The sequence below is a fragment of the Brachycentrus maculatus genome, unplaced genomic scaffold (genome assembly GCF_059751285.1).
Source record: "Brachycentrus maculatus isolate JH-2025_06_01 unplaced genomic scaffold, ASM5975128v1 h1tg000028l, whole genome shotgun sequence".
Classification (NCBI taxonomy): domain Eukaryota; kingdom Metazoa; phylum Arthropoda; class Insecta; order Trichoptera; family Brachycentridae; genus Brachycentrus; species Brachycentrus maculatus.
In genome coordinates, this window is record NW_028280782.1 from 564206 (window position 1) to 636294 (window position 72089).

Sequence of the window (72089 nt, forward strand, 5' to 3'; positions counted from 1 at the left end):
TTACACAAATCTAGTATTATTACTACAATTTATCGTCTTTGTAGACTGTGAGAAGAATATAGAAGTCGGTATTTACAGACTAACTCATACATTTACCCAGACTTTATTCGTTTTCATTTATGATCATGTTCTTCTTCATCCGGGCTCGTCTTAGTAGACTAGTTTGGTGAGCTCTCCTCGTTCTCAGGTAGATCTTAGATAACATCACGTAGACCATGCTTTCGAATCATGTTACCTTTCTGTAGCGCCCAAGAATTTATTGGTTTTCCTCTATATGTCTTTCGAGAAAGATCCATAGAAATCGCTTGGTTTACAGTATGTTCAGGTTTGCTATGTCCTATGTGCTCATATACTAAACACATCTAGTAAATAAAGGAAATTAAATGGATTACAAATCGTCAATAGAAAATAAAATATGATATGGTGATATCTACAGAAAAATACTAAAAGTTTCCCCATGTGTAACCTAGAAAGATGTTGAAAATCAAATTATTGAGCTAATTTTTTTCCATAAAAAAAACAGTATTTTATGTGATTTAAATCGAATAATCAATTTTAAACTGTCCTTAATTTTGATTATTGTTGATTATTGTTAACGTTTTGTTTGTTTGTTTTTTTTTTTTAAATGCTGACGTTCTTTATTATTATTATGTGTGTGCGTGCGTGTGCGCGCATGTGTGTGTGTGTGTGTGTGTGTGTGTGTATATATATATATATATATATATATATATATATATATATATATATATATATATATATATATATATATATATATATATATATATATATATATATATATATATATATATATATATATATATATATATATATATATATATATATATATATATATATATATATATATTTATAAACCTGTATATAAAAATAAAATATTATATTTGTGATCCAAATGTGTTCATACTCATAAATTTTACAGTACTTACTTTTTTCTTATCTCTCGCATCTGTCGAAGTATGTTTATGACCTTAAATAAATTTAATTACATTTTTTATCACTTAATCAACCTCATTTAAAATATTCCAGTATGATGTAAATTAAATTAATTTATTTAAACAAAATATAAAAATTAACCTCAAAACTATTTATATATATATATATATATATATATATATATATATATATATATATATATATATATATATATATATATATATATATATATATATATATATATATATATATATATATATATATATATATATATATATATATATATATATATATATATATATATATATATATATATATATATATATATATATATATATATATATATATATATATTTATAAACCTGTATATAAAAATAAAATATTATATTTGTGATCCAAATGTGTTCATACTCATAAATTTTACAGTACTTACTTTTTTCTTATCTCTCGCATCTGTCGAAGTATGTTTATGACCTTAAATAAATTTAATTACATTTTTTATCACTTAATCAACCTCATTTAAAATATTCCAGTATGATGTAAATTAAATTAATTTATTTAAACAAAATATAAAAATTAACCTCAAAACTATTTCATTATCTTTCTTCATACACATTATTACCAAATACAATATTATGCCCTAACAATGAGGGCACATTTTACAAAACTTATTTATAAAATTCATAAATTTATGAAAGAAATTTTTTTATGACATGTAATCAATTACGAGATGGCTTAAAGATGCGATCTATTTCAGATCTACCCACCTCAATTATCCATTTATAATAACTCTTTCGATAGTTTCTTTTAAGATTGATTTATAGATCTTCAAGTTTTATGTACGTTTCAATAAATCGTGTTTACTGTGATTTAGGTACTTTTCTTATAAATAAATAACTAAATTTACAAAAATACCTTACAAATTTAAAGTATTGGGAATACTTAATCATACCAAGTTTTCATATTATTTTTTGACATCTCATCAAAGATGAAGAAGAATATGGAAGTCTGGGCATTTACGGGGCTGACGACCGTCATAGGCTGGTTTAAGTGATCACTTTACACACGTGTAACATTCACCAATTCTACCCATTATTGACAACCACACTACTCACATTCTTGGAAGTTCTGTATATTAGAACCAATTTAGAAACCTTGTTCTTGAATCACTAGAACTTCACTAGAGACATCTATTGGTGAGATGTAAAGAAGCTTTTTACTAAGCAGAAACTCTTATAATAGTATGAGAGGTCCGAATCCTGGATTATAATCACACACATGAGAAACGCCAGATATAATTTTCATTTTTATTATTTAAGCTTATAATTTGACCAGACAATTTATTTACAACATTTTGAGTGTGTCCAAATACTTGTTCACAAAATCTGGATTATCTCCAATTACAGGAATTATTTTTTGACATCTCATCAAAGATGACGAAGAATATGGATGATTCTTCTTCATCTTTGGTGAGATGTCAAAAAATAATATGAAAAATAACTCCTGTAATTGGAGATAATCCAGATTTTGTGAACAAGCATTTGGACACACTCAAAATGTTGTAAATACCAAGTTTTCCTAGGTCTTTCTTTGTTTCCCTTTCTAACTACAGTCGCCCCATTAATTTGCTTTACCGTCCTTTAATCATTCCTACGTTCCACATACTCGAACCATCTCAGCATACTTTTTTAATTTTATCGAAAATGCTAATCCCAGCCTTACATTATTTCCTTATTTCATCATTGAATTATCTATCATACATCGTTTTACCGCACATTCGTCTGGATGATGGTATTTTTAAACTCTATTCAGTCTACTTTGTATACTTAAAGATTTGGAGTTTAATTTGTAGAACTCCATTTTAACTAAAACGAGTATATTAAATGTTAAAATTATACACTGATTTTTTGAGTCTACTAAATTGTATTTCATCGTTAAAAAAAAACACGTAAATAATTTTTTTGCGACATTTGTTTGAAAATATATATTTACATATATACATTTATTAAAGCCTACTCTATTATTTTTTGCTATCTCATCAAAGACGAAAAAGAATATGGAAGTCTGAGCATTTACGGAGCTGACGACTGTCATAGGCTGATCACTTTACACATGTGTAACATTAACCAATTCTACCCATTATTGACAACCACACTACTCAAATTCTTGGTAATTCTATTTATATGAATTAATTTAGAAACCTTGTTGTTGAATCACTAGAGCATCACTACAGACATCTATTGGTGAGATGAAAAGAAGTTTTTTACTGAGCAGAAACTCTTATATTTTTATGTGAGGTCTGAATCCTGGATTATAATCACATACTTCCCAGACTTCCATATTCTTCTTCACCTTTGATGAGATGTCAAAAAATAATATGAAAAATAACTCCTATAATTGGAGAGAATCCAGATTTGTGAACAAGTATTTGAACTAACCATCACGCCGTTTCTCCGCAGGGGTAGGCAGAGAGAATAGAACGTCACACCACTCGGTCTTTGCAAACATTTTTCGCCTCTTCCACGTTCATGCATCTCCTCATACATACCCGCCGATTATACGACTCCTAACCTGACTACTTTCAAGTATTCAGCATACCTGACCGTGCAATGTTTTTCTCGGTTTTCCTCTGCTCCTTTTCCCAATTACATTCGCCTCATAAATTTGTTTTACCGTTCTTTCATTGTTAGTATTTGGACTCACTCAAAATGTTGTAAAGCCTACTATGTTTACAGATTGATAAATGCCTTCTGTAAAGAATTTCTCGCGCCTGTATGTTGTCTCATCTGACCTGATTCCAACGATACAGTTTGTTTAAAGATCACTTGCCCAGAATCTGATTAACAATTGGATCTCCATGTATGTAGATCAAGGATCCTTAATGCTTAAGGAATTTATATTCGTTGTACCTTGCTATTATGGGATAATATTTATAAATTAATATAATTACTTAATATATTATATGTGTCGGGTTGTGGTCCCGTGGTTAGTGTCGCGGACTCTTAAGTCAGAGTTTCTCGGTTGGAACCCACTCTACCACAATTTGATACCTATTTCTAATAATGAGCCGCTTAGGCTCACAGAAATAGTATGAAATTGAAATATTTGTGTAAATAATAAAAAACAAATATTTCTCTTAAAAAAAGTATTTGGATTTTTTTCTAATTTATAAATAAACTCTTTCATATGAGAGCAGAAATTCCCCGTAAATATTAAGTTAGCCCCGTAAATGCCCAGACTTCCATATTTTTCATCATCTTTGTAGATTTGTCAAAAAATAATATGAAAAATAACTCCTAATTACAGAGAATCCTGATTTGTGACATTGTGATTTACAGATATTTATATATATATATATATATATATATATATATATATATATATATATATATATATATATATATATATATATATATATATATATATATATATATATATATATATATATATATATATATATATATATATATATATATATATATATATATATATATATATATATATATATATATATATATATATATATATATATATATATATATATATATATGAATATATTTATATAAATTTGGTAAGTCGACCAATTCAAGAAGATTCCTGTAAGATCGTAATCTCCCCTGATCCGATTTACAAAAAAAGAGACACATTTTACAACAGGTTAACCATGAATATCACAATTTAAATCTGTACGTTTAAGAAAAACTCGATTTGTGGAGTAATGTTACGCATGTGTTAGCGCGAAACTCGACTGGGACGCGCACACACGCGTACCTAGGGACCTATTCGGAATCATATCCTAAAATCATATGTTGGAGAAATGAGAAGGAATATTCCACTTTTGCCAAACATTGAAACCATGATTTTGATAAAAATATTTAATAAAAATTCTTACACAAATCTAGTATTATTACTACAATTTATCGTCTTTGTAGACTGTGAGAAGAATATAGAAGTCGGTATTTACAGACTAACTCATACATTTACCCAGACTTTATTCGTTTTCATTTATGATCATGTTCTTCTTCATCCGGGCTCGTCTTAGTAGACTAGTTTGGTGAGCTCTCCTCGTTCTCAGGTAGATCTTAGATAACATCACGTAGACCATGCTTTCGAATCATGTTACCTTTCTGTAGCGCCCAAGAATTTATTGGTTTTCCTCTATATGTCTTTCGAGAAAGATCCATAGAAATCGCTTGGTTTACAGTATGTTCAGGTTTGCTATGTCCTATGTGCTCATATACTAAACACATCTAGTAAATAAAGGAAATTAAATGGATTACAAATCGTCAATAGAAAATAAAATATGATATGGTGATATCTACAGAAAAATACTAAAAGTTTCCCCATGTGTAACCTAGAAAGATGTTGAAAATCAAATTATTGAGCTAATTTTTTTCCATAAAAAAAACAGTATTTTATGTGATTTAAATCGAATAATCAATTTTAAACTGTCCTTAATTTTGATTATTGTTGATTATTGTTAACGTTTTGTTTGTTTGTTTTTTTTTTTTAAATGCTGACGTTCTTTATTATTATTATGTGTGTGCGTGCGTGTGCGCGCATGTGTGTGTGTGTGTGTGTGTGTGTGTGTGTGTGTGAGTGTGTGTGTGTGTGTGCGTGTGTGAATGATGCATGTTTAAAAAATACTGTAGAAGACACATTTCTAAAAAAATGTATGGAACTGATTTTTAAAATGTTTTAAAACTATTACATATTTTATGCATAAGTATGTGGATATTGTACATATTGAGTGAATATTTTGTTTATACTCGAAAATGAATATCATTTTATAATCTATGAATAACCCGAAAATGAAGCTGTTTAAAATGAAGTACTCTAAAAAATACATTTCCAAAAACGTATTATAAGATATCGTCCGTGTCTTATTTGGTATACCTCTCTTTTCGGCTCTTACACTTTTGGTTTGAATGTAAAGTTTTGAGAATTGCACCTCTAGAGTAACTAGTTTAATCGGGTGAACTGTATCGCCGGTGGTAGGTAGTTACACTAAGTACCATAAAGGTATCGACTTTACAGAGACAACTGGAGAACATCTCACAGTATAAATACTGGAGCATCCTTAGAAGCATCATCAGTCGAAACAGTTTGAACTGTCCCATCAAACCATCCTGTCTTGTGCTTTGTACCTTAAGGGTGAATTTGTGACTTTATCTTTTCAAAGGAAATAACAAACTCTTATTACCATGAAACTGGTGAGTGCAAATCCTTTTTACCCTTGTAACATTCAATTTAATTTTTTTTTTTAATATTGAAATTTTTTCTTAACTTTTTTTAAGTCAAAAATAAATAGTTCTGACCCCAATTCCCAATTACAATTATGTAAGAATTCTTCTTGTTCAAACCCTCATATGCACACCAATGGTGCATAGGGCACTGCATCATATAAACGCAGCGTTATCTTGATATTTAACACATGAAGGAAAGGTGATCAGCCCTTAGGTTCAGGTACCAGTCCGGGGTAATATTGAGAAAATATCATAGTGAAAAGATCTTTTGTATTTTTTTACCCCCTCCTGAGAATCGAACCCGGGACCTCCCGAGAACGGTAGCCAAGCGTGCTGACCATTTCACTACTATGTATGAATTAGTATAATAAAAAGTAATAATCAACAAAACTGTGAAAAGTATAAAAATCATCTAGTGCACGACTATGATAGTCACTTCCACCTACAACTAAGGGTTGATGGTCCCAACAGTGATTAATACATATGGATGTAGAGCACTTCAATACATTGTTCCAAACATTTTTAATTTGTTGTCGGCGTTGGTAAGAGGGTAAAAAATATGGAGCAAAGGCAAAAAAGAGGAACGGGTTCATATCTTTTTTATGTTTTTAAGTTTTCAATTTTATTTAAAAGAAAACTTTTTTTTGTTTTTTGATAGTATTTTTTGTATTTTATATAAACACTATTATTCTAGTTTTACTTATAATACCAATCGTATTCTTGTCAGTGCCTTTACTATGACCTAAAATATATTGTATATCCACACACAGGTCATGCCTTTGTGGAATCTTTTTTTGTATTAAATTTTTTTTTTTGTATTTGAATTTATGTCATGTTTGTATAATGCAAAAGAATTAAAAAAAAATTGTTAAACAGTTTATTTAAATATTGGTTTAATTATGTTGAAAAAGAAAAATAATGTATGAAAAAAGAACTCCACCGACAAGACACAAACTGTTTTCGCATTTTCCGAAAATGTTTATAATTTCATGTTACGAATTAATAACGCTGCGTATCATTTGTATATGCATATGTACGTAAATGTTTTTTTGATAATTCAAACCCTTATCCGCAATGGTGCATAGGGCACCGCATTATAAAAACACAGTGTTATCTTGATCGTTAACACACGAAGGAAAGGTGATCAGCCCTCCGCTTCAGGTACTAGTCCAGGGTAGTATTGAATACATAGTAGAGTGAAAAAATCACTTTTATTTATTTGATCCCCCCTGGGAATCGAACCCGGGACCTCCAGAACGGTAGCCGAGCGTGCTGACCATTACACTACGGAGGCGGACAAAATATTTTTGATAAATAAGGTGAAATTCTAAAAACTACTAAAAAGTTTTTTTTTCCAATTTTATTTTATTTGACCAGTGACCGGATTTCGTCGTTACCAACATCATCAGTCTAGTAGGAGGCTAGACGAATTTCTATTTTCTACACACACAAGTCAGGGGTTGAAAAAAAATTCCTTTTCCAGTTCGTGTTCGCTTGCTTGGTGGCTTCTTGCGTGGCCGGCCGCCTGGAGAACACCTACCTGCCCCCGTCGGGGGCCGCCCAGTCGGGGGGCTCCGGCCTGAGCGCCCCCGGAGGGGGCCCGGCTGCGCCTCCCGTGGCCATCTTGTCGCAGACCAACGAGAACAACGGAGATGGATCCTACAAATACAGGTAGTGTGTAAATTTATTCAAAAAGCAATTTTTTTTAACCAAGAATTTTCACTCAAATTACATTTTTTTTAAACATAAACAGTTAATCCACTCACGAGTAGGTATTAATAATAAAATAATCATAAAACCCTTATCCGCACTCCGATGGTGCATAGGGCACTGCATCATATAAACGCAGAGTTATCTCGATCGCTTACACACGAAGGAAAGATGATCAGCCTTCCGCTTCAGTCCAGGGTAATAAACATTACAGTGAAAAAAAAAACACTTATATTTATTTGACCCCCCTGGGAATCTAACCCGGGATCTCCAGAACGGTAGCCGAGCTTGCTGACAATTACACTACGAAGGCGGACACTTTTACACCTATAAAATTTATAATATTGTGCCTGATTAGGGTCATGATAAACAGTGTTGTATGGTATTTGCTATTGCAACTGGTCTGGGTGTTTGTGATGTGATTTTCACATTTCCTTATCTAAGAATCCTACCAATTCGACTCTAATTTTTACGCTTCAAGGAGCATTTCGATTATACCTCTTTTTCAATTAGATATACTTATCTCTGTTTTGAATATTGAAAGCATTAACTTTGTGGATCATATTGATATATTATTTCAAGAAATAAAAATACTTTGTGTTTTGATCCACTCACATTTTTAATAACCAACTAGTTTCGGCAACAACCTGTTGCCCTCTCCAGTCATAAATTAAACCCTGAAGAGGGCAACAGGATGCTGCCGAAACTAGTTGGTTGTTAATAAAACTGTTAGTGCATTAAAATACAATGTATCTTTGTGCACTATGTACAATGTAAGTCATACAGACAGTTTATAGTCATAAATTTAACCATGAATAGGGCAATAGGTTGTTGCCGAAACTAGTTGGTTATTAAAAATGTGAGTGGATCAAACCACAAAGTATTTTTATTTCTCGAAATAATACATAAAACTCTACTTGTGAATGGGATGAGACGTCATCACAAGATGCTCCTCATTTAGTGTGGGTATGTCCAATTTTTTAAAAAGAAAGATATAAATCGGAAATAGTATGTCCAAAAAAGGTATTCAATTGACAAAAATTGATGAGGCAATAAGACATTTTGATCTATCGAATTTAGTGGTGTCTTATTTTGAGAATATGATAAGACAAATAAATGAGCTATGTGACAAATCTTGACTGATATAACATATTGAATCCATTGTGTCTATTGTATTGTTGTATTATTTGTACTGTTTTTAGGGATCAATTTTATTAATTTATTATAAACTATACATATTATTTTATGACATCTCATCAAAGATGAAGAAGAATATGGAAGTCTGGGCATTTATTTAAAAAAAAAAACCTTCTTTACATCTAACCAATAGATGTCTCAAGTTAAGTTCTAGTGATTCAAGAACAAGGTTTCTAAATTGGTTCATATATACATATATAGAACTTCCAAGAATTTGAGTAGTGAGGTTGTCAATAATGGGTAGAATTGGTGAATGTTACACATGTGTAAAGTGATCACTCAAACCAGCCGATGACGGTCGTCAGCCCCGTAAATGCCCAGACTTCCATATTCTTCTTCATCTTTGATGAAATGTCATAAAATAATATGAAAATAACTTCTGTAATTGGAGATAATCCAGATTTTGTGAACAAGTATTTGGACACACTTAAAATGTTGTAAATAAACTATACACATCCAATTTCACTTTTTAGACAAAAAAACAAAATATGCAATTAATCCTTGTACATAAAAGGCAAGGATAATTTTCTAGGGCAACTAATAAATATTTTTAAAAAAGTATCCTACCTGCAGACTAGCATTTAATGGCTATGTGGATTTAAAAAAAAAAACAACATTTAACCAATTAGCATTTTTATTTGTATATGTAAATAATTAATCATAGAATTTAATGAACTGACAATAAAAAATTACCTAGTATATGTAAATAAATATAAACATATAAAATTCACATTGTTATTATACATACTTATGAAAACAAATTTTAACTTCTGATTTTGAGTAGTTTTCTCGTGATAACACAACTGATTAACGATATTTAAGTTCAAATATTAAAGGTCGCCCAATTCACAAGTTTAGCGCTTCGAAAGGCACTTATAAAAAACGATACATCCGCTTTGTTTATGTTGTATTTTTATTATCATGTCGTGATTTCTGTAACATGAAGAAAAATACCAATCTAAATTTAATAATGTAGAAACTATATTGTCAGTTTAAAACCAAACCTCTAAAAAAACACACCCTTTACAATCGTTATTCAAAGTATCTTTCATTGTTAGCTTCAGCAAGCTTTACTGATGGTAGTCTGTTTCTTTAGACACGACACGTTTAAAAACACGAAAAAGGTTTTTCACGATTTCCTCATTAAAAACCTTTTGTAATGGATTATATTCATCACTTAATAATAACAATATATTTTAATAAGATCAATTTAATTAAGTTTGTAGTTTTCAAGGAAAATAACACCTGTTTATTTGAAATAAATGCAAGATCCTTCCCGATTATTTAACATTCTGTGAGACGCCTGATAATGACATGATTCTTGTGTCCAAATCCTTGTTCACAAATCCGGGTTTCTCCGCTTATGATTATTTTTTAAATATTTAAAACGTTTTGAAATTCACGTAATAAAAGTTGAAAGGATCATTCTCACACTTTCTCTCTCTCTCTCATCTCTCTCACACACTGTATCCTACCTTAATCCAGTTAAAAATGGAATATGTGCGTGAAATCAATGTTATCGCAGCCTAGCGATATTGAATATCTAACGAAAGAAATAAATCTATATTTTTAGCACTTTTTCTATGCCTTCTATGGTTGGAAAAACGTCAGTTTGACAGTATTTTTTACTTTTATAGGCTCAAAAAAACTTTTTTTATTCCTTTGATTCTTGGTCAATATTTTGTTAGAAAAAGTTGGTTTATAACCGGAAACGTAGAATACACACAAAACCTGTGTACCAATTTAGCATAGACTCATTCAAGCGTTCAATGTTTAGCGTTAGAAAAAGCTTCGTGCAATTGCCGCTAGGTTCTTCTTTGAAAATGTTTATATACATATGTATATAAAACTAAATGTTTTAAATAGATAAATATACATATTTGACACATTTTGAAATACTTATTTATAAAACAAAATAATAGAAACATTTTATAAAATTAAACAACTTTGTTTTAACCACTTTTTAATTATTAGTACACTTTAACCAACCGGTTTCGAAAAAAACCATGTCATAATCAGGGTTTATAAAGTTCAAAAACTTTAATTTTATAAAGTTTATAAAATGTGCCACAAAGTATCTGCGAAAAACATTCAAGAAATGAGAGAAAAATGTTTATAACATGCAATCAAATACGATATGGTCGAATGATATGATCTATTTCTGATCTACCCATCCCATTTTTCAATTAATAATACCTCTTTTATACTAAGTTTCATTTTTAAGACTTTGAAAATAATGATAAGCAGGTTGTATATCTTTACTGCATAATAATTAAACCTCTTTTGACTAAAAGAGGAATGTGTTTTGTGAAAAGGTTTTGTTTGCTGTATTTCTGGGTTTTTGATTTGTAGTTCTATATACGTTACCGTAAAGTGTGTTAATTGTGATTCGTTTGTTTTGATGGAACGTGCATTCTGTTGTGTTATATGATAGTAATTTTAAAATGCACAAATATTGCAGTTTGTTGACTGTCATAAGCTGTAATTCGTTGAATATTTCCTCTATGGGAGTCAGATCGTTAAATATTATTTTAATACAATATGTTGAATTTTATAAAGCATATATTTCTTTTCGTCAATTGTTGTTATATTTATACGTTTTAATATTCTTTGTTTCATAATATACTTATAACAATAACTGAATTTTCAAATGATTTTATTTTTACAGTTACGAAGCTGAGAATGGAATCAAGGTAGAGGAACAAGGAGAACTGAAAAACAAGGGAGATCCTGAAAAGGAAGCGCAGTCTGCTGTTGGTAAGAAAAAATATTTATATTATTAAAATCGTTACGAGATCTAGATAGGTCAGCGTGAAGTCACAAATCTTATATGATTCAAACGCTAAGCAAAATATTACTTTCAAATTCATATTACATAAAAAAAACAATTGATATTGCTAAAAAATTAATAAAGCAATGTCTTCTAACCAATTAAAAATACACTAGTGATATTGGTCAAAACGTTTGATGACTTATATGGCTGTTTGCAATCAGATGATAGATAGTACTTGAACATTAATTTAAAAAAAAACATAAATTACAAATTGATGATAATAAGGAAGGTAAGGCAAAGGGTGAGTTTAGGGAAGGAGGCAGAGGGAAAAACTAAGGGAGGAGGTTTGATGGACAGTTAGGATTCTAATGATAGATAGTAATGTCGCAGACGTTTCTTTAAAGTTATTACAGAATTATTACCATACCACATAGTTGGTGCTTTTAATATACAAAAAATAGTACTAAATCAATCAGATGGTACCCTAGAGATGAATTTAATGATGCATAACTAATTAGCCCTGTCTTCAGAAAACCATAAATAAAGATGCGATGGAGTCATCAGCTATATGCCTATTATTATAAATTCTCTGTACACATTCTCGCACAATTGCTCAACCCGCATACACAAATGTATATAGATACATATGTATCACACATATCGCTCAATCCTTTCAACAACGTCATATATTTAATAAAAGAAAGTTGATTTTTCAGCAGATGGTTTTTAAAATTTAAAAATATAATAAAATGTATTAAAAATAAATATTAAACCACTTACAGAACTTTTTACTGTGCAAGAGATCTTTTTAGGTAAAACCTGAAGGTTTTTTCCATTTGATAAATATTTAGTATATTTTAAAAAATAATTGAACAATATCTTTTCTTCAAAATGCAAAAACAACACTTCCTGCCCTGTAGCGGGTAAATTAAAAATATTATTTCTTGAATGTTTTTCGCAGATATTTTGTGGCACATTTTACAAACTTTATAGAATTCAACAATTTTGTTTTAACTACTTTTTTATTGGTACACTTTATCCAACCAAAAAATATTAATTAAAAAATATGCCGCTTTTGCTGGGATATAGTACATTTCCTGGGCATACCGAAAACACGCACAACAGAAAATTGACGTTTTTTTTTATATATGACGTTGTTGAAAGTAGTGAGCGATACGTATAAACATACGTTATATACGTAAGGCTTATCTGCATCGATGTGGGCAGATAAAGTTTGGCAACATGTCTTGCACGATGACTTTTATTAAACTATCAAATTCGATTCCATATTTACCGAATTTCGCCTGTCGTAAGAGGATTTACAATATTCAACCTGCATTCACTTATTGGAGTTTCATCAATATATTTGTACTATAAAAAATTCAAATTAATGCTGTGAACGGAGTGAATGGTGCACTGTAATCAGTAATTTCAATTTAAAACCCTTAATTATAATTCAAATTATAAGCTAAAATAATCAAATGAAAAGGATATTTTATAGCGTTTCTCATGTCTGTGATTATAATCCAGTATTCGGACCTCACATATATTTCTGCTCATTAAAAAAAACTTCTTTCATCTCACAATAGATGTCTCTTGTGAAATTCTAGTGATTCAAGCACTATGTTTCAAATATCAACAATATATATATAGAAGTTCTAAAAATTTTACTTGTCTGGTTGTCAATCATGAGTAGAATTAGTGAATGTTACACGTAAGTAAAGTGATCACTCAAACCAGCCTATGAGGGTTGTAAGTCCCGTAAATGCCCAGACCTCCATATTCTTCTTCGTCTTTGATGAGATGTCAAAAAATAATATTGAAATATAATTTCAAACCATTAACTTCCATAAAACGTCCCCTCCGATAACGCGGTACTTATCTCAACGTAATAGGGGGGTTTATTGTTTACAACATTTATCATATATCGTTGTTCCGCACATTCTTTTGAGAGAACGCATTTCGACAAAGTGATAGTAAAGTAAACATGAAAAATTAAACTTTATTTGACCAAAATAAATTAAGTAAATTCACATGAATTTAAGCGTTAAAATGTATGGTGTAACAAGTAGTAACTGCCTCGAGTTACGGCTTGTGACCTATCAGTCAGTTGGTACCTTTGTGTAATGTACACAGTTAATGTGAACCCGTTGGAAACAAACCCAAAGGTTAACAAAAAGCAACCTTTTGCAATGAGCTACCGAAAATCACCAAGAACCGGTTCTAAAGCGTTCTTTTAAGAATGGAATTATTCATAAGTCTTAACCTTTTTCTTCTACTTTTTCTTGATGTTAGAGACCCTGTGGCCTGTTTTTAGGAGGGATTACCAACTTAATCGGTTCCTAGCTCTCTATCTAATCTATTTTTTGGTGGTTGGTCGTACAATGCAATGTGAAGGAGTCTGGATGGTTCCATTCTCCTCACATGCGCATATCATTGTCTTCTTCGTTGCCTTCCCCACCTACCGACATCTTCAATCTCGCATATTTCTCTTATCCTGGTGTTCCGTATTCTGTCTCGTAGACTCTTGCCAGATATGCTCCTTCGAGTTTTCATTTCAATCAAAGGAAGCAAGAATTAACAAAGCATTGCGTAATTCTCTACCCTTTTCATATTATGGTAATGCTCAAAATTTTTATTTGTGAATAATTTTATGAACTAAGTAAGTTGTTAACAATTAAACGAATTTGTAGAAGACAGTTATTTTTTATTATTTTTTTTTTACAACGATTGGGTGTGTCCAAATACTTGTTCACAAATGTGGGACTCTCCACATAGGAGTTATTTTACATTTTTGACTTCTCAACGTATATGAAGAAGAAATTTTGGCATTTACAGGGCATACGAACTGTCATATGCCGGCATGAAATGAATAAATTGATGTGAAATGCATCGAAACATGTATTACAATAGGTTTTGAGAAAAAGTGGTCTTTACCAAGTGAAATTTAAAGTAAAAACAAAATATTCATTTCCAAAATATTTATATTAGATTCGACTTATTTCTTGAGCGAATAAGACTTTAATATTCCTTAGTTTTTGTGAAGTATTAAACGTTTTGTTTATTTATATGAATAATATTTAAAAAAAACATATTTAGTCCGCCTCAAAATTGGTCGTATGCGAGTGTTTCATTTTAATATTGACGTAAATTTTTTCACTATTTTACTTAGTTTGTTTTAAGGTTGATTTTGTGTGTAATGTAAATGTTTATTCCTGTAGGATCTTTCTCATACCCTGGACCCGATGGAAACATCATCACTGTGACGTATGTTGCTGATGAGAACGGTTTCCAGCCTAAAGGAGACCATCTGCCTACCCCACCTCCGATCCCAGAAGCCATCAGAATCGCCCTGGAACAAAATGCGGCCGAGGAAGCCGCAACAGGTAAATAACTTTACTAACTGACCTTCATACATCTTCTACCTGACTCCTCCGTCTTATTCTTGAAAGTTGAAGACCATCGCCTCCACATGATCCTGGACCAGCCTGATAAGGGTAGCTGCCTCCGGTATTCCAAACCACTGTTGAAGATTTTTAAGCCATGATGTTTTCTTACTCCCCTAGCTTCGTCTGCCCTCTTCCTTTTCCTCTACTGTAAGATATAGAAGAGCACATTTTTCTCCACGAAAAATGTGCTTTTTCATCTTTTGACATTGGTTAGCATTTTTAACAGTATCTGGCTCCATTCCAACTAATTGTCTTTGTAGACTGTTGAAGTCAGCTCTCCTCGTCATCAGGTTGTAGGTCTTTCTTTCGTGGAAAACGTCACCTAGGCCATGCCTTCGAATCGTGTTTTTTTCTGCAGCATCCATGAGTTTTTTTTATCTTCAGAGGATGTTATGCATCTAGAGAGATGTTATTCAAACAAGTTTCACGGGTTTACAATATGAACAGTATACATGATATGTCTTGAAACACCAAGAAAATGTGATCAGCTTTGCTTTTCAAGTACCAGTCCAGGGTGATATTAAATAAATATTATACTGAAAAATCACTAATATTAATTTTTACTCTGTTGGTAATCGATACCTCCGACGAAGAGGCTGCATGTACTTGCATATTGTAAGATACGACTTAACCAATAAAATTGATAAAAATACCTTTAAAATATGAAATATCATTAAATTTTGTAAATAATTTTCACAAACCTTTCAAGGTCTGACTTCAACCTCAATATTTTAGTATCTTTATCCATCGCAAACTGCATTCTCTGACTGTCGCAATAACCTTGCAACATGTGCAATAAATATTTTTCTTTATTTCAGCTTCATCCGGAAATGGCTACCCGGCCGGAAATAATGGATACCCGTCGGGTGGTCCATCCAACCAGTACGTACCCCCCGCGAGGCCGGGTAACGGAAATGGGGGAAATGGTAACGGATACAGATATTAATTCTTCAATTTACCAATCACACAACGACACATGACAGACCAACGCCGCAAAGTCAACAGGAAATGAATCGGGAAATATTTATTTGAGATTATTAATGTAGTTTAACGTATTTTAAGCTGTGATTTCAACAAACAGTGCTGAATTAAAAATAGCTTATCTTCTTTTAAACTAAAGTCTAACTCGGTAAATACCATTATTTCATAAAATCTATTGTGACACTGTTTCAATGCATTCCGCATCATTTTCAAACACCGTAGAGATTTACAGAAATAGTGGTTTTTACCAAGTGAAACTTGAATTAAAAAAACAATTAATCCTGTCTTAAGGGATATGGCAAGAAGAAAAAGATTGTCTTGAAATGTTTGTAAATCAAATAATGATAGATACCTTTATACAGTGCTTTCTATACTGAGCTTTAAAGCATATCACCAAAGGATTAAAAGCACTGCAAGATAAAGCAAAATATTTTTTTCAGCACTGTAGACCTGGCATACGTTTAAAGGATTATGAATCTGTATATACTTAGTAATGAATTTGGGATCAAATCAATGAATGAATGTATTTATAAGTGCATATATTTTCAACTTAAGTGTGATTGCATGTGAATATTATTATATTATCATTGTGATTTTATAATACTATTATATAATTGTAGATATTTGTATACCACCGGAGTGATTCATTTATATGTCTTTTTTAAGTGTATATTTTGAATCAAACTATTCAAAATTCATTGTAAATTTACTGTAATATATGTCATATAAATCGCATACGCAAAATTGTAATTTGTATATGCTGTGAATATTTAGAAAGTTGATAACGTATTTATATTTTGTACTGAAATTGCAAAATACACTATAAAAATAACGAATTGATTTTTCTTTATTATTCTTCAAACCTTTGTCCACAACCAATGGTGCATAGGGCACTGCATCGTGTAAATGTAGTGCTATCTTGATTATTTATTTCATGAAGGCAAGGTGTTAAACCTTGTGCTTGTTGTATCCATCTAGGTAGATATAAAATAAAAATGAGAGTGACAAACTTTCATACATTTTTTCATCTCAACCTGGATGAAGAGGAATGTGGAAGTCTGGGTATTTCCAGGGCTTATGACCTGTCAAAGGCTAGTCAACTGATCACTTTAGCAACATTCACTATTCTACCCATGATTGACAACCACACTACTTAAATTTTCGGAACTCCTACATTTGTACCCATGGATTTATTAATCTCATAACACATGTAATTGTACACACTTTTTTATCATATATGAGTTATCAGCAACCCTGTTGATGCCCAGATATTCTTCGATATTCTTCTTCTTCTATGTTCAGACGTTCATATAAAAATAACTCCCTAGTGGAGAAACCTAGACTTGTGAACAAGGATTTTGACAAATTTCAAATGTCGAACTAATATTGAATTGAATAAAATTTAAATGCAAATTTATATTTTAAATATTAAAATGAAAAACTGACTTTTAGGGTATGCTTTGTAGTTTTATTTAAAATAAAACCTTCAAATCGTATCTTTTGATTCGCCTTGTTATGGCATTATCAAACTACAGGCAGCAGTTAATATTTTTTATTTCTTTATTCAAATAAACAATTCAGTCAACCCTAGAAATAAGTGTTTGATTTTATTTACTCGTATATATATATTTATTGATTTGGCATTTAATTTGTAGAACTCCATTTTAATTTATGAACTAATTTTAAATCAAATACAGATTTATGAGTCTACTAAATTTAGTAGACTAAAAAATCTGTGTTTGATTTAAAATTAATATTTAAATAATAAATTATGGAGTTTAGGAATTTGGAAGTTTTGGTTCAAACTTCAAATCAATAAATAAATGCAAATTTTTCACTAAGGGGATTTCTCTGTAGATTGGCGTTTAAAATAGCCTATCACGTTATATAACGATATGACGATGATTAACGATGCTGTCATTAAGACAATTTATTTGGCAGTGCAATTTTTTTAGCAGGTATTCATTTGATAAAATACGGAATATTGTCCGAAATGTCAATTTGAATGTTTTGTCATAGTGTGTTATTACGAATTCTATACCAGAGTGATATATGGAAAATATCGTTGCAAAACAGATACCACACCTTTCTCCAAGCATCATTTTAAGAGGCAAGCAGATGTTTATGAACCCAGCATCTTTACTCATATCGATAACTTTACATGAAGGTGTTGATGTAATGTCCATAAAGTCAAAGGTATTGAAGCAAAATTAATAAAAAGGGTATTATTTAATAAATTAAACAGATGCATAATAAAACTTATTGATTTTTATTTCATTACACGTGACATCCGTAGTTTAAAAAACTACAGATGTTTTCATCAACAGGTGATTACAAAACCAAATATTGTGTAATAAAATAAAACTCATATTATTATAAAAAATTGACATCTCATCAAAGATGAAGAAGAATATGGAAGTCTGGGCATTTACGGGACTGATGACCGTCATGGGCTGGGTTAAGTGATCTATTTACACACGTGTAACATTCACCAATTCTACCCATTATTGACAAATTAATATGGAAAAAACTCCTATAATTGAAGATAATCCAGATTTGTGAACAAGTATTTGGACACACACAAAATGTTGGAAATAAAACTCAATGATTGGTATTATACAAGTGTTTAATTTTTTAAAATACTTAACATGTTATACCACAAAGTTATTAATTTTTTTACTTTTTTGTGCGTTATGTTAAAATGGATCAAAATAATAAAAATACCTACGTAAAAAGAACTCCACTGGCAAGACACATAAAGTGAGTTTTTGCAAAATAAATAATTTGTTAATAATATTTATTGTTAATAGTCCGCCTTTATTTATTTTTATTATTTTAAATATTTTTATTTAGTCCGCCTCCATAGTGTAGTGGTTAGCGCGCTAGGCCACCATGCTGGAGGTCCCGGGTTCGATTCCCAAGAGGGTCAAAATAAATATTATTGATGTTTCAGTCAAATATATATTTAATATGACCCTGGACTGGTACCTGAAGCGAAAGGCTGATCACCTTTCCTTCATGTATTAACGATCAAGATAACACTGCTTCTATACGATGCAGTGCCCTATGCACCATTGGGGTGCGGATAAGGGTTAAAAAAAAATTATATTTATGAATTTATAAATTAATGTACACTTATGCACATACATATTTAACAAAGAAATGAGAAAAAATGTGATTCGATAAAAAAACGAGCAATTTCTGTTGTAATGTACACAAAACTCCACTTTATATTATGAAATTCTAATATATGATTGATTAAGTATTAAAATTCGACATCTCAACATCGACGAAGAAGAATATAGAAGTCTGGGTTGCAGGGTTTACGACCTGTCATTAAGTGGTTTGAGTGATTACATGTAATATTCACCATCGTACCCAAGATTGACAACCACACTACTCAAATTTCGGAAGTTGTTTTTATACTTCAATTGACACCTTTCACAAGTTAGTTCTAGGCACCATCTATGGTTAAAGTGATCACTTAAACCAGCCAGATCACTTAGACCATAGGTCTTTAGGTCTATAAATACCCAGACTTCAAATTCATTTTTATGGATTTTGAGATATCAATATACATATATTCTAAGTAGCCTTTATTTTTCAATGTATGCAAGATCCTTACCGAATTATTTTACATTTCGAGAGTCGCCTGAAAACACGATATGAAATTTTTATGAAACTTATAATTTTAGCAGTTGTTAAATTTTCCTCCATAGTGTTATGGTCAGCATGCTCGCCTACTGTACTGGAGGTCTTGGGTTCGATTCCCAGGAGGGGGTCAAATAAATATAAGTGATTGAAGCGGAGGGCTGATCACCTTTCCTTTGTGTGTCAACGATCAAGATAATACTGCGTTTATACGAAATTCTAAAAAAAATAAAGGATTTTGTACTATTTTTGAAGAACCTTTGAAGGTCCAAAAATCAAGGACGACATTTTAAGACACCATGTGAGTATCCTCATGTGGGTTGACATATTAAAAGATGGAATTTGAAATGTTACTCAGAATGTTTCGATTACCTAATAATCAAAAATTCTGTCAGTGTGCGAACGACCATGAATGTTTTGAAAAGGTAATTAAGATATTTTTTAGTTTTATGGATACTAGGAAAAGCCATAAATATGTGTACAAAAGTATAGAATGTTTCACGGATTTCGATAATGATTTATCTCTTATTTTTCTCCTACCACTTAACTTAGACAGACCAATGAGGGGGATTTAAAGTCCCCTTAAAACAATATATCATTCAATAACTTGATAACCATTCCAGCATATATTCTTCTTTTTGTGTCATGTCAGGTCCCTCCGACGTCGATTATCACTTGAGAGTAATTGCCTTTGTCTTGGTCATCTCTAAACAGCACCTCGACAGTTCTGATCCCCGTACAATCTTATATATTCTGGACCCAGGAGATCTCTTTTCAACCCACACCTCGTCAACCTTCTACTTGATACAATATTTCTAATAATACCTCAGCATGTGTTGTTTCAAAATATTCAAAAGTATGGTCAACATATTCCTTTCATTAACATTCCCGCGATGTGCGGTCGAAGCCACGCAAACGATACCAATGGTCTAATGGTCTATGTTCTATGTCACCGTGTATTATTTATATTTTCCAATGGCATTTTTTTCACTCTAACTATTGCGCCCCACAACTGTATGGAAGCGAGGCAACAATTATTAATTATATTATGTATTTAGATCATTCTTATCACGGTTCGCGTAGTTGATCTGAGAACATGCATCTAGAAGCATGACGTCTGTCGCAAGCAATACAATATTGTATGAATACGACTGGGGTCCATTTGGACTTTGCGTAATTCTTAGGACAAGGAAGGTTAACAATATGTTTTTTTCTTAACCATTCATGTCATTTCTGTTCGGCTTCATATAACTCAATCTCATGGAAAATTGAACACTCCCAAAATATGACTAAAGTGATTTATGGACAAAAAACATCGTATAAATATTGAATGTATTAATTTTCAATACATGATTTGTATGATAGAGTAGTCAATAAAATTGTATAGTTAAAAAAGGTGTAAAAAATATGCGTGTTGAAAGCTCTAGCGCGTTAAAAGTGAAACTTTTAAGGTTCTAGAAACAGTTGATTTTATGCATTGCTCTCTTTGCGTTTGTAGACCATTTTATTATATTAGAATTAGAAAATGGTAATGTAAAATTTAATCCAAGAAAATATTTTTCAATAATATAAGTATTTATTTTATTCATGATTTTCGATTAATTTATATTCTATGAAGGAAATTCTGGGTTTATGATAGCTGAAGTATGGTACAAATAATTTAGACTGTAAATTTTCTAAATAACGAGAGAATACTGCGTCGATGGTAGTTCCTGATCTGGTTGTAGACTAACCTTTGTCAGTGTTCAATTTTAACAAACAAAATTATTAATCCAAAAATCTTATCAATGATTGATCTTCTTTTGAGTTGATGTTGATGTTGAAATCACACAAAAACAGACTCAAAATATTGTGAAAAAATTAACTGGTCAAAATATAAGTTAAAACTTTAAAAAAATATAACGTTTTTAAAGCGTCTTTTACTATGTAAGATAATTCGGGAAGAATCTCACATACTTTTTATTTTATTTTTATTTTTTGGAAATTAAACAGATTTTCATTGAAAAAAGTATTTAATAAAAAAAAATACAATTACAATAATAAACATAACATTACATTAATAAAAATAAACCCAATTAAACCATTCCACATGTATGTTATAATAACTATTAAAACATTTTTTTTAAAAGAGTGTGAGTGTATGTATGAGGAAGGGAGTAAAAGGGTAAGAGTATGGTATAAAAAATAGATTTTGAAAGGAAAGGAGAGGAATTAATGAAAATGGTTAAAAGATTTATAGAGGTCCTGGTAAATTATAAAAAAAGCTTACCTAGATGATATATAATGCCGAAAACTCGCATTTGAAAGAAGGTGTCAATTGAAGGATAAACACGAAATATGAAATAAGACATGTACTTTAGATGCAATCTATTTCAGATCTATCTATCTAATCTTACACATTTCAACCGAAGATGTTGCCGAACAACTTCTGAAATTCGAATAGTGTGTTTGTCAATCATGGATAGAATAGTGAAATTTTATACGTATTTTAAGTGATCACATAAACTAGCCTATATAAACCCTGTAAATACCCAGACTTCAATGTTCTTTTTCATCTATGCTGAGATATATGAAAGAAGCCCGTAAATGCCCAGATTTCCATATTCTTCTTCATCTTTGTTGAGATGTCAAAAATAGAAAATCCAGATTTTTGAATATGTGTTTATTTGGTAACACTCAAAATATTAAAAGAAAATAACTACTCATATTATAAGTTACATAATGAAAAATGAAAATTATATTTTCAGGCGGGTCTCAAGGACCTGAATTTAATCCAAGATTCAGACCTTGTATCCAAATAGAAAGAGGCTATGCTGAATAAAAGCTATCCCTATGCCAACATAGATGGCAGTTGTGAACTAACACGTGCTGTGTCACGAGATTGATTAATATATCTGGGAGTTCCAAAATTTTTATTGTGTGGTTGCAAATCATGGATACAATTGGTGAATATTACACGTGTGTAATGTCATTACTCAACTAAGCCTATGACGGTCGTAAGCCCTGTCAATGCCCAGACTTCCACATTCTTCTTAATTTATGTAGAGATGTATAAAAATATTCAAAAAAGGTTCATTTCAATCCTACATACACATTGCATGTAATTATTTTTTAAGTCAAATTTATTTCATTTGTAATTTGGAGTCTAGCACTCTCACCTTAATTATTCTCCATCTGAAATGGGGACAAATTAGCGCTCTTTGAGAGAAAGATGACGCAAATATTTTTAACAATGCAGAGAATATCGCCTTCATTGACCAATCGCATGGTATGGACATCAGGCTCTGAAAGCAGACACATGTACAGACTCGTATAGCCACAGCGCTCCGACTATTGGCCAAGAAGCCTTCTCCTCTCCTGACCTCATGGTCGCCCAGTCAGCTCTCAGTAACAAAACCATTCTTTATATCCTTAAGGATAATATAAAGTAATTAAACGTTATGTAAAACAATTTTGTCCGCCTTCGTGGTGTAATGGTTAGCGTATTGATACACAAACATTGATGCATTTTTATTTCCATGGCATGTGGCGCGCGACATATTATTGCTTTGAAAAAAATATATATTTGGCACTCAGGCTTAAAAAGGTTTGACATCCCTGCATTAGGGGATATTTTACGACATGCAATTTCTTAGTGCGTGTTTTCATCGCATTACAATGATCTTATTGTGTATTGCTTGCTCAATTTAAGGGGTACCAACAAATATAGAATTTGCATTTCTTTAAGTGTATAAATATATTTTGGCAGTATATAAATATACTCCGTAGTGTAATGGTTAGCGTGTTTAGCTACCGTGCTGAAGGGCCTGGGTTCAATACCCAGGCGGGGGGGTGAAAAAAATATTAGTGATTTTACACTCCAATATTTATTTAATATTACTTTGGACTAGTCCCAGAAGCGCAGGAGTGATCACCATACCTTCGTGTGAGTAACGATTAAGATAACACTGCGTCAATAAAATGCAGTGCCCTATGCACCATTGAGTGTGGAAAAGGGTAAGAAAAAGGAAAAAAAAAAAGAAGCAATCGGGGGTCAAAAATATGTACTTACAGTAAGATACCGCTTTAAACGGTGAAAACATGTTTTAAAAAACACGTTGAACGGAATTTTGATTTAGGTACAATATTTTGAGTGTGTCCAAATACTTGTTCACAAAATCTGGATTATCTCCAATTACAGAAATTATTTTCATTTTTTTTTTTACATTTCATCAAAAATGAAGAAGAATATGGAAGTCTGGGTATTTACGGGGTTGACGACCGTCATAAGCTGGTTTAAGTGATCACTTTACACACATGTTACATTCACGAATTCTACCCATTATTGACAACCACGCTACTCAAATTCTTGGAAGATCTATATATATATAAACCAATTTTTAAACATTGTTTTTGAATCACTAGAACTTCACTAGAGACATCTATTGGTGAGATGAAAAGAAGATTTTTACTGAGCAGAAACACTTTTATTAGTATGTGAGGTCCGCATCCTGGATTATAATCACACACATGAGAAACGCCAGAAAACATCATTTTCATTTTTATTATTTAAGCTTATAATTTGACCGGATAATTTATTTACAACATTTCGAGTGTGTCCAAATATTTGTTCACAAAACTTTTGTGAACAACTTCCATATTCTTCTTCATCTTTGATGAGATGTCAAAAAAAATCATTTGTATTTTATTTTTAGATGTTAAATTTGTTTACTGGTGGTGTTATCTATAAATCAGTTAACTGATTTAGGGTTAATAAAATAATGTCGTTCGTTAAAATAACATAATTGCATAATCTTTGGTAGTTTGATATATCGCTATTGACCCATTATTCATTTGCTCAAACTTCAGATGGTCAAAATAAAATTAAAAAATTAAACGTTTGAAAAGCACAACATGTGTAAAATTAATAGCATTCGTTTGCCCTCTAATGTTATGAATGAAATTAAGTGTATATTTTAAAAAGACGATGTAGTTTTGTTTCAAACGATCGTGATGTATTTTTCCGTGTTCGTTTAACCGTTTTAGTGATGAGATTGTTCTTAAATATAGGTATATGCTAAAATTGCAGGAGAGTTTTTTCTGCAAAAATGGTCCTTTTTATAAGGTGGGTACAAAATCAACAATATTTTTAAGAAATATTTCATATACCGATTAAATTTTTTAAATCCATTTTTTTTGCCTAACTAATTTCTGAAATAAAAAAAATGGATGGATAGTCCTTGTGTAACAAGTGTTCTCAATGATTCAAGTTTTCGCGGCTACCCGTGCGTTGATGTCATTTTTTTTTTAAAAGCGTTATGATACGAAATACTAAGCCTCTTTAGTTAATACGTATATTGAAATCATAAAACAAAATGTACTTTATTGAGAAATTAAATATCTGGGTTCCCCTCAAAGTTGTCACCTCCCCGACTGAACGTCGGGGAGGTGACAACTTCGCGTTTTCAAGTTTTCGCGGCTACCCGTGCGTTGATGTCTAAATTTTGTTGAAGGCGTTATGATGAGAAATACTACGCCTCTTCAATTAATACGTATGCTGAAATCATAAAACAAAATGCACTTTATTAAGAAGTTGAATATCTGGGTCCCCTTCAACGTAGTCATCTCCCCGATGCACACACTTATCCCAAGGGTGTTTATACTTTTGGAAACAGTCCTGAAACGATACTTTTGTGAATACATACATACGAGTATATGCATGTTTTCTTCTTTTTCTGACCTTTCGTCAAATCCGCATTTAGTCAATGAAGTGTGAATGTAATTGTCTGATGATGTCGACAATAAACATATATGAAGTAATCACTTAAGCCAGCCAATGCCATGATGTTAGTCCAGTGAATGCCCAGACTTTCTTTTTGCATTTTGTTTATTTTATGACATCATAATATTCATCCTTTAACGTTCCAAGGACACAACTTTAAAATTTACACATGGTTTTACATACGGTGTTTGAAAATTATGCGAAATGCATCAAAACACGCGTAACAATAGATTTAAGGAAATAATGGTATTTACCAAGTAAAACTGAAATTGAAAATTCTATATTTTTAATTATCTATACAGAATATAAACAAATTGTTGATATTATTGATGGACTAATATATTGAGATGTCTATACAACGATTTGGACACATTTAATATATTGAACGAATATTGAATTGATTAAAACAAAAATGAAATTTCTATAAAAAATAATTTAAATGAAATTAAAATTAAGAAAACTTTAATTTTAATTTAATTTTTTAAATCATCAACCTCTCATGTAAGCTTGTATTTAATATAAAATAATACAGTAAGATTTATTTTATTCGTGAATTTAAACATCATTTTGCTTTTACAAATTTATATTATAAATAAAAATGTCGTTATCTTTATCGCTAAGAGATAAAACTATAATTTTCTGGAAATCTTGAGCTTTGTAGTCACTAAGGTATATGTGTCCTTGATAAGAATACTAAGAATTGATAATATTTTATTAATTAAGCTACACAATATGAATATAAGAAGTCGTTTATCAGCAGACGTGTATTCGTCTTAAAAATAAACAACTTCTATTGTTTACTAAGCCTTTTGTTCGTATTAATTACATTATTTTTTAACCTATGATATAAATGGCTAGAGAATAAATATGTACCTACTGTAATTTATTGCGTTGTTGATAAATGTTCGTGTCAATATAATTTTTATAAATGATAAGGGAACATTTAACAATCTGATGAATAGACCATTTTAGTAACGAAATTTTATTTATTTATTTAAGGAAATAATGCAAGGCTTGATAAGCATTATAGATAAAAATTAATAAACATATTTTAAGGTTGTTAGGACACGTGGAATGAATGACCGAGGAAAAAACAGTAAAACAAATTTATGAAGCGACTGGAGTTGGGATGTGAGCAGAAAAAGACCGAGGAAAGTTTGGTATTTAAATATTTGAGAGTGTTCAGGACAGGAGTCAGAATAATCGGCGGGTTCGTGTGAAAAGTTGCGTGAATTTGAAATAGGCAAAGAATCTTTTATTCTCTTTGCCTACCCCTGCGAGTTGATCTTCATGTAATTTGTTAGTATTTACTATTATTATTTTAATTCATTACTAGAAAAAATGTAATACTAAATAAAATATTTACAGATATATTATGTGGGTATATAATTTGAAATAAGCGTGGTATTTTGATTTTGTTATGATACGGGCGTAATTATTGGTTAAAGTTTGAACAATACACTAGAAAACCCGGAAATTATAATTAAAATCCATATTGATACAAAACTCATTTAAATTTTTTTAAATCGTTTTCGTGAAATCAATACTACATATCTAAAAAAACAGCCAATGATCACACCAAAACATATATATATTTTTAAGTACAAACAAATATCTATTTACTTGGATTCCAACAGCTACTGATTAAAAAAAAACAGAAAAATTACTATTAGTAGGTACTTCTACTACCATCACGCCGTTTCTTCACAGGGCTAAGCAGAGAGGATGGAGTGCCACAGTCATATGTCCTGACGTACACACCTAGCTTCCCTCACATCCATACATCTAGTCATACATGCCCCTCGATTACGCAGAATTTTGACACCACCAGATTTTAGGTTCTGATCGACCGTCCTGGTTGTCTTCTTTCGCTCGCATTCGCCACTACTATCGTTATCCATTCGCTCCACATGTCCATACCACCTTAAAAACTCTATTATATTCATTTTCATCTTTGATGTGATGTCAAATACTAATATAAACAATTTACTTTATCTGTTATATTCACATCAAAAATAAAGTGTCGTACAAATGTATATTGAAAATACACAAAAAATATTTCATGGCTAAGATTTAAAGTACTACCCATAAACTCAGTTCTGTTCATCTGAATAACAAATTCAATATATCTATCTCTTCGATAGGATAATGTCAACTCAATATATTAAAAATAATAATTTATTACATTAAACTTAAAGGGCATTGGAATTCAAAGAGTAACACATTTGACAAAAATAAATAATTTTAAAGAACCTTCATATTACAAAACAATAACTCTTAAATTAGCATATGTACATCATATACATAAATAGTAATGACAAATATAGTATTATTTTTTTGACATCTCAACAAAGATGAAGAAGAATATGGATGTCTAGGCATTTACAGGGCTAACAAGCGTCATAGGCTGGTTTAAGTGATCACTTAACGCACTTGTAACATGCACCAATCCTACGCATGATTGAGAACAACACTACTCAAATTCTTGGAAATTCTAAATATATCGATCAGTAGAATTTTACTACAGACATCCATGGTAAGATGAGAGAAGCCTTCTATGAAACAGAAAATGGTTCATTTATATGTGAGGTCCGATTCCTGGATTAAATTCACATAGTCGAGAAACGATAAAAAATGTAGTTTTTATTTTTATTATTTTTTTTAGCCTAAGTATATAATTTTATAATTTGGTCATTTAATTTATTTACAACATTTTGAGTTTGTCCAAATACTTGTTATTGGACATACTTATTGAACAAGTATTTGGACACACTTAAAATGTTGTTATTTATTTTTATTCTTTATATTAAGATTGTCCACCTCCGTAGCGTAATGGTCAGCACGCTCAGCTACCGTTCTGGAGGTCCCGGGTTCGATTCCCAGGTGGGTCAAATAAATTTACGTGATTTTTTCTCTCCAATATTTATTTACCCTGGACTGCTTCTTGGAGCGGAGAGCTGATCACCTTTTCTTAATGTGTTGACATCAAGATAACACTGCGTTTATATGACGCAGTGCCGTGTGCACCATTGTGGTGCGGATAAAGGTTTGAATTGGATTGAGATATTAATTTTTTTTATTGATATCTCAAAATGGAGTTTTCAGGCAAGAGTCTTCGAGATAGAATAAGAAACGCCAGGATCAGGGAAATATGGGAGATCAAAGATGTCGTTAGGTGGGGAAAGCAACGAAAGAGACAATGGTATGCGCATGTGAGGAGAATGGAACCATTCAAACTCCCCCACATCGCAGTATACGGCCAACCCCGTGGTAGACAACTTCCGGGCAGACCACAAAGAGATAGATCGATAGCTGGGAATCGAAATCGCAGGAGGTTAATCCGTCTTAAAAACAAGACACAAGGCCTACACCAAGAAGGAGAAGAAGAAGAAGAAAATCTCAAAATGGGTTGAGAAGAATTTCTAGTATATAAATATAATCATACACCTAAGTAACTTCTGTGCTAATAAAATGTATAAACTCATGCCTCTAGCGAGTATTTTTGCCTAGAATTTTCAAACATAAATTGCATGAAATTATAGTAACTTTAAACATAAAGAGTAAATCCACTCACGAGTAGGCAAAGGCTATGAAATTTATAAAGTTGAAGCCTAAGTAGGGACATGATAAGCGGTGTTGCATAAGCCGTAGCTAGATTTCAGAGTCACTTGGACGTTAGGTAATTCATAAAATACTATATAATTTTGTCACAAGGTCAAATTTTAAAGTCAATAGCGAATACGCGTAGTGATGTGATCTGTTAAAACTTCCGACGCCGTGTAAAATCGATGAATCGTTAGTCGACCTTTCGTCGAAAAGCCAGAGGCGAGAGTCGGCGAAGGAAATAATTGGGGCTAATAGGGCCCTGCGCCGATGCCTCTCGTGCGTTTCCATTTTCACGAGAATTATCAATCAACACAAGGCCGAATCAGAACTCGTCAACGTCGTGCTGACAAGGTTGCTTTCCGGCAGGGGTGCTCGAACTGTGGGTCACGTGCCAAATGTGCGCCTAAGATTACTAGCGTCAAACTGCATCCTTGCGCCCACTCATTAAAAAAAATTAAATTATACATTGTTTTCAAAATATCAACAAAGATGGAGAATATTTTTTTATTTTCAACATTTTGAGTGTGTCCAAATACGTTTTTTTTCAAATCTGGATTATCTTCAATTGGGAGGTTTTTTTACATTATTTTTGACACTTCAACATAGATGAAGAAGAATATGGAATTTTTTAATTAATGTTTTACTTAGTAAATACCACTATTTCTTAAGATCTACTGTGACACTACTTTTCATGTATGTTTCGATGCGGAATGCATCGAAACACGTGTCAAAGTAGATTTTAAGAAATAGTGGCATTTACTAAGGAAAACACTAATTAAAAATGGATAGATTTTACCACAGAGTGACTGCCGAATCAACGAATGAAAGAATATGGAAGTTTGGGAATATACAGGGCTTACGTCCGTTATAGGCTGGTTTAAGTGATTACTTTAGACACGTGTAACATTCACCGATTCTAACTAAGATTACCACAATAATGCAACCACAATACTCAAAATATAAATGTCTACCCTATGATAGCCTATAACGCTCGTAAGCTCTGTAAACACCTTGACTTCCATATTCGTCTTCATCTTTGTCAAAAAGAATGTAATTTTTTTTTCCTATTTGGAGATAATCCAGATTTGTGAACAAGTATTATGACACACTCAAAATATTGCAAATAAAAATATTAACTCATTGTTTCGCCTTGTTAGGTCATTATCAAACTGCTTCTTCTTCTGACTCTTACCTGCAACCCAAAGATGCATAAGGCGCTGCATCATATAAACGCAGTATTATCTTGATTGTCAATACATGAACGAAAAGTGATTAGCCCTTCGCTTCAGGTACCAGTCCAGGGTAATATTGAATAAATATTACAGTGAAAAAATTACTTGTATTCATCTGACCAACCCCTGGGAATCGAACCCGGGACCTCCAGAACAATAGCAGAGCATGCTAAGTAGAACTTTAAAATCGGTGTTAAATTGAATATGGATTTCGTGAATGAAATGTATTGAAACGATGATTTTTTTTTACTTATTAATTTTTTGTACAAAAATGTTAATAATATTAGTATATAACCACTCACCGACATTTTTACGTCTAACCGGTAGACATAAAAATCTCGGTGAGTGGTTATATACCAATATAATTAACATTTTTGTAAAAAAAAATAAGTAAAAATGACTTACCACAAAGTAAATGCTTTAAATAAATAAAATATTATTAATTTTTAGAATATGATGAAAAATTGGCAAATGCTATGTTGAAGGTTGCTCACCACTGCTTGCCGCACAAAATTGTTATGAATATTACATCAGTCAACCTCTCTTCGGAGGTTTGAAATTATATATATTATATTTATTGAATCGCAGTGAAAAATTATCAGACATTTAATATTACATATAAAGTGTATACATACTCGTTATTAATTTAAATGTAAAGGTCCTTTCATCGCTAATTGATGTTTGCTAGAATCCCCTGGTCGAAATATATTTGAATAGCATCTATGATATTTATCTACATACATCTATATAGGTCCGCCTCCGTAGTGTTATGGTCAGCACGCTCCGCTACCGTTCTAGAGGTCCCGGGTTCGATTCCTAGGGGGGGTCAAATAAATATAAGAAATTTTTTCACTGTTATATTTGTAATATTATCCCGGACTGGTACCTGAAGCGGAGGGCTTTTTTTAGATGGCATTTGCATTTATTATTTACTTTGCTTATAATGTACAAGGTTTATAGATCATTTAGTGGATTTTTGTTTCTTCTAGCTAATTCAATATGAAGCGGAGGGCTGATCACCTTTCCATCATACGTTTACGATCAAGATAACACTGCGTTTATATGATGCAGTGCCCTATGCACCATTGGGGTGCAGATAAGAGTTTGAATGAAATAAAGGTAAAAAAATAAATACATTTTTGACATCTCAACAAAGCTAAAGAAGGACATGTAAGATGCATAAAAAATGAAATCATAGTTTCACGTGTTACCCAGTATGTAAAATAATCCGGGTTCAATCTTGCATATTAATACAAGAGTCTTTGCTAAATAAAAGCTTTCGAAATCAAACCATAGATGTGTGCTGTGAACTCAATTACGGATTGTCACGAGATGGAACATACTGTATGTATGACTGGATACATGTATATGACGGATCATAAATAAACGTGTGATGTGATCACTTAACCAGCTTACGACAGGTCGTAAGGCCTATAAATGCCCAGACTCTCATCTTCTTCTAAGGTTATATGAAAGAATGTGAAATAACTGGAGAAACTCAGATTTGTGAGCAAGTATTTAGACACACTCTAAATGTGAGAAAAATGTAATTTTTCGTTTGTTCAAAATCTTTTATAATTTTTTTACGTTTGATGTTCACAGATTGTTTTGAAACATTGACAAAAGATTGCATTCAACGGAGTTTTCATTGGAAGTGGAGCATGGAGTTGGCAAAAAAGGAATGAAAGTAGATATTGAATACAGGCCACAGCCAAATACTTGGATGTGGCCTGGTCAGGAATCGGGTATGTATGAGGTCATGTATGAATGTGGAAGTGGCGAAGATTGTTTGCAAAGACAGACTAGTATGGCGTTCTTTTCTCTCTGCCTACCCTGGTAGGTAGCGGCGTGATAGTTAATTGGTTAGTTAGTTCTTCAATATCATAAACCATGAAAATATTTATTTTTCTTGTGTAATAAATTCAGTGTTTTAAGTAAAGATACCTTTGATGAAAAGGTGTTCATTTCTCGTTTCGGAATATAATTGCCGCTAAGTGTAGGAGTACTATTATTACGAAGGTACATGTGTGTGAGCTGAAATCGATACATGGGTGATGTGAACGCTTCTTGACCCCAGAAATTGCGACATGAATGAAGCATACATCTCTCTCTACACTCACTTGACCCTAGAGAACCTTATAAACTTTATTTTAACACTTTACCAACAATTTTCAAAAAGACTTTAAAGTGTTTTAAAAGTTTGTTTTCATTTTAAATTTTGCTTAAGTATTTAACACAAAAACAGATTGAAGTTCATTTTTTTAGACGTATCACTCATGAAGTACATGTTTGCTAACATTTTTATTATTCATCTTTTTTACTTTTTTATTTTTTTTATTTTTGTTTTTCTGTTTAAGTCAAGTATTTGTATATATTATTTCGAGAAATAAAATACTTTGTGTTCTGATCCACTCACCTTATGTGAGTGGATCAGAACACAAAGCATTTTTATTTCTCGAAATAATATATCAACATGATCCACAAAGTTAATGCTTTCAATATTCAAAACAAGTATTTGTAGCTTATATTACCACTTTTCATGTAATTTTACTTCATATAATATCTTTTGTATTCTTGCCAGTGCCCTTTACTATGACCTAAATATTATGTTTACCCACACGCAGGCCATGCCTTTGTGGGATTTTTTTGTATTAATATATATATTTTTTGAAACTTGTATTTAAATTATGTTGAGAAATGCAAAAGAGTTGAAAATAAAGAAGAAAAAAACATATATATCATATCTATCATATAATTTACACGTTGCTTCATGTGAGTGTTTGCGGCAGCATCTATGGTTAATTTGAGTAAGCTTTTTATTTTGCAGAGACCCTTTTCGTAATGTTAGATCCTTCTTGAATTATCAAACGTGCCAGGAGACGGCTGAAAACAGGATTATTTTTTTTAAACTTATAATTTGATCAGTTGTTTTATTTACAGCATTTTTGGGTGCTACCGAATTCTTGTTTACAAATCTGGGTTTCTTCTATCCAGGAGTTATTTTTGCATTTTGACAGATTGTCGACATAATAAAATAACTCCTAAATGTAAACACCCAGATTTGTGAACAAGGATACACCTAAAAACATCATATATGATATATCGTTTACTCCTTTCAAGAACGTCATAAATCAAAAAAACTTTTCAGGAGAACGTTTTTAAGTTTTAAAATATAATACAATGTATTAAAAATAAATATCAAGCCACTAATTGAACTTTTTTACTGTGCAACAGATCTTTTTAGGTAAAGCCTGAATGTTTTTTCTACCTTTGAAAGTTATTAAGTATATTTAAAAAAATAATTAAACAATACCTTTTTTTCATAATGCAAACACAATACTATCTGCTCTGTAGCGGGTAAATATTAAGTTAAAAATGTGCCTCTGTGGCTGGGATATAGTACATTTTCTCGGCATTCCGAAAATATGCAAAACTGAAAATTGACGATTTTTGATACTTGACGTTGTTGAAAGGAGTGAACGATATGTCAATATTTATGGTTTTAAAAGGGGATATGAAATTATTAGCAAAAAATGTGCTATTGTGATATATTCTAGAAACGTTTCAATAAGAATTATTTTGACAAAAAATGGGGTTCATTTATTTATTTTTATTTTTAGCTTTGTAGTAAATACAATTTTCAAATAAATAAATAAAATCTAAAATGAATATAGTATTAATTATTTTCAGTACCTACATATGGTAGAAAAACCGATTAATCGGTGTTTGGTCGTTTGAAAATCCGACCGTCGGCTTTTAGTTGTCAATGTGTTAAACTAGCAAGACTTTGCCTTAGTCATTACCGGAAACTGAAAAGTGTATACATATCGCTCACTCCTTTCAACAACGTCACATATCACGAAACTTGATTTTTCAGGAGATCGTTTAAAAGTTTAAAAATATAAAAAATGTTTTAAAAAAATAAATATCAAATCTCTTATTGAACTTTTTACTATGCAAGAGATATTTTTAGGTAAAACATGAATGTTTTTTTTCCATTTGAAAAATATTTAGTATATATATTATAGCCGCTTTTGCTGGAATTTAGTACATTTTCTGGGCATTTCGACAACATGCACAACTGAAAATTGACGATTTTTGATATATGAAGTTTTTGAAAGGGGTGAGCGATATGTAGCCACAGATACATTGCACTGCATTAATGAACGTTTTATTTGAAATATTTAGCCCTTTTCAAATTAAAAAAATATAAATAGGTGTCTTTACTTGAAATGAAGCATGTATCGATTTATATGAAAGAAAATGGAAGTATGAACATTCCAGGGCTTACGATTTTTTTACGAGCTCTTGGCATTTCAGTGTCATTTGTGTAAGGTTCACTATTCTTCCGCTCCGTAGTTAAGTTGTAGTCACATTTGGTTCCAGGTCGATTCAGAAGAGGGAAAAAATTTTAATGTTTTTTTTTCACCCACTCCTGAATGTAAATCATAGAGTTGGCAGAAGAAAGATGAAAGTAGAATGAATACAGAAGAAATGGGATCTCTCAATGCAGTGAAACGTATTATAATGGTGATATAAGGAAAAAATGCAAGGCTGAATAAAAATTATTGGTAAAATTAAGAAAGGTGGATTATGGTGGTTTGGGATGATAATGAATAGTAAAACAATTTTCTGAGGAGAATGAGGTATATAATATAAGCGAAGAAAGACCGAGGAAAACTAAGCACGATCAAGTATTTCAAATACTTGAACGTGCTTAGTTAAAAAACAAGTCTTCTTTTTCTGCTATGTTTTACTAAATTGGTCTCAGATATATATATATATATATATATATATATATATATATATATATATATATATATATATATATATATATATATATATATATATATATATATATATATATATATATATATATATATTTATATATATATATATATATATATATATATATATATATATATATATATATATATATATATATATATATATATATATATATATATATATATATATATATATATATATTTTAATTCTTTCTTCACTCATTTATTTACTTACCTACCTAAACCATCTCTACAAACTTTCTTAATTTTCAGGTTTGCATTCGACTCTTGTTCCATCCACTTTCAGGCACTCAAAAAAAAAAAAACACCCTCACGCCGCTTCCCCGCAGGGGTAGGCAGAGAGAATAGAGCACCACACCACTCTGTCCTTGCAAACATTCTTCGCCTCTTCCACGTTCATGCATCTCCTCATACATATCCGCCGATTGTTACGACTCCTAACCTGACCACTTTCAAGTATTTGGCATACCTGTTCGTGCCATGTTTTTCTCGGTCTTCTTCTGCTTCTTTTCCCACTAACATTCGTCACATTAATTTGTTTTACCAAAATACTTCAGGCACTCAAAATACTTAAATACAAAATACTTACCATTTTTTGTCTTACTTTGCTTCTATTACCAATTACATCCGCCTCATAAATAACTAGTGAGAAAAATATTAAATTATTAAATGATAAGGCCATCCATCGCTTAGTAATGCTGGAAAGCGAAAATTAATTAACGTCTAAATCGTTAGAATCTGATCTCTGTACGTTGTGTCGATTAGCTCCAATTACTGCGATGTGTGCCTTGACGGTCGTGATATGGGATTGATAATAATTAACCTTTCTCTTCTTCTTCTGGTTAAGGCCGTGTGGCCTATTTTAAATTTGTTAATTTTATCCCAAAGAAGCCTAAGTTGAATTAGAACGTTTGTTTTCTAAGTCTTTGACTCTAAGACTTGGATCAGGAAATCGATTGGGATGGGAGATATGTTTGGCATTTCAAATGTGTGATTTTAAATCCTCCTCACTAAACATTATTGATAAAATTGAGAAATGTATGTTGAGATGGTTTGGGCACGTGAATTTAATGAGTGAAAACAGATTTTTTTAAATATAAAACCCTTATACGTACCTCAATGGTGCATAGGGTACTGCATCATATAAACGCAGTATTATCTTGATTGTTAACACATGAAGGAAGGGTGATCAGCTTTTGGCTTCAGGTACCAGTCAAGGGTAATATTGAATTAACATTAGAGTGTAAAAAAACACTTAAATTTGACCCCCCTCCAGTGATTCGAACCCGGGACCTCCAGAACTGTAGCCCAGCGTTCTGACCATTACACAGACAATATACTAAAGAGGCAGACAAAGAAAGAATAGTAAACAATATATAAGTAAAGAAGTTGGTAATAATAACAAAGGAAGACCGAGAAAAACTTGGCATGATCAAGTATTTCAAACACTTGAAAGTGGTCAGGTCAGGAGTTGGAATAATTGACGTGTATGTTTGAAGAGGTGAAAAATGATTTTGTATATTAAAAGCGTTGATAACTTTGTGGTTTGGTAATATGACACTCTCCTTATCATTCATCGTTTACTTTGTGTAATACCACTTTTAAAATCACTTATTCGAGACTACCGGTTTCGAACTTGTGACTAAATTTAACTTCGAGTCCACTTTTAAAAATACTCCCATAGTGATTTATTTGTATTTTTTCTCTCTTTCTAATAATTCTTTTATTTTAATGACCTGATGATGGCATGATTTTCCGAAACCGATAGTTGTCGGGTTGCCGGGTATCGAATGTGTCGGGTTGTGGTCCCGTGGTTAGTGTCTTGGACTCGTAAGTCAGAGTTTCTCGGTTCGAGCTCACTCTCCCACAATTTGATACCTATTTCTAATAATAAACCGCTTAGGCTCACAGACATAGTATGAAATTGAAATATTAAAAAAAAATTGTCATGAATAAGTGATTATAAAAGTGGTATTACACAAAGTGAACGATGAATGATAAGGATGATTGTTTGCAAAGAGAGATTGGTGTGGCGTTCTATCCTCTCTGCTTACCCTTACGGGGAAGCTGTGTGATGGTAAGTTATTTATTCAGTTGGTTAAATGCCGATTTTCAATCTATGCAGTTTAGTAGTTCTCTGCGAATATTACCAGGACAGCAGAGCGAGGGGAGAGTGTCTGTGTAACTAAACTTCCCTACAATCAAGTTTTTAACACAAAGTGCGTTTATTGATATTGATACGTTGAAGATTGCCTCCATTGTGTCTGTGTGCGTAGAGGTCGCACGCGCGTCAGTGTGCGTGGGGAGTAACCTTTAAGTTCCGCGATGATCTACGAGTGTCTGGTACCATACGTTGTCAGCGCTGGCCAGCGATCGTATAAATAGCGAGGATGACACCGGACGATATCACAAGTTCACCAGTACTCCCTGTGCCAACATCCTACCAACGAACAGTGTAAACTAACCAACCCTATACAAAATGAAATTCATCGTAAGTTGTTCAGTTACTTCGATAAATATCGTTTCAACCCCTAGACGAAGCTTCCAGGAAACAAATTTGTGCTCAAAATTTAAAATTTCAAAAACATATTTTAAAATAGTGGATTATTTTTACAATTTTAAATAAACTAAATTTTATGTTCTTACAAATAAATTAAAAGTTATTTTCATTCATTTAAAATTCTGAATGTGACATAGTGTTTCATGCAAAAATCTGATTTTTGACATCTCAACATGGATGAAGAAGAATATAGAACTCTAGGTATTTACAAGCCTTATGACTTGTCATAGGCTGGTAAAGTGAACAATTTAATCCGTTTATGATAGGTCATCGCCCTTGTTAATACTCTAGACATACCTACTCTTCTTCATCTATATTGAGATGTAAAAAAAAATAATATTCCCAAGTGGAGAAAACCCAGATTTGTGTAATACAAGTTGTGAAAAAAATGCGTTTGTAAAAATTAAATTTTTAATGCATATCGTATTTGTTTTGTATTTTTACGAATATTTTAAAAAATGTCTAGTTATTGTTTTGAACTTTTAAACCGATGACGGTTAAATATCAAGCTGTTTTTTTTTAATAAATTATAAATGGGAAAAAATCAAGGGTGTAAAAATCACTTATTGCAGTAAGCTTGTATTACATTTGATATAAACTCAAATTTATACTTAATTTAACATTATATATGTACATTTTCTTGTACGTACTTAAAATATTTTTTTCAGAATTAAATTACCATGCTCAAGATTTAAAAAAAATATTGATAGCAAAATCTTTATTATAGCGTTGTAAAATAAAAGCATTGTTAATTTGTGGAATGATAATGTAACACTCCCCTTATCATTCACCGATTACTAAGTATAATACCACCTAAAAACATATTATTATCACATACAAATTATTTTTCAAAATCACTCTCAAACGAGTCTTATGAAGAAAAAAATCAGAAAATTGTGAGTTTTTTGATAAAATTTTGTTTTTTCCTTTCAAAGGTATTATGTTTCGCCATGGTTGCTGTGACCCTAGCTGCACCCCAAGGACCTTCAACAGAACCCATCCCCATTCTGAAACAGGAACAAGAAATCAACCCTGATGGATCATACAAGTGGAGGTAAGATTTTTATAAACAGTCGTCCTTAAACATTTTTTTGACTTGACATACACAATATTTCAAATCCTTATAAAAAACATAAATTATAGGGGTGTAAATAAAACTTTATATATTTTTATAAATTGTTTCGGCACTTTGGTCACATTGTAGTAATATTTATCCATTTATTATGTTTTACTTGGTAAACACCAAAATTTATTTAAGAATAGATTTTAAGAAGTAGTGATATTTACCAAGTGAAACTGAAATAAAAAATAAAAATTAAACATTGTTCAATTAGTCAGTTTTCATGAAATACTCTATTAAAATTTAGTATTATCCATAGTTTAGATTTTTTTAATGTCATAAAATAAATTATATTTCACAATACAGTGTCCACAAATTATTGTTCATAAATCTGGATTTGTCTACGTAGGAGTTATTTATATTGATATCACAACGAAGATGAAGAAAAATATAGAAGTCTATGTATTATTAACTAACGACCTTTCAAAGGCTGGTTTAAGTAATCACTTTAACTATTGATGATGGCTTGAACTAGAATGTTAAAAAAATTGTCAATTGAAACATAAATACATCTTCAAACAGAAAATTTGAGCATTATAGTTGTCAGTCAAGAATGGTGAATGATACACGTCTATAAACTGATCATTTAAACAAATCTATTACAGATCGTACACCCAGATTTATTTTATTATCTTCTTTCTTCTTTATCTGTATTGAGGTGTCTTGTATATATTTTTTTCTTTTTTAAATGTAATGATGAAATATATTTATTCACACATTATTACTGACCTTTCTTGTGACGCATCAATCTAGTAGTACGTAATTTGATTAAAATTCTGATATTTTGTAAACAATGGCAATAAATTCAGCTTATACGGGTAAATTCCATGACATCACGTCACTCAGTATGTGTTAGTTCAATGTCAGATCAATCTGTCAAGTGTTAATGAAATTTATAGTATTTATTATCTCAGATTAATTAACCAGTTATATGTTGTCACATGACGATGCTTTTGTAATATCGGAGGAATTATAATGTCAACAACGCAATTTAAGTTTATACATATATATATATATATATATATATATATATATATATATATATATATATATATATATATATATATATATATATATATATATATATATATATATATATATATATATATATATATATATATATATATATATATATATATATATATATATATATATATATATATATATATATATATATATATATATATACATATATATATTATTTTTTATCAATAATCTGGCATGTTTCATTATTGCAAGTACATAAGTATTATCAATAAAACGGTATGTTGAGATGGTTTGTTCAAAAAGCGGTCTTTTAGACTAATGTGCGGCAAAACGATGACTGATAGATGTGCGAATGGTGAAGTAAGGAAAGAATGCGAGGCTTAAACAAGCATTATCGGTAAAATTAATTAAGGTGTGTTGAGATGGTTTGGGGATGCGAATGGAAAGAACAGTTCAAAAAATTTATGAGGCGATTAAAGTTGGTAATAGAAACAGAGGAATACCGAGGGAAACTTGGCAAAATGAAGTATTTCAAGTACTTGAATGTAATCAAATTAGGAGTTGGAGTAATCGGGTGTTATGTATGAGCATATGAATAATTGTAGAAGAGAGGAAAATTGTTTGCACAGACAAAATTAAAATGAAAACAGTTAAACAGATTTATGGGGTGAATATGTCGGTAATAGGAGCAGTGGAAGACTGAGAAAAAATTGGCATGATTAAGTTTTTAAATATTATAATTTATTTAAAATATTGCTCAAGTCAACAGTTGGGATAATTGGTATGCATGTATTAGGAAATACGTGAATGTGGATTTTTTTCAAAAACATATTAGTATGGCATTTTCTCTCTTCCTACCCCTGCGGGGAAGCGACGTGATGATTACTTAGTCAGCTATTAAAATGTATGAAAAAATAGAATCACTGAAATCCGTGCATAATTTTATTATCAACCAATTAATCTACGATAAGTCGTGATTGCATAAAAACCTTCCCATAAGTTTTGTTTATAATTGTGGTCGAAATTGAATGTTCATTGTTGGCTGTATTATTTATCATAATTTGGTTAACACGTCATTAAAAATATCATATCGTCAATGCCAAATTTGGGTTGAATACCCATACGGAGCGAATGGATAACGAGAGAATGATTAAGAACATATATGTGGCGAATGTGAACTTGGAACACAGATCAATCAGAAGCTAAAATCTGGTGGTGTCAAAAGTCTGCGTAATCGGAGGGCATTTATGACTAGATGTGAAGGAAGCTAGGAGTGTATGTGGGGAAAAAAAAGTGTGGCGTTCCACCCTCTCTGCCTACTCCTGCGGGGAAACGGCGTATCGATAAAATTAATAAAGGTGTGTTGAGATGGTTTGGGCATGTGAATCGAACGAGTGAAGAAAGGATAGTAAAACAAATAAGTGGTTACTAATAAAAGCACAGGAAGACCGAGGAAAACTTGGCATTATAAAGTATTACTAATACTTGGATGTGGTCAGGTCATAAGTCGGAATAATCGCTGGGTATGTACCACATATGAGGAGACCCATGAATGTACAATACAATAGCGGAAGCGAAGATTATTAGGAAAGGTAAAGTTGTACGATGTTTGATCTGTTTTCTCTGTCTACCACTGCGGGAAGCAGCGTGCTGGTTAGTTCGTTAGTTAGTATACATATTTGTGATGTTGGGCGATTGATTGCATTAACATTTAAAAGCAAATAGCACAGCAGCCGAAGCCATTGTCCTATTGCCTAGACTTCAAAGTCCATTCATCATGCCGAAACCGCGCTGTCAAGAGAGACATTAGTGAAATTTGAAATACACGCCGCTGACCTGTATACAATGAGTTCGCTTACTTATTCATAAATATCACTCGTGACGGTTTGGATACAGATCTAATTACATAAGAGGCTTCTCTATGTTTCCGCCTTGCATCATACGGAAGACGGTTCAAATGCAAACATGATATTGGTAATGCATCTCTCTTTATACATGTATGTGGCGTATTTACTTCTACATATGATTATACATGTCGCCCACTCTTTCAAAAACGACATATATTACAGTATATCAAAAAACATGATTTTTCAGGAAATCGTTTTTAAAGTTTAAGAATACAATAAAATGTACTAAAAATAAATATCAAGCCACTTATTGAACTTTTTACTAAGCAACAGATCTTTTTAGGTAAAACCTGAAGGTTTTTTCTCCATTTGAAAAATATTTAGTTTATTTAAAAACATAATTAAACTATACCTTTTCTTCAAAATGCAAAAACAACACTTTCTGCCCTGTAGCGGGTAGTTATTAAGTTTAAAATATGCCGCTTTTTCTAGGATATAGTACATTTTCTGGGCATTCCGGAAACATGCACAACTAAACATTGACGATTTTTGATATATGACGTTGTTGAAAGGAGTGAGCGATGTGTATGTTGGCTATACGCGTTGTGTCATAATTAATTTAAAGAAAAAGTGGTATTCATTAAGTCAAATTTTAATTAAAAGTTGATAGATAATACCACAAAGCCTGCCGAATGAATACATGAAAATTAATATTTTTTAACATGTTTTTTTTTTTTAAATTACTTAACATCCAAGTGACTCTGAAATCTGGCTACGGCTTATGCAACACCGCTTATCGTTCCCTTACTTAAACTTAATAAGTTTTACAGCCTGTACCTAAACGTGAATGGATTAAGTCTTTATGTTCGAAATTACTTTAATTTAATGTAATTCATTTGTGAAAATTCTAGGCAAGTACCTACACACGCTATTTTTAACAAAAATAATTTGCACACTTTTTTAAAGTGAAACATTTTAGGCAGCAATTTGATGATCGATAATTGGATGAGAATTGAGAGTGAGATTTCAAGGACGCGTCACGTTTATCGGGCAAATATTTAATATTAGCTTTATACAGCAATGCATTGCTGAAGCCAGTCCAATTCAATGAAAAAGAAAGCACACATTTCTAATATGTTTCATTTGACAAAGCTTATGAAATATTAAAAATCTACGAATAAATAGTATGCAATACCCTATGCACTCAACGCGCATTTGTCTTAGAGATCATACATATTTCGACTGCATTCAGTCTACTTTCATCCTTCTTTTGCCAACTCCATGATTACTTCCATACATAAGGGTTTGGAACAAGGACTCCTTTGTGAACTGCCAGTTTGGCTTCCGCTGTAAGGCATGTTTGCTACAAATAATTTCAGTGGACCATTCAATCTGTTCCCAGCATTCGCTCTCTTCTCTATAACTTCATCAATCTTTCCATCGTCTTAATTATACGAAATCATAATTTTAAATATGACATAATATTTTATACTTAGACGGTAGCGTGAGTACGTCTAGTATAAATATTTCACAATTATTTAATTTTAAAATCTATTTTGTTTACTTATCATTATTTCAAATCGATTGAAATCCATTTGCTTTTTAGGTTAAATTTTGCAATCGTCAAATTACAAAACCATTTTGCTCATTCTATAACCATATTGGATTTGCGAAAAGGTTGAAGATGACACACGTCTCTTTGTGGCTATTATAATCTCAAGATAAATGATTGATGGATATTGATAAACCAATATTACCAGGGAGATAGTATTACCAAACGTTTAGAAGTGAAGTATGGATTTGGCAAAAGAAGGATGAGAGTAGACTGAATGCAGCCGAAATGCAATATCTCAGTACGGAAAAACCATGTATGATAGATGTTCAAATGGTGCAATAAGGAAGGAACGCAAAGCTGAGATAAGCATTATCGATAAAATTAAGAAAGATGTGTTGAGATGGTTTGGGCATGTGAATAAAATAAGTGAAGAAAGAACGGTTAAATAAATTCATATTATTTCGTAATGGGGTCTTTTCCAAACCATGTTTTTTAAACAGTACCCTCTCCTTCTGAAAGCAATGGCAGCGCCTTCTGTTGAACAAAATATTTTTTAACAGGTATCATACTTTTCAGTTATCCTCTGCTTCTGTTACCAACCACATTCGCCTTATAAACTATTATTTTTTCACTCATTCGATTCACATGCCCCAACCATCTCAACACACCTTTTAAATCCATTGGAAGTATACATGCATTGAACGTTTTCCTCTTCAGATGGTTGGAATGTTTGGGGGTCTTAGGACATTTCAAAACACTGGCCAACAATTTACAGCTTATATTTTGTAACTGGCATGAAAATACCTGATCTTTATGCATTTTGCATAGCTGAATTCAAAAACGAAAGCAAAAAAAATGTAGCCCTTCTGATTTTTTAGCTATGGATATTTTTAATTCTGATATTGACTAAAGTTTTTCTTATTATTTATATTTAAAAATATATAAACATATAATGTTATCGTATTCAATATTAATAAATTAATATATTTCCACTGTTACTCCATGATTATCAATACTTTTTTTTAATCCTTTAGACCTGTGACTTATACATGTCTAGATACCAACTACTATTACGGTTTCAACGTATGGGATCCATACAAACAATAATAAGACTGAAACATCAAAACTTGACGTGATACAAGCTTGTCACCATATAGACTTTGAATAAGAACGATTAACTTAGTCCAAATCAGACATCAATATTTAAGTTACAAAATCATTGTTGGCCAGTGTAATTTACCAAATGCAGCCCATCCTAAAGCTCTTCGCTTCTCTAGTTTGGATTCCATATTATCACTTCCCAGTTTGGCGTGTGACCCAAATAGACAAAGGTCTCAACTGTTGTGATATTTTGGCCTTTGATTTTTAATAACGAGAAATAAATGTTTCTATATTTTTTTAGTTATGAAACCGGAAATGGAATCGCCGCCGAAGAGCAGGGATATTTGAAGAACGCAGGAGATCCCGAGAAGGAGGCGCAAGTCGCCCAAGGACAGTACCAGTACACCGACCCTGAAGGAAATGTAAGGAAAACTACCCTTAAATAATTTTGACATCTCAACGTAATAGTTCAATAATCCGGTAGAAATATATCGTTTCTTTGTCTGACTACATACATAAATTCCATAATTGCAATTTATTTAATTATTAAAAAAATCTAAACGAGGGGGCAGGAGCGTGCATTACATATAGGCAGAAAATCAGTGCCTATCTTAACTTACCCGCGTGACATATAAACACGCAACCAGTACCTACCCTCCCTTACTAAAGTATTACCTATGTTACCTTACTACCTACCTCTATTGCCTACCTTAGTAAGTAGTACCAGCTTACCTTATTACCTACCTCTACTGCCTACCATAATTAATTATTTTTGCACGCCACTGCGAGAGCGTTACTTACGTCAGGATATGATTTTTTTATTGGAATGTAAAGATGATGAAAATTAGGCGCTTAAAAACAAGAAATTAGGTTTCGTAAAATATATAGACAATATCAATATCAAACAATATCAAGTATCAAATTAAATTAAATACGACATGAAATTATCGTCTGAATTCATTTATCTATTAACTATTAATGTATTTAGACATCTCAACATAGATGAAGAAAACTATGGAAGTCTTTTTATAAGATTTATTGATTCGGCATTAACTTTTTGGAGTGACATGATGATTATTTCAACAACAACAAAAAACTCTTGTAGATTACCATTTATTGAGTTGTATTTCGGTAGTTTTCGAAACTAATTGGACACGATTAGTTTCGAAAACTACAGTTGTTTTCTTCTACAAATGAATAGTAAACCTGAATATTTATTGTGCTAGTTAGTTTACTATTCATCTATAGATGAAAAAACTGTAGTTTTTTAAACAACGTAGTCATGTGTAATGAAATAAAATTCAATAAGTGGCATTATACAAGTATTTATTTTCTTTTAAATAATCTACATGTCATTCCACAAAGTTAATGCCGAATCAATAAATACGATAATAATGTTTAAATAAGACTTCCATATCATTCTTCATCTATTTTGAGATGTCTTAATGCATAAATAATAAATATCTGAATAAATTCATATGATAATATCATAGCATTATTATCTCATAAATTACATACGCTACCTTCGCAGTTTGCTTATGAATTCACTAAAATCTCTACCGTATAACATTGTATCGCAAAGTGTGTGCCGCGGCACACTGGTGTACCGTGTTGATTAGTTGGTGTGCCGCGGAAAAAAGTCTAGTTTTGTGAAAATATCACAATTCCTCCAAATTTGGATAGCCCGTGCTCAGTTAAGTAGGCTCGCATTTCGTATCAAACATAATATATTGAATCTCGCTCACTCCTTTCAACAACGCTATATATCAAAAATCGTCAATTTTAAGTTGTGCATGTTTTCGGAATGCCCAGAAAATGTACTATATCTTTAATGTACTATATATTTTTTATTTGATATTTACCCGCTACTAGGCAGAAAGTTTTGTTTTTGCATTTTGAAGAAAAGGTATTGTTTAATTATTTTTTAAAAATATACTTAACATTTTTCAAATGGAGAAAAAACATTCAGGTTTTACCTAGAAAGATCTGTTGCACAATAAAAAGTTCAATAAGTGGCTTGATATTTATTTTTATATTTTTAAAATTTAAAAACGATCTCCTGAAAAATCAAGTTTTTAGATACATGACGTTGATGAAGGGAGTTAGCGATATGTTACCATAATATGGTAAATATACACCTCTAAAATTTCTTAATTTGGTAGGTGTACCTCGGATAGAAAAAGTTTGCAGAATAATATACTGCGTACCCATTACATCACGTCTATAGCAATTGTTATGCTGTTTCTTGACATGACCTATTGAACTTCAAACAGAGTATACCACCGAATGGTTTCGTCAGAGCCAGAACACATGTTGAAACCGAGAGTGTGCAATATTGTACCTTTGTGTATCTCGCGTGAGTGTGCCAGTTATTTATTTTAATCAAATTCGGAAAAAATGTCTCGGCGATGTATTGTTAGGAAATTTTACCCAAAGGTCGACAACATGGCGTATTTTAAAACAATAAACAATAATGTCACAACTATTTCTGATTTAATTATCTCAGATAATATAGATAATAATAATTAATTGATATAAGGGAAAATATAAAATGAATTCGATCAATATAATTTTGAATATAATTTGAATTTAATTGCTTCTATATATTTTTTTTAAATCTGAGCATAGATGAAGAAGAATATATTATAAGAATATATAAAAGAGGGCTGGGAATTTATAGGGTTTGCAACCATCATATCACTCACTCCTTTCAACAACGTCATGTATCAAAAAACTTGATTTTTCAGGAGATCATTATTGAAGTTTAAAAATATAATGTAATGTATAAAAAATAAATATCAAGCCACTTATTGAATTTTTAATGTGCAACAGATCTTTTTAGGTAAAATCTGAATGTTTTTTCTCCATTTGAAAGCACAAAACCCTTTCTGCAAAATGCAAAAACAACACTTTCTGCTCTGTTGCGGGTAAATATTAAGTAAAAAATATGCCGCTTTTGCTGGGATATAGTATATTTTCTGGGCATTTCGAAAACATGCACAACTGAAAATTTACGATTTTTGATATATGACGTTGAAAGAAGTGAGGGATATGTTCTCAAATTAGTTATGAAGAAATCAATTTTATATTCAATCGATGATATCGCGTAATAATATACGATATTTGTCAGTAAAATAAATAAATAGTCATGTCAATTGTGTCGTCAAAGTGTCGGCTTGAGGTCCCGTGGTTAGTGTCGCGGACTCTCGAGTTTCTCGGTTCGAACCAACTCTACCACAATTTGAAACCTATTTCGAATAATGAGCCGCTTAGGCTCACATAAATTGTATGAAATTGAAATATTTGTGTAAATAATAAAAACACAAATATTTCTTTTTTTTAATTCAAAAAATAAAATAAAAATTCAATTTAATATTAAGTAACATAATAGCTCAAAATGAGTGATAATCGTTATTCACTTTGCTCGTCAGAATTGTCTAATTGTCGTTTGTGTCCAACGCTGAGACGTTGCATGTTAAATGACCCACTGGTAATTTTTTTGGGTCACTCTGGCGGTAATAAGGTAAATAATACTTTGTAAATTCTGACGCAATATAAAGACTTGTACCTACTCGGTATTGTGTACGTAGAGGATTATAGGTAATTGAATGATAATACGATTTCATACTTGACTTTTTACACAGTTTTCGCTTTTTATTGGTATTTAATATTTACTCAACGCAACGATAGATGGGGCCGAGAACTCACTTATGAAATAACGTATCAAGTTTATGATATACATAGTAAATGGGTTTACAAAATTTGAGTAGTGTGGTAATAATCAAGTATATGTATATTAATTTCTAAAATGTTTTTTTGGTGACACTTTGTTTCTACCACTTTTCTGGTCCTATATTTGTACATTTTTGGTATTGAAAATGAGAAGATGCTTGTCGAAAATTAGTATAAAAAAATAAAAATGATTTAAAACTACACATGAATTTTATTAGTCTTAGGGTATTAGCAAAAAGGCCACAATAATTTTAAAATATTTAAATTGAATACAGTTCGTTATTTTCAGCATTTAGATTCAGCAGTCACTTTTTTTAGATCCATTTTTTTACCACTTTCATGTGATGTGAAATGCATTTAAACACGAGCTACAAAAGATTTGAATAAATAGTGGTATTTACCAAATAAAATTTGGCTTTTTAAAAGAATCTGACAAAAGTATATTTCTTTATAAAATTTTAATGTTTTTTTTCTTAACAGCTCATCCGTGTGACTTACATCGCTGATGAGAATGGATTCCAGCCTCAGGGTGACCATTTGCCGACCCCACCCCCCATTCCGGAAGCGATCCAGAGGGCTCTAGCTTACCTTGCCACCGCCCCACCTCAACCGGAAGACCGCCAATAAATTACCCTTCAGCTAAACGACAAATCGACACCATATTATATAAATGAGATAATCAAATTACTTAAATAACACGTGAAATATCCAAGAATGATCGACTGTATGTGCAGACAAATGTATATATATAGTATCTTCTTCCTGGCTCCATTCCAACTTATCGTCTTTGTTGACTTTTGGAGTCAGCTCTCCTCATCCTCAGGTTGTAGGCCCTTCTGTCATGGATAACGTCACCTAGGCCATGCCTTTAAATCATGTTTTCTTTCTGAAACATCCATGAATTATTTTACTTCCTCTCGAAGAAGATCCATGGTGATTGCCTGGTTCACAATATGATCTCTTTTGTCCTTTATATACATCTATAAATATACCTCTCTCCCTTCAAATCCTTACCCGATCCTACTCCCTTATATTGCCAAAAATCAATTATCATATATCCCTTATTATGTTTGGTGTAAAACAAAACATAAACCTTCTTATTTCACAATATTTTGGTTGTGCTCAAATCTAGGTTTCTCCACTTAGGAGTTATTCTTATATTTTGTCATCTCAACATAGATGAAGAAGATAAATCATATTTTCGTATTATTTTGTTTACATAAAATACGTGTTTATACGATCATTCCTGTTTATTTCCCGTGGCTGATAAATATGAAAAAAAAAATACTCCTAATGATGCATTTAAATTAAAAATGTACAGGACTGATTTGTAAACGTTTTAAATCTACTTGTGTTAGCATGTGTATGTGAATATTGTATATTTTGTCAATAATTATGTATATGAGTGAATTTTTTGTGTAAATATGTATCTCATTATGTAATTTGTAAACATCCCGGATATGATGCAGTTTGTAAAAAGATTGAACATATAAATATACTATGGAAGAGAAATTAATTTTCTTTTATTTCATTTTCAGGCCATTGTCTCTTTTTTATTTTGCAACAATCACATTTCTTTAACAAATATTCAGGATTTCATAAATTTCAGATGAAAATGAATCATTCAATGCAATACCGTATAATGTTTCAAAACGACTCATAGCAGCAGTTCAACACTTGACTGATTTTTAACAGAGAAATTCATCATCATAATACACGAAGACATAATAAAATACACGTGGAACCGATAAAAATAATTTAGTTTGAAGAAAAAACATTGCAATATATTGTCTACACCCAAATTAACCAGCTGCCTGACATCTTATAACTTTAAAAAGATATTTGTGTTGGTTATAAGTTATATTTTCTCATTTATTACCTTTAAACAGGCTTCTTAATTTTTGTTTTTTTTTTATATACCTGTTTTCCTAAATTCTAATCCAAAATGTATGGAAGAGAAGTATGGAATAGACAAAACCAGGATGAAAATCGACTAAATGCAGTAGAAATGCGATCTCTCAGTGCGGAAAAACCATGTATGATAGATGTTCCAATGGTGAAATAAGGAAAGAATGCAAGGCTGAGATAAGCATTATCGATAAAATTAGGAAAGGTGGGTATGTGAAACGAATGACTGAAGTCAGAACGGCAAGACAAATTGATGAAGTGGATGAAATTGGAAATAGGAGCAGAGGAAGACCGAGAAAAACTTGGCATGATTGAGTATTTTAAATTCTTTGAAAAAGGTCAGGTCAGGAGTCAGAAGTATCAGCGGGTATGTTGGAGGAGATAAAGACAAAATAATGTGTTTGCAAAGACAGATTGGTGTGGCATTTTATTCTCTCTGCCTACCCCTGCGAGAAAGCGGCGTGATGATAAATTACATCAACATTTTAATGAATCACCAAGAACTTTTTCAAAATAAAAATTTCAAATAATTACATTAATTGATTCGGCAGACACTTTGTAGTAATATCTATCCATTTCAATTCGAATTCCACATGGCAAATACAACTATTATCGTAATAGTGGTATTTACTAGGTAAAATTTAAATAACCAATTAAATAACTCATTCTAAGAATTTTCCGACAGTTTTGTGCGTACAATTTTCTTTAAATGTGAAGGCCGATATAAATGAATGAGAAGATAATCGATGTTCTGATATCCTGGTAAATAAATTACTTGAGAATTACGTGTATTATACAAAGTTTAAATTAAATTTGATATTTAATATGATTACTGTTATGTACTTAGATGGTAGAAAATGATCAGATATAATTTGCCAGTACTTTGCCATTAGATTATTATAAATAAGTATAACCATGTTTTTTAAATGTTCAAGTACTATCTACCCTCTCATTGCAAAAAGCCATATATGGTATCAAACGTTTTGATCAATATAACTAGTCTGTTTTTGGTTGGTCGGATGTACTGTACTTATTTATTTTTAGTAGATAAATAAATAAAGACTAAATACCACCTGTACAATGCCTGCATTGCTCCTGTTCTCTTATACGGCTGTGAAACATGGCACCTTACAAGGGCCCAGAGCAGCCGTGTACTGAGCTTTGAGAATAGGTGTCTGCGAAGAATTTTAGACGTACGGTGGTTTGACATTGTGAGGAATGAAGAGATAAGGCGTAGGACGAAGCAAATCTTGGTCACAACTGTCGTCAAGAAAAGGCGATTCAGTTGGCTAGGCCATGTACTCCGCATGCCTCCCGAGAGCCGCCATCAAGCTTTACTTTACAAGGTATCAGGTTCGCGCCGCCCAGGACGACCACTGTTGACAATTTGTAGACAGTTCTCGTCTGAACTTCGGGAGCATGCAAGAAAGCCGAGAGGAAAGCCTAGAGACAGTTTGTGGACTCCATATGCTTCGCAAAGGGAGCGGATATGGTTTAATTAACACCTAAAGCGCGATGGCCTCAAACAAAACGCGCCCAGCGGTGGTGGGTCTGATCTGACCCAGTACAGAAATCGCCTTTTAGGCGTTTTTCGTCGGGTTTTTATATTTTATATATTATTCAAAATAGCCTACATAGCAATAGGATAATGTGTCATAAGTTTTGTATGAGAATTTTCAAGTTTTTGATAGTTTTGAAATTAAATTATCCAAGCGCATTATTTTACATCCAAACGCGACAGCGCGCTGCGGCTCACTACCACAGACTAACTAATTTATATACTCGCTACTACCGCGGAGCATGTCACACGCGCATGTAGCATGGTTGGCAATAAAGCAGTGATTGTAAACATTTTTATTTTTACTGAATTCAAATAATTTGTGTTTTTAATTTTATAACTATATTTTAAGTCAACATCATAACAGATAGAATTATTAACAAAATGCAACTAAGTAATTATCTTCAAATATAAAACGTGGCAGTTAGCTCCAAAAACCACAAAATGATTCTAGGATTTTGAGTTAATGTTTCAAGATAAATTTTTGTCCATAATGCAATTAAAATTCATTTTAAATACAGTGAAAATATTTAAATTTTCATTGAAAAATATATACGGAATTGCCCAAAATGGTGTAAATATTCATTTAAAGTTCGCCATTTCTTACATAAACATTTTGCGGGTTTTAGAAATTATGAATACAATTTTGTACGAAACCAAATAAAACTAATTATTATAAAAATTTTATATACAAGTTCGTTAGACATAATAGGTATGATATTTAATTTTATTATTGACCAATAAATTATTACCAAAAAATAAGAGGACAATCGGTACTTTTCTTGTTGAAATCGATGTTTTTATCACTTACTGACATTTCTTATAAAACCACGTTTTCCGTTGCACTTTCAAATTCTGAATCTAAGGTTTTTGAATTCTAAATCACTGTCATCTGCACTATTCTCTCACTTTTCTTTCACTTTTAGAACTGTCCAAAAGTCGTTCAATCTCGTCATGAGATAATTATTTTTTTCCTGCCATTGTGGTAAAGTGTCGAAAAGATTTAAAAAAAATAAAACTATAAATCGTTCAAATATAAAACAGTTTATTGTGAAGGTCTGTGTTTTGTAATATTAATATTTTTTAAATGTAGATTTACTTTATAGTCTATATATATGATATTTAATCCGTCATACAAGTAAACAAATAAATCAGTTAAAAACAAATATAAAAAAAAAACAATAAACGGAAACAATCGCCAAAGATTGACAATGTATGCTTTTGTTTTTGGGATTTCAAAATCACGGCAGACGGCACACTAACACATTGATAGCGAACAACTGACCTTACTCAATATGATTTTTGATATTTTATTTGTTCTTTTTTTTTAAATAACTCATTTGAATCTGGTCCAATAATTTTCGTTTGTATCTCAATTTGTAGGTAATTTTATGAAGAACGATTACACTTAAAGAAAACGACGTAAACAAATTACCTATTACGTAATCAATAATTTTCCGCGATGGTGGGTCTGACCAGACCCACCATCGCAGAGGAGGTGTTAATTTAAATTAATTTAATTATCTACTAAATTCTACTTCTTCTTCTGTGCATATCATGTCAGATCCCCTTGACTTGAAAAAATAGCTTCCACTTGACAAAACCTTATACAATAGATGCTAAGAAGAGTAAAAATTTTGATTGAGCTAAAATGAGATCGTATTAAATATCGATTTGTGATAAAACTAATAAACAAAATATTTTACAAAACTTTTTACGAAAATACAACAAAAAAGTTTTGTTTCAATTAATCTGTTCGATACTGTAGTGGCAAATTGTCGAAACATAACCCCCTCATTTAACAGGGACAGGGATGTCTGTAGGCCGTGAGAATATAAGAGCTAAAGTCGAGGTAATGGAGTCAAAAGGTCGTCTGCGATATTGTGAATTTGTGATGAAATCTTCAAGCCGATCTGTGTGAGTCGCCAATTGTTGCGTTGTCAAATTCTCATTAACTCCGAATAATAACGAAATATTGGTATTCCAATAAGTTGAACAATATTTCACTTAACACGCTATAATATAGCAATCAGAAATGCAGTAAAAATTAGTTCAAAAATGAATCATACGATACTATTTTCTATCAAAAGTCACTGTTTGGTGTGTTTTATGGGCAGGTGGAATCATTGGCCCATATTTATTTTAAAGACGATCCTGGCTAGAATGCAGTCAATGGAGAGCGCTACAGAACAATGAATACTTTATAAAATAAATTAACTTTGTTTTCACCCTTTTTTATTAATACAATTTAACCTACCGGTTTCAACAAGAGCCTTGTCATCATCAGGGTTTATTTTTGATGATGGCAAGGATCTTGTTGAAACCAGTAGGTTAAATTGTAGTAATAAAAAAAAGTGGTGAAAAAAAAGTTTATTTATTTTGTAAAGTTTATAAAATGTGCCACCAAGTATCTGCGAAAAACATTCAAGAAACAATGAATACTGACTTCTTCGTACCTCAGTTTAACGGCATTGATGTGAAAGAGCTGTGGTTTCAATAAGATGGCGCAACATGCTACACGGTGGGTGCCACCATCAATTTGAATTTGAATATCTCTTAAAAACACCATATACCATTTACTCGTATAAACGAGGCCTGTTCAAATAATACATTAATCTGACATCATTAAACCAAATGTATTTTATTTATTCTGCATAGAAGTTACATGTCTAGGTCCCCCTTCAAAATAGTCACCTTCCCGACGCACACACTTATCCCAACGGTATTCCCACTTTTGGAAAGAGTCCTGGAACGCTTCTTTTGTGATGTCCTTCAGCTCATTCATCGCATTTGCCTCAATCTCGGGAATCGTCTCAAATCTTCTTCATTTCAAAGGTCTTTTGGGTTTGGGGAACAATAAAAAGTCAGAAGGATCAAGATCAGGTGAGTAGGGTGGGTGGGGAAGAACAGTGATCGAGTATTTGGCCATAAAATCACGAGTTTTGAAATCTAAATGAACTAGATCATTGTCGTGATCGTTGTTGTTTCATCAGCTATTTTATTTACTATGAAAATCCTTGATTTTTGGCACAGAAAGGAGACTGATTTTATATGTATATAAATAAATAATTATTGAGATTATTCATGATAATAATTTATTTTAAATTTCCCCTCAGCTCATCGCTTTAACTTTGAATGGTAGTTAATGCCCTCTGTGTGTTAGATACGAAACTATAATCATAGAAATCCACTTACTTTATTATGTTGCACAAGTTTACATAATATCTAAGTATTTCCTAGAACAGAGCTTTTAGTCGTTTACATTAGATCTATTGAAGTCGGCAGTACAAACATTTAAAAATTAGACTGGTTAAAAAAAAATAAACGCCATTAGAAAATAAAATCCTGATTCGTTGTAACAACATTTTAGAAAATTTTCTTAAAGAAATAAATATAAAATATTGTTTTTAACCGCTATTGATTGTGGCACCATTATTTCAATCCTTTTACGTGTTCATCCCTAAAGAAGACAAGGTGCTTATCGAAACCAGTTGGAATAAAAGTACCAAAAATAAATGTTTAATTTTATTTTAATGTATTATTTACCCTTTAATGTTTAAAAAACGACGAATAACGTTGACATCGACGTAGTAATACTAAATATTTTTATTTTTTATTATTAACAGAAATTGTATACATTTATTTAAATCACAATCTTTAACGTATTGAAAAAAATCATTTTGCAGAGACCCACCAAGCCACCTTGTGTGTCTTGTCGGTGGAACTCTTTTTAAATATATTTTTTATTGTTTTTAATTATTATAACCTAATACAATATTGGTATTACTATACTATTATTATAACCTAATTATATGCACACAAAAAAGAGCGAAATATTAAGAATATATACATTTTGCAACTTTCATAAAATTTACTCCCTTTGCCTTAAAATACAGAATTTTATTTTGACCTCTAACATCCGTCAGCAACAAATTTAAAACGTTCGGAACGATATATTGCAGTGTTCGACTCCCATTTTTATTATTTATTCTTGATATTAGCGATTTGATTTCGTTAGCAAAAATATAAGTAAGAATTTGGGTTTAAAATTAATGCTTTACGTTGTATGAGAGCAGTAGGTACTATTTAATTTCTATTATACAGGGGTGTAATGGGATTATTATCATTAAATATTAAATTGTTTAACCTGTATTAAGAGTACATGTATTAAAGGAGTGTGTAAGAATATTATCATAAATAATATTACAACCGCTTTTTTTTAGGTTTTTTCCACATTTATTATATTTGACCAATGATATGTTTTGTCGTTAGCGACATCATTAGACTGGTGATGTCAGTAACGACGAAACTCGATCATTGGTTATGTAAAATAATGTGGAAAAAACTATAAAGATGCTATTTTACTAAATAAAATATAGTTCCACCGAGAAATTCCAATGCAAAACATAAATATTACCATATTATTTTTTGACATCTCATCAAAGATGAAGTAGAATACAGAAGTAAGGGCATTTACCGGGCTGACGACCGTCATACGTTGGTTTAAGTGATTCTACCCATTATTGACAACCACGCTACTCAAATTCTTGGAAGTTCTATATATATGAACGAATTTTAAAACATTATTCTTGAAACACTAGAACTTCACAAGAGGCATCTATTGGTGAGATGAAAAGAAGTTTTTTATTGAGCAGAAATCCTTTTATTAGTATGTGAAGTCCGAATCCTGGATTATATTCACACACGTGAGAAACGCCAGAAAACATCATTTTCATTTTTATTATTTAAGCTTATAATTTGACCAGATAATTTATTTACAACATTTGAGTGTGTCCAAATACTTGTTCACAAAATCTGGATTATCTCCAATTACATAACATTAAAATAACTCCTGTAATTGGAGATAATCCAGATTTTGTGAACAAGTATTCGGACACACTCAAAATGTTGTAAATAAATATTATAAAATTTTTTGTTTGACAAGTATCGCAATGACATGTATTTCATATATAACTAAATCTCACACATTGTATTTACATGTAAAATGTACATATGTACATGTCTTGGCAATTGACGAATTATTTTGAGACAAGTTTAACGTGTATATTTCTCAAAATACTAAATTAGTAGTCAAATTTCATCAACATTTTTCGAAAATCCTCCTGACCTTTGCTAGATATGACAAACATCAGACTAGAGTATACTGACGCAACTTTACAGACAATTTCTTCACTAAGCGGGGAGTCTTCAAATACGAATTATTTGGATTTTTTAAATTGATTTTTTCTTGATAAATCTACTTTTTCTTAAAATCTATTTTGACATGTCGCTCACTCCTTTGAACAACGTCATAAATCAAAAAACTTGATTTTTCAGGAGATCGTCTTAAAAGCTCAAGAATATAATGAAATTTATTAAAAATAAATATCAAGCCGCTTATTGAACTGTTACTGTGCAGGTAAAACCTGATGGTGTTTTCTCCATTTAAATTTTTTTAGTATATTTAATAAACTAATTAAACAATACGTTTTCTTCAAAATGCAAAAACAACACTTTCTTCCCTATAGCGGGTAAATATTAAGTTAAGAATATGCCACTTTTGGTGGGATAAAGTACAAAACCGAAAATTGACGATTTTTGATATATGACGTTGTTGAAAGGTTGAGCTATGAATGTATTTCGATTTCATTTTCAAACACCGTATGATGCAAATTTTGAGATATTTTTAAACCCCTGCATAAACGATAGTGCATAGAGCACTGCATCATATAAACATAGTGTTATCTTGTTCGTTAACACATGAAGGAAAGGTAATCAGCCGCCCGCTTTAGGTACCAGTACAGGGTAATATTGAATAATAATAATCCAAAAATTTTAAAAATTTTACATATTGAAGACAGTATTTTTAATAGATGCAAAACATATCTGAATGAATCACAATATACCCTTTTCCTTTAAATTTCAAGTGCAAAAAATAGTCTTTAAAGTGTAAATTTATGACAAATAATAATGAATATTTTTTTTATTTTTTATTTTTTGGTTCCTAGTAAGTATCCTTTATAAATAAATATTTAAAATTTGAAATCGTTATAATGATGTACATAATTGTGAGAATTATTTTCAGTGTTTAGTCGTTTACAGTTGGTAGCGAAAAGCTAACTAGTCGACTTTTGGTATTGAATGTTTTAATTGGATCCAATTTCACATGTTTGTCACAAGAGAATTTCATAGAAAAAATTGGGACAACCTATTCAACATAACAACAATGATTTTGTAGCTGAAATATTGATGACTGATTTGGACTAAGTTAATCGTTCTTATTCAAAATCTATATGGTGACTGGTTCTTATTCAAAGTCTATGTAGTGACAAGCTTTCATCACATCAAGTTTTGATGTAACAGCCAAATTTATGTTTGTATGGACCCCATACGTTGAAACCCTAATATTGGTTGGTATCTAGACATGTTGCAGTCTAAGGTCTAAGTTATTTATAAAAAAAGTATTGATAATTATGCAGTAACAGTGGAAATAAATTAACTTATCAATATTGAATACGATAGGTTTTTATATATATTTTTACATTAAAAATAAGATAAACTTTATCCAATATCAGAGTTAAAAATATCCATAACTAAAAAATCTGACGTGCTACATTTTGTATGGTTTCGTTATTGAATTCAACTATGCAAAGTGCAAAAAGATCAGGTATTTTCATGCCAGTTACAAAATAAAAGTTGTAAATTGTTGGCCAGTGTTATTATTTTAAATGAAATGCACTGCCGACAATTCCAGTCACCGGCATAGACTCCCACCTTAATGTATTATCAAGAAGGCCTGTGCAAATCTTTTAGAATCGAGACAGTGGAATTGCACAAAAGCGATAATGTCGTAAGAAGATTTTTCTGATTCTGATTCCTTTCATATAAATAGCTAGAGAGATGTAATCTCGACACAGTGCTCCGACATTCAACTTGATCACAACTCACTATCAAAATGAAAACAGCTGTAAGTATTTTGAATATTAAAAGGATTGTTGACTTTGTGGTAGGGTGATACAACACTCTTCTTAAATAAGAGGTCTTAAATTAGATTACTTAGAAATATTAGAAATAAAAAAGGCAATTAATAATAATTTACTACAGTTCGTTATTAAATATGTTTCCAATCACTCAACATCCCTGATCCTTTTTGACTGTGACTGCTAATCAATACAAAAAATAAAGCCACTTAAGATCTATCCAAGCTCCTTTGCCTAACCGTCAAAATATTTTGAATATTGTAAAGTAGATAGTGTTTTAGTATTAATCAGTCTTGATAAAGAAGCGTTTAGCTTCGAAACAGGTAAACATTATAATTAAGTAACAAAAATATATTTATAGTGATTTTAAAACAAAGTTACATTTTTATTATGTACTATTCTTATCATTCATCGTTTACTTTATTTAGTGCCACTTAAAAACACTACTTCACTACTTCATGTAGTCTACATTTGACCTGATGATGACCTGGAATGATAATTTTGAAATCAATAGTCATTTAGTAGTGTTTTCTAGTGGAAATACACAAAGTGAACGATGAATGATAAGGAGAGTGTAATACAGGTTTTTCACTTGAAATTTGTGCATACTGAATTTTACATACTAAATTGCACACCTTTCAAAACGAATTTGACGCTGTTTTGTATTTTATAAAAAACTAAGAATTATTAAACTTTATTAAAATTAGTACTACACATACCGTCAGTGTGAAAAACCTGCCCGCATCCTTTATTCGTAAGACAAACAAGTGCGTTAGTCATCAAGTTGGCAAGTCTGCGCCGCGCGCTGTCATAGTCTGTGCGCGCGATATGTACTCAAGCTTCTTACCTTATGATTTTTTCATTTATTTCTATAAAATATGTTTCTTATGCCAATTTATTTTACCTGTTGATTGTTTTTATACTTTGCCATGTGTAGGTATTAGTTTTGGTTATTTAAAAAAATATATAATTTGATATATGTGTTCCAGTCTTGTTAACCTTAATCCCATGTCCCAAAATGAGAAATAGAAATTTCTCATCGGGAATATTATATGTATATATGACTTGTGTTTGCAATATGTTTTGAAATAAATGAAAAAAAAATAAAAATAAAATAAAGTTTTCAGACAAAATTTTCAAAGACGTGTTTGGATATAAAATAAATGTTTATTTTCAGTTAATCTTCTTGGTATGGTGCGCGATGACGCTCGCGGAAGAACCGGTGGCAATTCTCCGTCAGGATTCCATCGTCAACCCTGATGGAAGCTACCAATGGAGCTACGAGACGGCCAACGGAATCTCCGCCTCTGAAAGCGGAGCTCTCAAGAACGCTGGAAACCCTGAATTGGAAGCCATGGCGGCCCAGGGACAATTCCAGTACACGGCTCCAGACGGTCAAGTTATCCAGCTGTCATACGAAGCCGACGAAAACGGCTTCAGACCCGTCGGAGCTCATTTACCAACGCCTCCACCCATCCCGGCTGATATACAGAAGGCACTGGACTACATTGCGAGCCTGCCACCGCAGGCGCTGCAGCAATGATTCACATCCGACCATCTCTCGTTCAAAATATCATGCAGACATTGTGATATTCGAAATAATACTTTTGTAAATATATTATAGTCTTAATAAAAATAGGTTATTACGACTGCAAGAATTTTATTTCAAAATAGTATTAAGCTTTCAAATAACTACATTTTGACATATCGGCATACCATAGATGAAGAAGAATATGGAAATTTTCTTTTTTGACATCTCATCAAAGATTAAGAAGAATGTAGAAGTCTGGGCATTTACGGGGCTGACGACTACTTTATCTTTGATGAGATGTCAAAAAATAATATGAAAATAACTCCTGTAATTAAAGATAATCCAGATTTTTTGAACAAGTATTTGGACACACTCAAAATGTTGTAAAGAATATGGAACTCTGGGTATTAACAGGACTTATGACTTATTATAGACCGCATAAAAATGCAATTCCATCACGAAGTGTCAGTGGATAATATAAATCTATTATAGACCGATTAAATGATCACTTAATACACGTCTGACATTCACCATTCTACCCATGATTGACAACCACACTTCTCGAATTTTTGGAACTCTATTATTATATTATATAGCCAAATAAATGCTTCTCAAACCAATCATAGATGGCTCCTGTAGACTGAAACATAAAACTTCAAGAGATTTATTATATATGTATACAGTGATTGCTTAAACCAGACTATGACAGGTCGTAAACCACAGATATCCAAATTCTTTTTCATCTTTGTTGAGATGTCGAAATGATAAATAAAATATTATTTAATAAATCTGCTTCAAAACGATGTATGATTTGTATGATATGCGTTAGAAGTCGTAAGCCCGGTAAATACACGAACTTCCACATTCTTCTTCATCTTTGTTGAGATGTCAAATATATATATTTTTTATTTATTTGACGAAAAGCCACTGCCAAATTAAATAAATATCTAAACGAAAATGACGTAATTTTTACATTTTTAGTTTGGTAAATAACCCGTGTGTTGGAAAACATCCAATAAATAATAATTCTTATTTATTGTATATGCTGTATTGAAAAAAAACACCATTTGAAGATGATTTTACATGATCTGCAATAAATATCGTATTATTGTAATTGCATGAATCGACTCAATAATTCTGAATTGATGTTTATTATGTTGTGGGACATGGCGAACCTATGGTACGAGAATGAAGAGAATAAAATTGATTTTACATTTTTTTAGTTTAAGTATAGACTTACAGACGAAAGTACTACTTTATAAAATTAAACAACTTTGTTTTAACCACTTAAAAAAAAATAAAAATTAAAAAAACAATATATATATATATATATATATATATATATATATATATATATATATATATATATATATATATATACATTTATATATATATATATATATATATATATATATATATATATATATATATATATATATATATATATATATATATATATATATATATATATATATATATATATATATATATATATATATATGTATATATATATATATATATATATATATATATATATAAATATATATTTACAACATTTTGAGTGTATCCAAATACTTGTTCACAAAAGCTGGATTATCTCCAATTACAGGAGTTATTTTCATATTATTTTTTGACATCTCATCAAAGATGAAGAAGAATATGGAAGTCAGGGCATTTACGGGGCTGAGGACCGTCATAGGCTGGTTTAAGTGATCGCTTTACACACGTGTAACATTCACCAATTCTACCCATTATTGACAACCACACTACTCAAATTCTCGGAAGTTCTATATATATATATATATATATATATATATATATATATATATATATATATATATATATATATATATATATATATATATATATATATATATATATATATATATATATATATATATATATATATATATATATATATATATATATATATATATATATATATATATATATATATATATATATATATATATATATATATATATATATATAAACCAATTTAGAAACCTTGTTCTTGAATCACTAGAACTTCACTAGAGACATCTTTTAAACATATATTATTAGTACACTTTAACCTATCGGTTTCGATAAGAACCATCTTATCATCAGGGTTTATTAAATTCTAAAACATTAAAATACTCATAATTAATTACATTACATTACCCAAAAAAATCCTAAATGTTTTTTACGGAGTGTGTGGAAGTTATTGGTACGGGAATGTAATTAATTATGAGTATTTTAATGTTTTTAATGTTTTAGAATGTAATAAACCCTAATGATGACAAGGTTCTTGTCGAAACCGGTAGGTTTAAGTGTACTAATAATAAAAAAGTGGTTTAAACAAAGTTGTTTAATTTTATAAAGTTTATAAAATGTGCCACAAAGTATCTGCGAAAAACATTCAAGAAAGTACTACTGTTTGTATTCTATTAAAAGCTACCAGCTATGAACCCGATATAAAAAAAATTGGCATCTAGCTTCCGACAAAAAAAATCTCAATAATAATGAAGTTTTAAGGGTTTTAATGTTTTTTTAATTTTTTATATTATTTTATGACATCTCAACATACATGAAGAAAAATAAATCTGGGCATTTACGGAGCTTACTACCGTCATAGGCTGGTTTAAGTGATCAATTTACACACTAGTAACATTCAACAATTCCAAGACTTTTAATTTAAGACATCTATATTCTTCCTCATCTATGTTAATGTCAATAATATTATATGAAAAATAACTTCCATAATTGGAGATAATTCAGATTAGTATTTAGAAGCACTCAAAATAATGTAAAGTCTATTTTTATTTATTTATTTTATTTTCCATTGATAAATACTTTATTTAATGTAAAAATGGTTTGTTTATGTTAAAAATCTGAAGTTACATAAACATTTGATGAATTTTTATTTCCATGGTATGGTGCACGCCACATATTATTAAATATTGAAGAAAAATGGCAATATCAAAATGGTTTGCTATCCCTGTTGTAGGTTAATGCAAGAAGGATGTTCATTTCCTTGATGTGAGTTCACGAAATGTTAACATACATAAAGACAGATTTATGCTTAGATAAACGTGATATCGACTCATATGGGTGCTATCATTTCATAAGCAACCATGTCCATATTTTAATTATTGGCAATTAACGAACAAAACTTAAATATTCGAATATTTTTGCATCTACAGTATCATAAAAATTTATTATATTAATAGTAAATCAAGTTTTTTTTTGCAATTATAAAAATATATCAAACGGATATTATCTCTTTTTTTTCATTGGTGAGTTATGTATATTTGATCATGCCAATTTTTTCTCGGTATTTCCCCGTTTCTATATCTAATTCCCCTTGCCACATATATTTATTTCACCTTTCTTTCCTCACTCATTCGATTCACCTTACCAAATTCATCTCAGCACGCCAATCCTAATTGTATCAAAAATGCTTATCTAACCCTTCACTTATTTTTTTCACCATTCTTACTATACATTCTACTATACATCATTTTACCGCACATTCATCTGAGATCTAATAGCATATTCAGTCCAATTTCATCCTTCATCCTTCTTTTGCCAACTTCATACATATGTAATATATATTCATGTTTATTGCAATTTAGAACCCCATAACATCCCTCTTAATAGTTTTCAGAATGAGGAAATTAGTATAAATGAGTTTGTCAAAAAAATGTATTCCTTGCTCTGTATACAACTGTAAAAAAACTGTTGATATCATATTGACCTATCTCAGATATCGCTCACTTCTTTCAACAACGTCCTATATTAAAAATCTTCAATTTTCAGTTCTGCATGTTTTCGGAATGCCCAGAAAATATACTATATCCCAGCAAAAGCGGCATATTTTAAACCTTATATATACCCGCTACAGGGCAGAAAGAGTTGTTTTTGCATTTTGAAGAAAAGGTTTTGTTTTTTTTAAATAAACTTAATATTTTTCAAGTGGAGAAAAAAAATCAGGTTTTACCTAAAAAGATCTGTTGCCCAATAAAAAGTTTAATAAGTGGCTTGATATTTATTTTGAATATATTTTATTAAGCTTTTTGATATATGACGTTGTTGAAAGGAGTGAGCAAAATGCGTTTTTAATGTAAGAACACATTTTTATTAAGTGCTGCCTTGAAATTGACTCCAATTGCGTTTCTTAATGTGATTTTTTTCCCATTAATGTTAATGCAATGATGTTTGTCACGAGTAACAGTAAATACATTATCAATAGCCTTCATTGATTAAAAAAAACAATTTTCGTTTGAATACTATCATATATTAACCTTTCCCGTACATATCATTAAAAAATTTCACGTGATCCGGAGGTTCATATTTGTATGGAAATCGTAGTACGCAGCTCGCAGCAACTCGCCGCAAACTGAGTCATATGGACATCTCATCCGTGCCAACGCGCCGTCACGTGGTGACTGAGTGCGGGTATCTTACATATTCCTTACAGGGTAAGGCAGAGGAAAAATTTTGCTTCAACAATCTGTTTTTCCAAACAATCCTCGCATCTTCCACATTCATGCATCTCCTGATACAAACCCGCCAAACATTCCGACTCCTGACTTGATCACATTGAAGTATTTGAAATGCTTGATCATGCCAACTTTTCCACGATCTTCCTCTGCTCATCCATGATGGCAGCACTACCTGTCGATAGTAACAGCAGAACAAGCAACATTGCTCATATCAGACTGCGTGTTTCTTAACACATACTTAAATATTATACGCCCAAAAGCATTGCTAAACAAAACATAATAAAAATGTGTTATATCTTTTCTTCTTCTTCTTAGTGAAGGCCTTGTGCCGTGTTTTAAAGTGGGATTAGCCTCATGCGATGTCGATTCCCACCTGTTAATCCATCTCTTTGGTGGTCTATCTTGGGGTTGGCCGTGCAGTGCAATATGTGTTAGTCTGGATGGTTCCATTCTTCTCACATGCGAATACCATTGTTTTTTCCGTTGCCTTCCCCACCTAACGACATCTTTGAACTCGTATATTTATCTTATTTTGGTGTTCCTTATTCCATCTCGAAGATAGATTTGCTCCTTAGAGTCTTCATTTCCGATACTCTTACAGCGTTTTTTACTGTTTTTCTCCTTTTTTTCATTTAACCAGCCCTAGCCATAGCAATGCGTAGTCGGGTACAGCTAGTTGAAGATAAATTGGTGTCTACCTCCCAAGACCACCAGAATAACGAGGTATTAATAATGGTATTTTATCACAATATTATTATAACATCGCAAATACAATTGATTTATCTATCCATGATACATGTTTTTTTTTCACCAAATAACGTAATGATTGTAGTATGAAAATATCGTCACCGTCTATTTACGGAACGATGCGCGATGATTAAAACTAGTGTGATGTTGAATATATATGTATTAATATCGAGGGTCACTAATAAATAAGAATGGAGGGTGCCCAGCGAATGTATTGCATAGAATTAGTATGGGGTAGATGAAGTTTCGATCCGTGACGAGAGTTCTTTGTGACCCAAAAATGTCAGCCAAGCTTAAGGGAAAAGTCCACCAAACAATTGTCGGGCCCGCACTCGTCTATGGCTCCGAATGCTGGACGATATATATATCACATACTCTAGGCAACTAGAGACTGCTGAAATTCGAATGCTAAGATGGCCAGCTGGAGCGTCCCTTGGAGACAAAACAAAGAGTTCACGCATTCGTTGAAGCCTGAACAGCTACAGAAAGGTAACATGATTCGAAAGAATGGCCTAGGTGACGTTGTCCATGATAGAATAACCTACAATCTGAGGACGAGGGGAGCTGACCCCAACGGTCTGCAAAGACGGTATGTTGGGATGGAGCCAGGAAGAATATATATAAAATACAATAACAGCTAAATAGTTTCTTCCACATATATTTTATTCGACCATTTACTGGGTTTCGTCGGTACCGACATCATCACTTAAACAAAATTCCTTATCATATCCATAAGAAGGCAGGGGTTGAAAACCGTGTTTTCTGTAAATTTTCAAAGGTAGAATTGTGAAAAATAACACCGTGTAAAATGATCACTTAACCGGCCTATGATGGTCGTAAACCCTGTAAATACCCCAAACTACATATCATTCTTTTACATATATTGAGATGTCAAATGATTAAAATTAATATCTTGAATGTTTTTCGCAGAAACTTTGTGGCACATTTTATAAACTTTATAAAACCAAACAACTTTGTTTTGACCACTTTTTTTAAACTATTAGTACACTTTAACCAACCGGTTTCGACAAGAACTTTGTCATCATCAGGGTTTATTAAATTCTAAAATATTAAAATAGGTACTCATAGTTAATTACATTCACTTACCAAAAACTTCCCCACACTTATTTTAGAATTCAATAAACCCTGATGATGACAAGGTTCTTGCCGAAACCGGTTGGTTTAAGTGTACTTATAATAAAAAAGTGGTTAAAACAAAGTTGTTTAATTTTATAAATATGAAAATTAAAATTATTTTAAGAGCTTATATTTTTAGTCACGTATTGCGTATTTCCAGCTTCAAATTCATATTATATTTGACAATTTGATGATGAACAATGATCATTTTGTCTTGAGCTGGAATAAAATTAAATGAAAACCTGGAAAAAGTTTCGAATACCTATCATGCATATACAAAGAGTATTGAAAAATTAAGATATAGCTATTATTTTTCACATCTCATCAAAGATGAAGAAGAATATGGAAGTCTGGGCATTTACGGGGCTGACGACCGTCATAGGCTGGTTTAAGTGATCACTTTACACACGTGTAACATTCACCAATTCTACCCATTATTGACAACCACACTACTCAAATTCTTGGAAGTCCTGTATATATGAACCACTTTAGAAACCTTGTTCTTGAATCACTAGAACTTCACTAGAGACATCTATTGGTGAGATGTAAAGAAGTATTTTATTAAGCAGAAACTCTTATATTTTCATATTATATCCATATCCAGACTTCCATATTCTTCTTCATCTTTGATGAGATGTCAAAAATAATATGAAAATAACTCCTGTAATTGGAGATAATCCAGATTTTGTGAACAAGTATTTGGAGACACTCAAAATGTTGTAAAGATATAGCTAATAGTTTTATCTTTAGTGTGAAGAACATAAGTTGCATTCCATCCTCATTTAAATTTCATTATTAGACAAAGATTACAAAAGGCGGTGTGAAACGAAAGTTGCATAACCGATAAGGTGATTCGGGTATTTACATAAATTAAGCTCTTGCAAAATATGTCTGTGATAACATATACAGGATGACGCAATAAGTATTGGCGATTTTCAGATAATACATTTTAATGTTTTGAACATTGAAAGCATTAACTTTGTGGATCATATTGATATATTATTTCGAGAAAAAATAAACCCTGAAGAGGACAACAGGTTGTTGCCGAAACTAGTTGGATAATAAAAATGTAAGTGGATCAAAACAAAAAGTCTTTTTATTTCTCGAAATAATAATAAAATTTCTATATTATTTTTTTATTAGATTTAAGTTTTGTAGCGACATTTCTTGGTGGAACTGCATTTTATAGAATTAAATAACAACTATGTATTTTTTTTTCACATTAAATTTATTTGACCAGTAACCGGGTTTCGTCGTAACTGATATCATTGGTCTAATATAACATTTTCAATTTATTTATTTAATTTTTTGTTAAATATTATACATATATGTCCTTCTAACCCTTATCCGCAACAAATGGTGCATAGGGCACTACATCGTATTGTCACAGTGTTATCTTGATCGTTACTTACATGAAGGCAAGGTTACTTACATGAAGGCACTCATGCGCTTCACGGACCAGTCGAGGGTTATATTAAAGAAATATTAGAGTGTAAAATCAATCATATTTATTTTCACTCCCTCTCTAAGAATCGAACAATTACAATTACACCATTTTTATATTCTATTCATATTGAAATCATTAATTTAAAAAAATTATAACATTTATCTTCTTAATAACCATAGCTCTGCACTTCATGTGCTTAAAATCAATGGAAACACAGCCCGGTTTCGTTATCCCGACGACAGTAAATAGAAATATTAAACGTATATTTCTCGCACTTTTACTACATTTTCGTACGTTGAGTTGAATGTTGATTTTGTTAATTGTATAAACAACTGATATTCATTTAAATTTTATCGAATATTGACCAATTTGAGATAAAAATAAAATGCATAAAATGTTCTTTAAAATTTTATTTCTACGGTGAAATTTTAAATACTCGTATTTATACTAAATACTGAGGTTAAAATTTACGATTTATTTTAAATGGTGTGAAGAAGTCACATTAAAAATAATCAAAGAAGAATTAAAGTTTTTGTATTTATAGGGGTTTGACTTGTCGCCTGTGTGGTTTTTGATCATGGGTAGAATGTTGAATGTTGCGTGTGTGCAAAGTGATCACTTAATATGACAAGTCATAATCCCTGTAAAAAGAGACTTTCATATTCTTCTTCATCTTGTTGAGATGTGAAAATCTCTTGTTTACATTAATAAACTCAAGAAAGAGGTCTCATAGAAGTGTTTTATTTTTTATTCAGATAAATGTTACTTTTTTCTTACAGCGATAAGTTTAGGCTTTGTACAAGTGTATATGTTAGGAATTTACTATGTATTTATTTATTCAAGAATCATGTTAAAATGATATAATATTTTTTAATGCTAGAGGCATGTGAGTTATGATAATCAAATGTAATTACTCTACCTACCATCGATTGATGGTTTTTTTATATTGAAATTACCGCTTGGTTTACGATTTTATGCCTACTGACCAATACCCATCATTAAATTGGATCTTGACATTCACGAATCCTACCTTGTGTATTTATTTGTACAATGATTCATATTTAAAAAAAATAATAAAGTTTACAGCATCGTACACGTAATACAAGAGAAACGTCACTTTGTGATAATATTATCAATAAAACAAATATCATTAATACGAGAAGTCATGAACTGCAACTGTATTATACAAGTCATCAATTTTAAAAAAAATTATCGAAAAACGTGTCACATTATATTTTAAGAAAAAGTGGTATTTGCCATGTGAAATTAAAAATTAAGGGAAAATCTATTTTTTTTCTCACACCATCCAACCAATGATATATCGAACTGTGAATTTATTGACAGAATAATGAACAATGCTCTATTTATGTAAACATTAAAACAAATCTAACGTCTATCATTAAACACAATTCTTCTTTATTTAAACCAATATCTGCTCCCAATGGTGCATAGGGCACTGCATCGTAGCGACACAGTGTTATTTTGATCGTTAATTGCATGAAGCTAAGGTAATCAGCCCTGTGCTTCTTGTACCACTCCAGGGTGATCCATATTTATTTTGACCCCTTGGGAATCGAACCTGGGACCTCCAGCACGGCAACCAACTGCATTCATGTGATTTCATATGTTTTTGTTCAATTCAGAAAAAAAACATGTTTATTTGTGGAGTTGGATTGTTTATGCATAACATGGACGAATTATATAAATATTTTTTTAAATACAAAACATATTTTTATTATAAAACATTTTTTTACCTTTTTTTAAAAACACGATTATCAGTTAAGTACCGATATTCATAATTTGCCATAAAAAATTGTTGGATGATTATGGATCACAGGCACAGTTAGTCACGTACTTCATTGATTATAAAAAAATTAAAAAAATACGATAATATTTTTATAATTATTTTCTGACGTCAAATTTACGGTATTTATAAGAAAATCAAGTTTTGAACGCCAATGCATATAATTACATAAGATATGCCAATGAGTGACTGTTACTTTTTTGGCCACCCGGTTGGAATAGTAAACGTTACTTTTTCACGGTTAATACAGGGAAGCGCAAAATGAATCACCCTATAGGAAGATGTTATAATTTTTGCGAATGACGTCGTACGTTAATCATATTTGAAATTTGTAAATAAAAAAACTGCGATACACAAATTGATAAAACAGGCACAAATTTATGAGGCTAATGTAATTGGAAAAAAAAGCAGAGGAAAACCGAGAAAAACTTGGCACGATCAGGTATCCCAAATACTTGAAAGCGGTCAGGTTAGGAGTCGAAACAATTGCCGGGTGTATATGAGGAGATGCATGAACGTGGAAAAGGCGAAGAATGTTTGCAAAGACAGAGTGGTGTGGCGTTCTATTCTCTCTGCCTACCCCTGCAGAGAAGCGGCGTGATGGTAAGGGCACAATTGTGAATCAAGACTTGCACAAGGACCAATTACTTCACATTGTTAGTCTGTGCAATAGAATCAGAGGACAACCGAGGAAAACTTGATAAGGCATGATTAAGTATTTCAAATACTTGAAAGCAGTCAGATTTATAGTAATAATTATCGTAGGGTATATATGTATGAGGAGATGCATCAATGTGGAAGAGGCGAATATTGGTTTGGCGTTCTTTTCTTTCTGCCTAATGAAACGGCTCGATGGTTAGTTAGTTTAAATAAATAAATGTATTCTTCTTTTAACCCTTATCCGCATCCAATGGTGCATAGAGCACTGCGTCATATTGACGAAGTGTTATCTTGATCGGTACTTACATGTAGGCAGGGTGATCACTTCTTCAGGGTTTCAGGGTGATATTAAATAAATATTAGAGTGTAAAATCACTAATATGGGAATCAAACCAGAGAACTCTAGCACGGTTGAAAAAGACGCTAATCATTACACCACAAAATTGGGTTTATAAATGTATAGGATTCGGGAAATCGAAAAATCTGATGTGAATTACATAGTACTAGGTATCCTTACCTCCCAAAGTCGTACTGTGTAATCATTCGTTCTATTATTAGTTCCTTACATATCTCACGAGTCATTAACGTTTGTTTTTAAATGTCAAATGTTACCCATCGTAGTTCAGAAGACGAAACTACCAGAAACCTTCCTTAGTGCGCACACACATACAGAATATTGAAAATGTGACGTTATCATACAAATCGCCATGTAAAAAGTAACGAAATAGCCATGAGTAACCATCATTTCTATAAATACAAGTTAGACCATGCTTTGGGTACAAAGCATATATTTCAACTGTGTGAAACATCCTTAAGTCCAGAAACAAATTAATATAAATTATGATTTCAATAAATTACTTAGATTTTTTTCCAATATTTTAAATATGCAAATTTTTCTTCGAAAATATGTTGGAATGTATCCAAATATATTTATGTAAGATTGCATCTCAGTTTATATGAGACGCTTTTTTATAGATGGTAGCATATATTATTTTTAATATATTTTTTTTTTCAAAACCTCATCAAAGATGAAGAAGAATATGGAAGTCTGGGCGTTTACGGGGCTGACAACCGTCATAGGCTGGTTAATGTGATCACTTTACACACTCTCTATATATGAAACAATGTTATTCTTACATTATTATATTATTATATTATTTTCTCATGTGTGTGATTATAATCCAGGATTCGGACCTCACATACTAATATAAGAGTTTCTGCTTAATAAAAAGCTTCTTTACATCTCGCCAATAGATGTCTAGTGAAGTTCAAGTGATTCAAGAACAAGGTTTCTAAATTGTTTCATATATATATAGAAATTCCGAGAATTTGAGTAGTGTGGTCAATAATGGGTAGAAATGATGAATGTTACACGTGTGTAAAGTGATCACTTAAACCAGCCTATGACGGTCGTCAGCCCCGTAAATGCCCAGACTTCCATATTCTTATTCATCTTTGATGAGATGTTAAAAAATAATATGAAAATAACTCCTGTAATTGGAGATAATCCAGATTTTCTGTTCTGGAGGTCCCGGGTTCGATTCCCAGGGGGGGGGGTCAAAT

At 31.3% G+C, this 72089-nt stretch overlaps 3 protein-coding genes across 3 annotated transcripts; all 3 read left to right on the plus strand.

The window, feature by feature from the left end:
* Positions 1 to 6031: 6031 nt before the first annotated feature.
* Positions 6032 to 17136, plus strand: LOC148312955 (endocuticle structural glycoprotein SgAbd-2-like). The gene is made up of 5 exons (XM_088270791.1): positions 6032 to 6164; positions 7681 to 7868; positions 11773 to 11861; positions 15099 to 15263; positions 16145 to 17136. The coding sequence occupies exons 1-5, from the start codon at positions 6156 to 6158 to the stop codon at positions 16270 to 16272; spliced, it is 579 nt and encodes a 192-aa protein (XP_088126917.1). The 5' UTR covers positions 6032 to 6155; the 3' UTR covers positions 16273 to 17136.
* Positions 17137 to 37707: 20571 nt separating this feature from the next.
* LOC148312956 (endocuticle structural glycoprotein ABD-4-like) lies at positions 37708 to 49779 on the plus strand. The gene is made up of 4 exons (XM_088270802.1): positions 37708 to 37856; positions 38861 to 38979; positions 44837 to 44957; positions 48748 to 49779. The coding sequence occupies exons 1-4, from the start codon at positions 37845 to 37847 to the stop codon at positions 48892 to 48894; spliced, it is 399 nt and encodes a 132-aa protein (XP_088126928.1). The 5' UTR covers positions 37708 to 37844; the 3' UTR covers positions 48895 to 49779.
* Positions 49780 to 58639: 8860 nt separating this feature from the next.
* Positions 58640 to 60363, plus strand: LOC148312957 (endocuticle structural glycoprotein SgAbd-8-like). The gene is made up of 2 exons (XM_088270813.1): positions 58640 to 58700; positions 59891 to 60363. Exons 1-2 carry the CDS (start codon positions 58689 to 58691, stop codon positions 60254 to 60256), a joined length of 378 nt encoding a protein of 125 aa, XP_088126939.1. The 5' UTR covers positions 58640 to 58688; the 3' UTR covers positions 60257 to 60363.
* Positions 60364 to 72089: the final 11726 nt, after the last annotated feature.

Excerpts from the sequence above, each read along its gene's own strand:
- LOC148312955 (XM_088270791.1), top strand. Across the intron at positions 11,862-15,098 it reads GGAAGCGCAGTCTGCTGTTG|GATCTTTCTCATACCCTGGA; the intron begins GTAAGAAAAAAT and ends TTATTCCTGTAG. Across the intron at positions 15,264-16,144 it reads GGCCGAGGAAGCCGCAACAG|CTTCATCCGGAAATGGCTAC; the intron begins GTAAATAACTTT and ends TCTTTATTTCAG.
- LOC148312956 (XM_088270802.1), top strand. Across the intron at positions 38,980-44,836 it reads GATGGATCATACAAGTGGAG|TTATGAAACCGGAAATGGAA; the intron begins GTAAGATTTTTA and ends ATATTTTTTTAG. Across the intron at positions 44,958-48,747 it reads ACACCGACCCTGAAGGAAAT|CTCATCCGTGTGACTTACAT; the intron begins GTAAGGAAAACT and ends TTTTCTTAACAG.